At 44.2% G+C, this 60,948-nt stretch overlaps 1 protein-coding gene across 1 annotated transcript; it reads left to right on the top strand.

Moving 5' to 3' along the window:
• The first annotated feature begins 697 nt into the window (after positions 1-697).
• Positions 698-36,898, top strand: ADH5 (alcohol dehydrogenase 5 (class III), chi polypeptide). The gene is made up of 9 exons (XM_040418186.1): positions 698-802; positions 2,227-2,328; positions 3,771-3,912; positions 5,246-5,333; positions 14,212-14,431; positions 18,426-18,686; positions 20,775-20,910; positions 33,571-33,709; positions 36,711-36,898. The coding sequence occupies exons 1-9, from the start codon at positions 785-787 to the stop codon at positions 36,733-36,735; spliced, it is 1,131 nt and encodes a 376-aa protein (XP_040274120.1). The 5' UTR covers positions 698-784; the 3' UTR covers positions 36,736-36,898.
• The last annotated feature ends 24,050 nt before the right edge of the window (positions 36,899-60,948 follow it).

The following is a 60,948-nucleotide window of genomic DNA, read 5'->3' as shown; positions in this document are numbered from 1 at the left end:
TCCGGATCCGTCTCTCCGGTGTCATCCGGAAAAACGGATCCAGCATTTATTTTTTTCACATTTTTTGCGGTCTGAGCATGCGCAGACCGCAATGCCGTATCCGTCTTGCAGGAACACTCTGGGCCGGATCCGGCATTAATGCATGTCAATGTAAAAAAAGGCCGGATCCGACATTCCGGACGGAGATAAAACCGCAGCATGCTGCGGTATTATCTCCGTCCAGAAAAGTAAAAAAGACTGAACTGAAGACATCCTGAACGGATCGCTCCTTTCTATTCAGAATGCATAGGGGTAAAGATGATCAGTTCTTTTCCGGTATTGAGCCCCTAGGACGGAACGCAGTTCCGGAAAAGAATAACGCCAGTGTGAAGGTACCCTAACAAATGACAAACCTACTCCAGACAGGGACTGTCAGAGGATAGTCTAATTTATGACAGGCCCTGCATCACAAATCAGCCACATCCTACTGCAGCGGAGGGACTATCAAATGACCCCCATTATATGACCAAAAAAAAGTTTTAAAAACACCACAAATCGGCTGATCAAGTTTTTTTCTTAGGCTTTATTTGGTCCGCAAAACTCTAGGAACAAAACTGTGTGAAGGAGCCCAGAGGTGCGGTTATGTGTTCCACATTCTCCCGGCCTCCGCCTGCATCGCCTCAGCAGCCGCACGGCGTGCTCGGGTCCTTCCGTGCAGCAGGGGGCGCTCTCATGACTTCCTCTTGTAAGTGGCTGAAGTGCAGGGCGCCTACATCCAGCGAGTAGAGCTGGTGACGGGTGGACCATGGACACTGTGGGGAAGGTGAGCGGGAGATAATGGCTGCACATAGCCCTGTCAGGGACCTATGCAGCTTTATCATCTACAATATGTTTGGGTTTCTGTAGCAGTATCTGCCCCCTCTGTAATAACGCAGCGGTTTTCTCCAGTACTCCCAGTGTGAAAAGGGCAGTGAATCCCTGAGAGTGGCCATAGCCCATGGGATTACATGTCAGACGCACCTGGAAATAATCCGCAAGGTGTGAATTTATCATCATGGTGTTTCAAGTTTGGCGTGCAAGGGTCGGGTTATCGAGCACAAGTCCGCACGTCCCTATCCACAGCAGCAGCAAAGCGGGGAATGTGTCAGCAGTTTGGCCCATTACCTGCAGTAAGGCATTGATCGTGCAGGTAAAGAGTCTGCAGAATCTGCCCTGCTGTGAACTAGTGCACCTGCTGTGTGTTGCCATACCTGGAAGAGACCAGACTTACTTTGATGTAGAAAATCCATTGCAGATTTGTGGCAAACTCTACAGATTTAGATTTTGTGGTGGGTTTGCTGCAGATTTTATCGGTTGCGTTGCAAAGGGTGAGATCCTTAGCAGGAATCCACAGCTTAACCGTCACGACTTCAACGGGGCGGCAAAAGATGTGGACAGCGCTCCATGTGCCGTCCGCAAAATGATAACATGTCTGCATTACGGACTGTTCTATTAGGGGCCGGCTGTTCAGCAAAATACGGAATGCACACGGACGCCATCTGTATTTTTTTGCAGATCCGTGTTTTAAGGTTGTGTGCCTGAGCCCTAAAGGTCCGGCTACACGGTGACGTGTTATAATGTATTTCAATGGTGTTGCAGTGCGACATGTTGAGATTGCAGAGCGACCGTCGCAGAAAAATTTGACTTGGATGGATTTTCTTGCGACTGTGACGTCGCAGCATGTGGCATGTCCCATAGCAACACCATTAAAATGAGGACCCTAAGGGCTGTTTCAGATGAGCATGTCCAGTACAGAAATCACGCTTAGTGTGCGAGCGTTATTCTCCGTTATGAACGCTGCTATTTTTGCAGGAGCGCACGGCATTATACTGACTTATAATGCTGTGTGCCTCTGCATGACTTTACTGATACAGTAAAGACCTGGCCTGAGCCAGGCCTGGCCTGAGCAGGGAGAAGTTGCAGGTTGCAGCACAACTAACTGTTTGCGCCGCAATCTGCGCCTGAACTACGCCTAATTTAGGCATATTTAAGCATAATAAATGACCCCGTATATTTTTATCCTGTGCCACTTTCAGCACCGCTGCTCTAATTCTTCTTGCTGCAGTAGTGACGTGCCGTGTACACAAGCGCCAATGTAGCCAGTTGCTAGTCTCAACGATATATGGCTCGTGACCTCTGAGGCCAGTGGTTGGCTGCTGCAGTTATCATGGTCTTACCTGGAAGGGTGTACATTATTTCTCATTTTAGGTAATTACATGCAAAGCAGCAGTTGCCTGGGAGGCAGGGAAGCCTCTGAGTATTGAAGATGTAGAGGTGGCGCCACCCAAAGCTCATGAAGTGCGCATTAAGGTAACTTTTTGCATAGTGCCCTCTGCATTTATAGCAGTATGATTGCAGCAGGAACAGGTTCTTAGGGGCAGGAATAAGTAACCATAAATGTAGTCGTTTATTACCTTATTGTTTGCAGAAATTCAGTGAAACCATGGGTCACAATGAAATATTATACATCTCCATGTGGATATAGGCCGGGAAACCTGTATTACTATGCACTGTGAAGGGGTTGTGCAGGCAATATATATTGATCAGTATCTGATCAGCAGGGGTCCGGCACCCGGCACCCCCGCCAATCCGCTCCATGCAAGTGCTGCCTCCTCTTCATTACACTTGCGTAGTGTAATTACAAGTACTCGCTCCATTCAGCTGTATTCCCCTTGAGTGAGGTATGCATGCTCAGGAGAGAAGTAGGCTGGCAATGTCTTAATCCTGCCCAATCTGACTTGCTTGAGGTCCCTGAGGACTGAGAACCGTTTCCCTAGCTCATCTGAAATCCTATGCATGCGCCATTGTCTTCTAGTTCCGGCACAACGAAGCTGGGGTCTACTGACCTTGACTCCTTCCTCAGGGATATCAATCAAGCCACATTGGGTGGCGTTAGAGCTTGATTTCTTTCCTGAGCATCTCCACTTCCTTGACTCCACATAGATAATTAGCCTATGGCACAAGGATGGAATATTCAGTTTTTTTTAACTCCTGCATCTGCTTTGGCTGATATTGACACCTTTAGAAAGCCCAGAAGTGGGGCAGTCAGCTGGGAGTGGAGGTTTCGAGAGCTACAAGCTTCTCACAGGTTCCCTTTCGGGGCGTTTTTTTTTATTATTGCATTCTAACTCATTTTAGGCTACAAATACGTTTTTCAATTGCTCTTTATGTAAAAAAAAATAATTAATAATTCAGGCCTTTTCCCTGTACAGATGTCAGTCTCTGTGTACTTCCAGAGTAGCAGGCTTTCTGTTCACAGCGAGTCCTGTCAGATAGAAGCCCTGTCGGCTCATGTGTAGCCTTATCTCTGATCTCCTAACAGCTCATAAACACTCACTATAGCTCAGTTCTCATCAAACTGATCAATTCTTATCTTAAATAAGTGTTTATGAGCTGTTAGGAGATCAGAGATAAGGCTACACATGAGCCATCAGGGCTTCTATCTGACAGGACTCGCTGTGAACAGAAAGCCTGCTACTCTGGAAGTACACAGAAACTGACATCTGTACAGAGAAAAGGCCTGAATTTTTTTTTTTTTTTTTTTTTTTTTTTATAAAACCCAATTGAATAAACGATTTGTAGCCTAAAATAAGTAGAATGCAATAATAAAAAAAAAAAGACTCAAATGGTGTCCATAGCCTTTAATGCTATTGATTGATCTACATACTGAATCACATAAATGAAGTTTAGAGGTGTATTATCTGATGCTTCCTATATGAAATCACAAGTGACACCCCTTTGAATATTTGTAGATTGTGTCCACAGCTGTTTGCCACACTGATGCCTATACGCTAAGTGGTGCTGACCCTGAAGGATGTTTCCCAGTGATTCTTGGCCATGAAGGAGCTGGCATTGTAGAAAGTGTAGGAGAAGGTGTTACAAGAGTTAAAGCCGGTAAGTACAAATCTACAGGATGGTCCTGGAAAGCAGGAAAGTCTTGAGATAAGGAGTGGAGTGTGCCCGATGTATGAGGCTGTCACTCATGTACGGGCAGTGAATAGCTCTGTGTGTAGTGGGCGAAGCCAGTCACTCCAGTGCTGCAGCAGCCAGCTCCATCCTACATATATGGCCGATTTCAGGAACGGGTTTATTTATTTTAAAATTTTAGATGCATTAGAGCATACAAAAGATAATTGGAAAGGTGTACATACTGTAGCTTTTAAATGGTCACTAACTTTTCACCCAACTTTACATAAATCAGTAGTACAAGTGACCATAAGCAACGTTATAATATGTCTTAGAGAAAAATGTCTTGTTCCCCCTTTATCAGCTGCTCCCCACCTTGGTTCCTGAACTAAATTTTGAGATAGACCAGCTGACAGTATCGGATCACACATCAATAGATGTCTGGGGAGGGGGAGGAATGAGACAGAGCGAGAAATACAGCCAGAGGGTCTGCACCAGCTAAATAGTCAGTTTCTGTCTAAGGCCAAGTGCCTTAGGGGTCCTTCATATGAGCGTGTCCCTTGCGGGAATCGCGCTCCATGTGAGAGAGGGATCCTGCGTTCTGGACTTACAGAAATGTAGGGCATTATCATGTTTGATAATGCTGTGTGCCTCTGTCTAAACCTTCTACAAAATCATACTGACTGCTTTAAGTCAGTATAATTCTGTTACAGAAAGGTCACGCAGAGGCACACAGCATTATCAATCATGATAATGTTGTATGCTTTTGTAGTGAAGACTGCACAATCCCTGTCTCACATGGAGCGTGATTCCTGCAAGGGACACTGTCGTGTGAAAAAGCCCTTAATCATATCACACAGATCACGTCTCTAAATTGACCTCCATGATCCTGGGCCTTCTTCTTAGTGATAATGTGAAAAGTTAGGAAGCGGATTCTCCTCTACTTTCTGTGTGCAGTGATTGGCAGCTAGGTCTGGGAGAACTGCAAACTAAGGGTTTAGCATACAAGTTACAGGTCATATAATGGCTTGAAATTTTGCTGTTCCTCATGTATACACACTGTACTATTGATCAGTGCAAAGTTTGTTGAAAGGTTAGGTACGCTTTAACTCTTTTTACATTTGTGGAGCGGCCATTTTGCGATGTCTGAGAATCATATACTGTACCTAGACATTATTTTAATATTACAGAAATACATAGGTTTACTTGATGCATACACTGATGCTTGTGCAGATGAGTTACAGGCGGGCTTATAAATTGTTAGTTGTATGACATTGCTTGGTAAGATATAAAACATGGTCTGTGATTTTGTATTTTTCAGGAGACAGAGTTATTCCTCTTTATATTCCTCAATGTGGGGAATGTAAATTTTGTGTGAACCCTAAAACCAACTTGTGTCAAAAGATCAGGTAATTTTTGTGCCTGTTGAACACTCTGAATATCTCTTGCTATTCAGTAATACACTAAAATAAGAGAGGAAATCAAGCACACAGCAGTGTAATCGAACAGTAGTGTGTCTGAGCATTGATTAGAGAGGGTCCGTGTTTGGACACCCCCCTTCCCCAACTAGTAACACCCAGTTGTCAATTTATTCATACATTTTAGGAGAAAAAACAGAGCGATACCACAGTGTAAATTTGTAAGAAAAGCTCCAAAATTAATAAAGAATGCATTTATTTACTAAAATAGAAACGTCAGGAGAGCTGACTAGTCCTCTTTAAGGTCATCATGCACAATGCCATGCGTTGGCTGAAGTGGTGTAAAGCACAGAGCAGTGGAAATATGTTCTCTTGAATGATGAATCATGTTTCACTGTTTTGGTGGATGCCGAGAGAACACTACTACTAGAATGCATGGCACCTACTATAGAATTTGGTGGAGGAGGGGGGTAATGGTATGGGTCTGTGGCTCAGGGTTTGGGCTAGGTCCCTTATTTCCAGTGAAGTTTATTCTACAGTATATAAAGACCATCGTATGCTTCCAGCTTGGTAGCAGCAATTATGTGGAAGACTGTTGTTCCAGCATGACTGTGCACAAGGCGATTTCCATGCGCACTTGGCTTGAGAGGTTTGGTGTGGAGGACCTGGAGTGGCTTGCAAAGAACCACAATTTGAACCCTTCCAAACCCCTTTGGAAAAAATCGGTATGGAAATTGCAACCCAGACCTTATAATTCAGCATCAGCACAAGATGCTTTTTAGACCGAATGGGTACAAGCTCCTAAAGACATGCTCTAAAGTCTTTTAGAAATTCTTCCCAGAAGAGTGCAGACTGTATAGTATCAACAGGAGCCCATATTTATATTAGTTCAGTAAGCGTTGTACATGTGGTGGTCAAAGTTTTTGTACTTTTTGCCATATAGTGTACGTATTTTTTTGTTTTTCTCATTAATTTTTTTTAAATCTGAAGTGTCACTTTATGTGGTAATAACTTTGGAACACTTTTTTACTTATCCAAGCCATTCAGCTTTCTCGTGACACATTGTACTTTATGACAATCATAAATTTGAGTCAATATATTTCACCTTTATTTATGAAAAAATCCCAAATTTAACAAAAAATTAGAAAAATTCGCAACTTTCCAAATTTCAATTTCTGCTTTTAAAACAGAAATTGATCCCTATAAAATATTTATTACTTAACATTCCTCATATCAGGGCTCCAGACTAAAAATAAATATCAAGGAGCCATTGGATCCTAACCTGAAAAATTTAGGAGCCAAACTAAAATTTTTAGTCACCAAACTTAGAATACATATAATTACGGTATAATAAAAAAAAAAAAAACACGTCTTAGGCTACTTTCACACTAGCGTCGGGGCTCCGCTTGTGAGCTCCGTTTGAAGTAGGGATCGACCGATTATCGGTTTGGCCGATATTATCGGCCGATATTGAGGATTTTGAACGTTATCGGCATCTATTTTGCCGATATACCGATAACGTATTGGGAACACAGAACGCGCTGCTCTCAGCGCGTTCTGTGTTCCCTCCGCAGCACAGGGGAGAAGGAAGCAGTGTCTCCTCCCCCTGTGCTGCTGCTGCCGCCAATGACAGGACGGAAGACAAGAGGAGGGGAGGGGCTGTGGCCGCTGCGCCACCAATGAAGATGAGTCTTTCATTAATTCAAATACAGGAGGCGGGAGCTGGCTGCAGAATCACATAGCCGGCTCCCGACCTCTATGAACGGCAGCTGCGGTCCGCGGTAGTTAACCTCTTAGGTGCCGCGGATCGCAGCTACCGCTCATAGAGGTCGGGAGCCGGCTATGTGATTCTGCAGCCAGCTCCCGCCTCCTGTATATGAAAGAGAGGTATCTTCATTGGTGGCGCAGTGCGCCCCCCCCCCCCCCAAGCCCCCTAGTATTAGTCATTGGTGGCGCAGTGCGCCCCCCACCCCCATCCCAATAGTAAAAACATTGGTGGCGCAGTGCGCCCCCCCCCCCCCAGTTCTAATCATTGGTGGCAGTGGCCACAGGATCCCCTCCCCCCTGCTCCTCCGATCGGAGCCCAAGCAGTGTAAGCCTGGGGCTCCGATCGGTTACTATGGCAGCCAGGACGCTATTGAAGCCCTGGCTGCCATAGTCAGCTCCATGCTGCTGTGTGGAGGGTGAGTGCGAGATCCTATTCACGCTGATAGAGATCTATCAGGGTGAATGGGACAAGGGTTCTAGTCCCTAAGGGGGCTAAAAGTTAGTTTAAAAAAAAAAAAAAAAAATATTAAGTATAAATGAAAAAGATTTACAAAAAAATAAAATAATAATACACGTTAACAATAAACATTAATTTTCAGCAGATTTGTGTAGGAAATTTATTTTTTTCCTCAAAAATAAAAATACCCAGAATATCGGTATAAATTATCGGCTATCGGCCTGAAAGTTGACAAATTATCGGTATCGGCCCTAAAAAATCAATATCGGTCGATCCCTAGTTTGAAGGGTCTCACAAGCGGCCCCGAACGCATCCGTCCAGCTACCAATGCATTCTAAATGGACGCGGATCCGCTCAGAATGCATCAGTCTGGCAGCGTTCAGCCTCCGCTCCGCTCAGCAGGCGGACATCCAAACGCTGCTTGCAGCGTTCAGGTGTCCGCCTGGCCGTGCGGAGGCAAACGGATCCGTCCAGACTTACAATGTAAGTCAATGGGGACGCATCCGTTTGAAGTTGACACCATATGGCTCAATTTTCAAACGGATCCGTCCCCCATTGAATTTCAATGTAAAGTCTGGACGGATCCGTTCTGAACGGATCCAAACGTCTGCATTATAGGAGAGGATCCGTCTGTGCAGACACCAGACGGATCCTCTCTGAACGTTGGTGTGAAAGTAGCCTTACCTAGGGTTGTCACAATACCAAAATTTTGACTCTATTTCGATACCACAAAAAAGTATTGCGATACTCGATACCACGTGAAAAAAATAAAACGCCAAAAAAGCCGCGTGCATTCTAGATTTTATGGAACGTCTGGACCATAATAGAACAGTCCTAACCTAATTTTTGTCGGGACAAGGTGACCAAAAAATGGCAAATTGCACGATTGTTTTTTTTTTTTTTCTGTTACGGCGTTCACCGCATAGGAGATATTTTTAAATATTTTAATAGTTCACACTTTTTTTCGGGCGTGGCGATATGTAATTTTTAAAAAATTATTATTTTTTTTTTACTTTTTATTTAATACCGATTTACCCCCTTAGGGGCTAGAACCTAGGATCTTTCATCCCTTGTCCTATTCACCCTGATAAAGATCAGGGTGAATAGGACTTTACACTCTCCCTGCTGCTCTGTGCCCTGTGCACACAGCAGCAGGGAGCTGACTATGGCAGCCAGGACTTCAATAGCGTCCTGGATGCCATGGTAACCGATCAGAGACCCAGGCTTACACTGCTGGGGCTCCGATTGGAAGCTGCCACTGCCACCAATGATAATACTTGGGGGATGGGGGTGTTGGGGGCGCACTGCACCACCAATGATTTTACTTTATAATACTGGGGTTGGGGGTGTTCGGTGCACTGAGGGGTTAATAGCGGCGGATCGCAGCGCGCAGTCATAGAGGCTGGGTACCGGGTATGGGATATGTCCGGCACCCGCATGGCAGCCTGCATTTGTATTAAGCATAAATGATATTCATTGGTGCCGCAGTGGCCATAGCCCCTCCCCTCCTCCTCCCTGCTATCAGCCCATTGGTGGCAGCAGCAGTACAGGGAGGAGGGACTGCCTCCTTCTTCCCTGTGCTGTTGAGAAGAACATGGCACGCGCTGAGAGCAGCCATGTCAGTAATGTGAAAGCGGCAGAGGTCTTGTCGCCATTTGGCAATTCTAGGTCGCATTTGCGACCATTTTGGTCGCCATCTGGAGCCCTGCATATGTCTACTTTATGTTGGCATCATTTGTAAATGTCATTTTATTTTTTCCCTTCATCCATGACAGCACCATAGAGAGATGGATCCGCCCTCACAATTGGACAGGAAGCCTCAGAGCAATCAAAAAGGGAACACCCACTTCCTATCTCAGTGTGATTTTATGTCTTCTGGACAGAGGAGCCTGGAGCATGCAGCCTCCAGGGCTGTGAAACAAGGAACACCTTATGATGGATTGAACTTGGCTGCCTTGTGGCTTCGGGGTGAGCTAGTTCTGTGGCTATGTCTGGTTGTCAATTTGTAGTTTAATGGTCTACAATAAGCATAGCACTCCATCAAAGCGCTATAATGCTCTTGGTGGGGAGTGAGAAGATGGGCTGGACCATATTGCTTGGATGGCCTACAGGAAGTATGGCGTACCAGCAAAGCCCTATAAGCCTCCTGGTTGGGAATGAGGCTATGGGCAGGACCATATTGTTTGGATGGCCTACAGGACATATGGCGTACCAACAAAGCCCTATATGGCTCCTGGTGGGAGTAAGAAGATAGGCTGGAACATTTAGTCTGGATGGCGCACCAGCAAAACCGTATAAATACTTGCCACTGATCTAGAACTTCCAAGGGAGCCCCTGGAGGATCGGCGGTTATCTACTGGTGTCCTTCATGCGGTAGTTCCCAGCAGTGGGTACCCTAGGAGGTCAGAAGGGTCCAAGGGGCTCTTTGGGCAGATCCGTGAGCTCCTCCAGGGGATGGATGCCACGGTAGGGTTCCATCATGGATGCCAGATTTGCGAGGATATTTGGAGATTTTGACGTCTGAAGTTCTTCTGGCAAATGTAGCAAAGGACCTACAGTGGATCTTGGATTACAGCATCTGTCTTGCAATATATTCTGCACCAAAGGAATCAGTGTTAAGCAATCATCTTCAGTTTTGACCATTCCGTGTCAAGATAAGTACTTCTCTAAGATGTTTTGTCAAATCTGTTATGATTATTTTGATAAACACTTGATGAGAAACCCATATGAGATATCTTTTATAAGATTATGCTGGGTTTTAAGTATAATGTCTAGTATTGAAATTTCCTAGGTATTGGGATGTTATTGATCCAGCTTTTTTAGTTCGGACCTCTTGTTAACCTTTGAGTTCCCTATGCTTCCATCTGGGTATTCTTAGCTTAGATTACTTTTCAAGCACAGTCCCTCCCGAGGGGTGTTTTTATATCTCTGCTATTTGGTCTCTCTATGGTGCAGTCATGGGTTAAGGGAAAAATGATAATTACACTTACCGGTAATTGGATTTTCCAGAACCCATGACCGCACCCCTCTAATTCCCTCCCTGGTGCTTATGGTTGATGAGAATTGTTTCTGTCAAGTAAAAAAAAAAGGAAGTAATAGGAATTCTATTTGTACGGCTCCTACTGATCTCCGCTGGAATCAACACTGAGGGAGGAAGTGGGTGTTCCCTTTTTGATTGCTCTGAGGCTTCCTGTCCAATTGTGGGGGCGGATCCATCTCTCTATGGTGCTGTCATGGGCTCTGGGAAATCCATTTACTGGTAAGTGTAATTATCATTTTTAGGACGTTAGAAGGCTTAGAATTTTAGAAGCAATTCTTAAAATTTCCAAAACCCACTTTTTAAGGACCAGTTTAGTCCCTTTTGTGAGGTTTACATAGTAGAAACCACCCATAAATGACCCCATTTTAGTTCTATCTTTTTAGTTCTATCTACATGTTCTATCTTTTTGCGGAACGGAAGTACGGGACGTAACCCCCCGGAAGCACTCCGTAGGGCTTCCGCGGGGTCCCGTCCCGTGCGGCCGTTCCGCGATTCCGGATTGAATGTGAATGGGTCCGCATCCGTGATGCGGAATGCACACGGAACTGTGGCCGTGTATTGCGGGCCGCAATACGGCCACGGATCACACGCGTTCGTGTGAACTTAGCCTTATACTGACAGGCAGCCTATTATACCCTGCCTCTGGCTGTGTCTAATAAGCCTCTGTAGATCGGCCTCCAGTTGCCCTGACAACCATTTGGCAACCTGTGATCATGTTGTGGGGGAGCAAGAGGGACAAACAGAGGAAATTGCTTCTCTCTGTATAACAGTTTAGATCCTGTGGTCACTATTGGCCTTGGCATCTGAGAAATTGAACTGCAAGGATTAGAGTATTCTCCAGTCTTGGGAGCAGGGCTGTGTAATACAGTCCTGCCACTGATCTCGCTGGTGCGCCTGCAACATTAGCATGACAGAAATGTACCTTGCACAGCAGGAACTAGCACCTGACTAATGTATATTCTGGTTGTTGGTCGGGACCTAGTTAAAAAAATAAATAAATAAATGACTAAATAAAATGCTGACTGACCAGCATGGGACCCCCGGAGCATTGGTGCTGGATGAAAGACCGCTTTCATAAGCAGATTTATATTGCTGGTTGCTCCAGCGTCATTTATTGTACTAGAAATACTGTATCTGTTTTGTATTAAAAAAAAATTAGCTGACTCACTCTAAGGGTCCATTCACACGTCCGCAATTTCGTTCCGCATTTTGCGGAACGGAATTGCGGACTTATTCATTTCTATGGGGTCTGCAATTCCGTTCCCGAAAAAAATAGAACATGTCCTATTTTTGTCCACAATTGCAGACAAGAACAGGCATATTCTATTAGTGCCGGCAAAATGCGGAACGTACATTGCCGCTGTCCGTGTTTTGTGGATCCGCAAAACACGTTGCGGACGTGTGAATGGAGCCTAATACTGTAGTATGTACAACAAAAACGACCACATCAGATAACAATAAATCTAAAACAAATACATGGTATAAAGTGCAGGAAATAAAATCTGTTGTTGTGGTGCAGTTCAGTTAAGGGGTTAAAATATGCTGCGGGCCCTAGCTGCAATCTGTATACTGCACTAACGTGAACAGAGCTTGTAATATGTTATCAATAATCCATATCAGACGTAATAGTGCACAATGTAACACAGATGTTTTTTGATATGTGCGCCATTTTACACCATGAACTACTATATTACAGACACCTAGGCAGCCAGCTAATCACACGTAGTATTTCTCCTGTGGGCACCAGCTTTTACCAGTGCACTCAGTGTTTTAGGCTACTTTCACACTAGCGTTCGGGGCTCCGCTTGTGAGCTCCGTTTGAAGAGGCTCACAAGCGGCCCCGAACGCATCCGTCGAGCCCTAATGCATTCTGAGTGGACGCGGATCCGCTCAGAATGCATCAGTCTGGCAGCGTTCAGCCTCCGCTCCGCTCGGCAAGTGGACACCTGAACGCTGCTTGCAGCGTTCGGGTGTCCGCCTGGCCGTGCGGAGGCAAGCGGATCCGTCCAGACTTACAATGTAAGTCAATGGGGACGGATCCGTTTGAAGATGACACAATATGGCTCAATCTTCAAACGGATCCGTCCCCCATTGACTTTCAATCTAAAGTCTGGATGGATCCGTTCAGGCTACTTTCACACTTAGAAATTTTTTTAAACTATAATGCAGACGGATCCGTTCTGAACGGATCCAAACGTCTGCATTATAGGAGCGGATCAGTCTGAGCAGACACCAGACGGACCCGCTCTGAACGGTAGTGTGAAAGTAGCCTTAGACATACAGTGCTGCCCATAATTATTCATACCCCTGGCAAATTTTGACTTAAAGTTACTTTTATTCAACCAGCAAGTAATTTTTTGACGGGAAATTGCATAGGTGTCTCCCGAAAGATAATAAGACTATGTACAAGAGGCATTATTGTGGAAAAAAAACATTTCTCAGCTTTTATTTACATTTGAGAAAAAAATACAAGATGTTCCGCACTGTGGAAAATCTCAGAGGACCTGGTCGGAAGCCAAAAGTGACACCTGTGCTGGCCAGGAGGATAGACAGGTGAAAAAGAATCCAAGGATCACCACCAAGGCCATCCTGGGGAATCTGGGCTCAGACCAAGGAGGACGCCACTTCTCCAGATAAGGCACACAAAAGCTCGTTTGGCCTTTGCAAAAGCTCATCTGGACAAAGAAGAAGACTTCTGGTCTTCTGTGTTATGGTCAGATGAAACAAAAATTGAATTGTTTGGTCACAATGATGTTTCCTTCATTTGGCGTAAAAAAGGAGAAGCCTTCAACCCAAAGAACACCATCCCCACTGTCGAACATGGTGGTGGGAACCTAATGCTTTGGGGGTGTTTTTCAGCCAATAGACCAGGGAACCTAATCACAGTAAACGGCACCATGAAAAAAGAGCAATACATGAGGATTCTCAACGACAACATTAGGCAGTCTGCAGAGAAACTTGGCCTTGGGCACCAGTGGACATTTCAGCATGACAATGACCCAAAAAACACAGCAAAAGTGGTGAAGAAATGGTTAGCAGACAACAACATTAACGTTTTGGAGTGGCCCAGCCAGAGTCCAGACTTGAATCCAATTGAGAATCTGTGGAGGGAGCTAAAGATCAGGGTGACGGCAAGAAGACCCTCCAACCTGAAAGATGTGGAGCTCATTGCTAAAGATGAATGGGCAAAAATACCTGTGGAGACATGCAAAAAGCTGCTCTGCAATTATAGGAAGCGTTTGATTGCTGTAATAGCCAATAAAGGCTTTTCTATTGATTATTGAGAAGGGTATGAATAATTTTGGACTGGACACTTTTTGCTCAAATGTAAATAAAAGCTGAGAAATGTTTTTTTCCTACAATAATGCCTCTTGTGCATCGTCTTATTATCTTTTGGGAGACACCTATGTCATTTCCTGTCAAAAAATTACTTGCTGGTTGAATAAAAGTAACTTTAAGTCAAAATTTGCCAGGAGTATGAATAATTATGGGCAGCACTGTATGTTCTGGTGGTCACCGAGTGAGACTCTTATTCCTTTATACATCATTGTATCTGTTTTTCGTGGTCTGACGCTGGAATTGTGTGTTTGCTGCTTGTGTCACAGGATTACTCAAGGTCGTGGTTTTATGCCTGACGGTACCAGCAGGTTTACTTGCAAAGGGCAGCAGATTTTTCACTTTATGGGCACCAGCACCTTCTCTGAATACACAGTTGTTGCTGACATCTCTGTTGCTAAAATAGAGGACTCTGCTCCTCTGGACAAAGTCTGTCTGCTGGGCTGTGGTGTTTCCACTGGATATGGAGCAGCCCTGAACACTGCCAAGGTAATCAGATTTCTGTTACTGACGCTCCTTTTTTGGGATCCAGTTTTAATAGTTTTATTAAATTGATATGGCTTCATTCACGTCTCCTTTGTGTACTCTGGTATTCTGTTCCAGCAGAGAACACCATTTCCGGCATAGCCAGGAACCACAGGATCCCATTTCACTATGATGGGATCCAGTGGGTTTCTGGTCTAAATGCCAGTTTTTAGCTGGACAGATACCGCTCACACAGGCTGCGGGCTCTTCCACCCGGGTCCCGACCGAATGTGTGCCCTTCTTTTCTTGTTACTTGCGTCTAGAACTGCACACATCTGATCAGGACCCGGGCAGAAGAGCCCGCAGCCTGTATGAGCACATCGGTGACCTCAGCGGAGTGAGGGATCGGTAAGTATTAACCTAACCACCATCTTTCCACAGGACATTTGAAAAAAATAGCCCGAGGAACCCATTTAAATGGGATTTCCCCCAAATCACATTTAAAGCAGCCCTGGTTCAAGAAATAAAAATTCACTAACTTGGGAGTGAACAGAACACTTACAGATGTAACCACTGTTATTTTGACATGATTTAGGCCTCTTTCACACTTGCGTTGTTGGGATCCGGCGTGCACTTCCGTTGCCGGAGGTGCCCGCCGGATCCGGAAAAACGCAAGTGTACTGAAAGCATTTGAAGACGGAACCGTCTTCCAAATGCTTTCAGTGTTACTATGGCACCCAGCACGCTATTAAAGTCCTGGTTGCCATAGTAGGAGCGGGGGAGCGGTATACTTACAGTCCGTGCGGCTCCCGGGGCGCTCCAGAATGACGTCAGGGCGCCCCATGCGCATGGATGACGTGTCCAATGCGATCACATGATCCATGCGCGTGGGGCGCTCTGACGTCACTCTGGAGCGCCCCGGGAGCCGCATGGACGGTAAGTATGCTGCTCCCCCGCTCCCCACTACACTTTACCATGGCTGCCAGGACTTTAGCGTCCCGGCAGCCATGGTAACCACTCTGAAAAAGCTAAATGTCGGCTCCGGCAATGCGCCGAAACGACGTTTAGCTTAAGGACGGATCCGGATCAATGCCTTCCAATGGGCATTAATTCCGGATCCGGCCTTGCGGCAAGTGTTCCGGATTTTTGGCCGGAGCAAAAAGCGCAGCATGCTGCGGTATTTTCTCCGGCCAAAAAACGTTCCGTTCCGGAACTGAAGACATCCTGATGCATCCTGAACGGATTTCACTCCATTCAGAATGCATTAGGATAATCCTGATCAGGATTCTTCCGGCATATAGCCCCGACGACGGAACTCTATGCCGGAAGACAAGAACGCAGGTGTGAAAGAGCCCTAACACGTTGGAGCAACAGAAACGCATTCCAGTAATGCAACACATGGCATTAAAGTGACCATCCTAGCAAAGCTGGTGTCAAAATAACACTAGCTACATCTGTATCTTCTGCCCTCCTTTTCAGCTACAGATCTGCCAGTTGCTGGCATAGCTTCTCAGACTATCTGGTGCATTTGGTAGCCCAGGACATTCTGTGAACAGTTCTGACCAGTCCAAGCAGTGTGCATTGGGTAATCTGAGAAGCAGTGGCCATCTTGGATGACAGAAGAGGAGCCCAAGAATCAACAGATTTGCAGATGAAAAGGATAGCACCATGTAAGTGTTATGTTTGTTTCCCAACTAATGTAAAAAAAAAAAATGTAAGCGGAGAGGCGCATAAATGTCTCCACAGGGTAAGGTAATTAAATGGGTTGGCTTGTTTCCTATATTGATGACCTATCCTTAGATGGGCAGTTTGCCGACCAGCTTTTGGAAGAGAACACAGCGCTTGTGTCATGTCTGCATTCTCTTTACCTTGTTTACCTGCTGATCGATGACATCGCAGTGGCGGGCAGGTGTAAATGCAGCTCATCTATTCCATTAACTTCAGTAGGAAGGAACAATTACACTCCAGCTCCTCCCCATTGATGTGAATGAAACGGAGGAGCTGCAATTACACCTATTTACTGCTGATGTCGAAGGTAAGCAGGTACAGAGTGAAGAGAATACGGTGCTGCGTTCTCTTCAAACAGCTGATTGGTGTGGGTGCCTGAAGTTGGACCCCTCTTCATCTGATATAGGTCATCAATTTAGGAAACTGGCCAGCCAGTTTAATATATCGCTAGGGCCTCATGCATATTGATTTTGCTGTCTGTAACTCATGGATCTGCAAAACACGGACCCCGGCCATGTGCATGCCACCATTTTTTTCAAACTTCTGTAGAAATGTCATATCCTTGTCTGCAAGAGTGGTCATGTTCTATCATTTTTGCGGAATGGACCTACAGATGCGGACAGCACATGGTGTGCTGTACACATCTTTTGCGGCCCCATTGAAATGAATGGGTCTGCATCCAATCCGCAGAAAATGGGGACCAAAAAAAAAAAACTGTTGTGTGCATGAGGTAAAAAAGGGAGTCCTTAGGCCCCTTTCACACGGGCGAGTATTTCGCGCGGATGCAATGCGTGAGTTGAACGCATTGCACCCGCACTGAATACCGACCCATTCATTTCTATGGGGCTGTTCACATGAGTGGTGATTTTCACGCATCACTTGTGCGTTGCGTGAAAATCGCAGCATGCTCTATATTCTGCGTTTTTCACGCAACGCAGGCCCCATAGAAGTGAATGGGGTTGCGTGAAAATCGCAAGCATCTGCAAGCAAGTGTGAATGCGGTGCGATTTTCACGCATGGTTGCTAGGTGACAGTCTATTCACTGTATTATTTTCCCTTATAACATGGTTATAAGGGAAAATAATAGCATTCTAAATACAGAATGCTTAGTAGGTGATCAATTGAGGGTTAAAAAAAAAAGAAAAATTAACTCACCTTCTCCTCTTGTTCGCGTAGTTCCCGGTCTCTTTACTTCTTTAATGATGAACTATCTGCTAGGACCTGTGGTGACGTCAGATCACATGCTCCAATCACATGGTCCATCACCACATTAGCCCACAGCTCATCATTAAAGAAGTAAAGAAGAGACCGGGAACTACGCGAACAAGAGGAGAAGGTGAGTTAATTTTTGTAATTTTTTTTTAACCCTCAATTGATCACCTACTAAGCATTCTGTATTCAGAATGCTATTATTTTCCCTTATAACCATGTTATAAGGGAAAATAATAACATCTACACAACACCTAACCCAAACATGCGTGATTTTTCTTATTACAATGTTTTGCACTCGCGCGGAAAAATCGCGGGTGTTCCCGCAACGCCCGTGTGAAAGAGGTCTTAGTCTTTCTGACCGCCTCACCACATGACCATGATAAGGTGGAGTTTGCCTGCTGTATTCACACTGCCACTGTATTCAAAGTCTGTGCATCGGGAACACCCAAAACTGCTCATCTGTGCCCACCAGTCCCATAGACTTTGAGTGCATGCTCATCAGGCACTGTATTCAGACTTGGGACCCCAGTTCAGATTGTATCCCAGTGTTTATACATCTTGTACACATTGGCATTGGGTAGTTGATAAATGTCCTTTGTGGGGAAAACCTATTTTTAAAGTGTATCTCACCGATCTGTTGGGTGTAATCTTTATTCGTTTGATATACCGTATTCCCTTTTGGACATTCAGGTCAACTTTTCACCTTTTTAAGGAACCCATACATATTGGCCTAAAGTTGATCAAAACAGACTACTTCAACCAAAAGGATAATTTGTCAGTGAAATGTAGCAACAAATGATCATTTTAGCCAGCTGATGATAGACATCATTGTCTATAAACGGTTTGAGGGTGAAGGAGCTTTCCTGCAAAGAACATTCCCAGAAGCTCCTTCGCCCGCTTCATTGAACATGCATGCAGAGTCTGACTATAATGGCTGATGTGGACTAAAATGTGTACTGTGTCTGCGAAACAATCACTAGAAGACCCATCATTCAGAAGTTCAGCCATCTTCTAATGTTTATGGCCACCTTTAGTGTCTCTCTTACTATTTTTCAATAATTTTCACTTTGCTTGTCAGGTGGAGCCAGGTTCTACCTGTGCAGTATTTGGCCTTGGAGGTGTTGGCCTTGCTGTTATCATGGGATGTAAAGTAGCTGGTGCCAAGCGAATTATTGGAGTTGACCTGAACAAGGAAAAGTTTGAAAAGTCCAAGGAGTTTGGGGCCACTGAGTGTATCAGTCCCTCAGACTATCAAAAGCCAATCCAGGAAGTGCTGGTCGACATGACTGATGGAGGCGTGGATTATTCCTTTGAGTGCATAGGAAATGTTGGCGTCATGGTAAATATACAGTAATGAAAAAGTGTCTGTTTTGCATTCCATCCAAGTACGTTTGAGTTTTTGTTAAATGCCTACTCAAGCTTTAGCAGACCCACCAATAGTCCATCTATTGTCTAAGTATTGTGAAGACATCTAATCCAGTGCTTAGGCAAAACCTGTCCATATGATACTGACCGGCAGCACCACTAGCATATTAGAAGGCTCAGCTCCTGCTTTCCTTTCCGCTGTACGGTTGACCCGGGCATCGCTTAGGCTAGGCTGCTGTAAAAAGGCGGCAGCCTAGCCTAAGGTCCCATAGAAACTGCCATATAAAGGTATAAGGCCGCATAGAGACCACCATTTTCAGAGTTGCATTTCTGGTCCTCACCCTCAGTTTCTGTTTACAGACAGCAGCAGTGACGTAGCAGTATATGGCACATGACTTCTGCAGCTAATCGGTCTGGACCATGTGCCACTCTGAGCGATTGCCGGCAGAAGTGCAGCCGAGGTGAGGACCAGAAATGCAACTCTGGAAACAGTGGGGATTAAGTGGTAACTGTTCTTTTCACACATTTGAGGGTACATTTCCAGAAGAGTAAAAATACTCTTACCATTTTTGAGGAGTATTTTTAGCCGAAGAGGAGTATGAAAGTTGCAGCAATTCAGATACATAATACGTAGGCTTAAATAATTGTTCACATCTGCGTTGGAGCCTCTGTTGCAGATTTTATAAACGGACTGGACAAAAAAAGCCCTGCATGCAGGACTTCATTGTCTGGTAAAAAGACAGGATCCTGAATGGATGCCATCACAGATAGGGCTCATGCACACGACCGTGCTGTTTTTTGCGGTCCGCAAAAAACAGATGACGCTTGTGTGCCTTCCGCAATTTGCGGAACGGAACAGGAGGCCCATTATAGAAATGCCTATTCTTGTCCGCAAAACGGACAAGAATAGGACATGCCTCATAATTTTTGCGGGGTCACGGAACGGAGCAACGGATGCGGACGGCACAGTGTTGTCTGCATCTTTTGAGGACCCATTGAAATTTATGGTTCCGTATACGGAATCAAAATACGGCCTGTATACGGAACGCAAAGAACGTTCGTGTGCATGATCCCTTAATGGTGTCTGTTCAGCTCCGTTCCTGTCAGTTATGTGCCCTATCTGGCACTTCTGTTGTTTTCATTTTCTGCTCATCTAACGGAGCACAACTATAGAACTAAATAACTGTGGTGTGTCAACATGCCCTGAGAGGTTGGTATTTATGCAGAGGAACCATTACAAGTCTAAATGATGTCTCTCCCCTCCGTAGAGTCCCATGTAAATAATCTCTCCCCTTCCGTCAACTTCTCTAACATGCAGTCCAATGTAAATAACATTGCCTTTCCTCCAGCCCCTCCAACTTACAGTCCCATGTAAATAACATCACTCCCCACCGCATTGGGTCTGGAGTGAATGCACAGCAGGCTATTATAGCCAAGTGATAAAGTCCAGTATAGTGTATCTTCCTTGTACTTGATCCCATGGCTATAATATCCTGCTGTGCATTGACTACACACTGCCCAGCATACATCACACACATGACTACATACATCACACACCCTGCACCATCACCTCGTACTACACATCAACCTGTATGTCCGGGCTGTAGTTATCCACCACTCTGGAATCCACTTCAGCTCCACTGCTGCCATGTTCGCTGGTGTCCACGGGCAGAGGGCACCGCTCCCCTTACCCTCTGGTTACAGCAATGGCCCGAAAGATAGCCCCCTCCTTCTTTGTCAATTACAACTATTACTCCCGCCAGCTGCCCCATGCTGCAGGACACCCAAACCGACCAGTAACAAAGCTCCTCGCTGTAAGGAGCTTCGTTATTGATTATTTCTGGGCCTGGCACCGGCAGCATCGCTGCGCTGCCTGCCCCATTAACAGCGTGCCCTGCGCTGATGAATGGCAGAGAAGTTTATTGGTACACAGACTTTTTTTTTTTTTTTTTAGGGAGTAAAATGGCCTGAACAGGCGTGTATGAAGCTTGTGCAGGCGTTACTGCGACCGCTGCTTGTCAGTGTATAATAGGTAGATCTAGCCTTGTCTTTTGTGTTTTAGAGAGCTGCATTAGAAGCTTGTCACAAAGGCTGGGGGGTAAGTGTCATTGTGGGAGTAGCAGCATCTGGACAAGAAATTGCAACTCGACCATTTCAGCTGGTCACTGGGCGCACATGGAAAGGAACGGCTTTTGGAGGTAAGAAAAAAGGTTTTGGCACCTTGAAGAACACGGGGAAAGCTGCCTGAGTGTCTCCTGATTATTATGCATTGTGTATTACATGTAATATACAGTGGCGATCAAAATTAGAGAACAATTTATGAACACTTGATTTTTTTCAGAAATTATGTAATCTGCATTGATCATCATTTGAAGGATTTTTTGTAAGGGGTACACCATGCCATTAGAACAGTGTTTTCCAAAATAACCAAAGTATATCAACATAAAACCTTTATTATTCAAAAAACCTGAGGATCATAATTGGAGAACAGCAATGACTGTAGCACAGAGAAAGATTCAAACTACATTTTCTGAAGGTTACACCAGTCCCCAATCAGTAGAAGTGTACAGGCCCTTGCTTTGAATGACTTCTGCACATCTGCGGCAACAGGACATCACTAGTCTCTCACACTGCTCTGGTGGGATTTTGGTCCACTCTTCTTCCAGTCTCCAACAGTTCTGTGACTGTTGTGGGTTTCTTGACCATAACTTTGTCACCAAGGATCTTCCAGAGGTTTTCTATTGGGTTTAGATCAGGACTCTGGGCTGGCCATTTCATTGTTTCAATGTTCTCAGTTTCAAGGAACTACTTTACCCGTTTTGCTGTGTGACAGGGGGCATTGTCCTGCATGAAAATTGCTGGCTGATTGAGTGATGAACGCAAGGAAGGAACCATGTGTTGAAGAAGGTTCTGATCCACACTTGCATTCACTCTGCCATGTAACTGTATGAGAGGTCCAACTCCTGCTGCAGAAAACATTCCCCAAACCATGACACTTCCTCCTTCACCTTTCACTGACTTCTTTACACACTTTGGGTTCAGTCTTTCCCCAGTTTATCGATGTTTCCCATCAGACCCAAATAAATTAAACTTGCTTTCATCACCAAAATGAACTCTGGACCACTTCTCCTCTGTCCACACAACATGCTGCTCAGCAAAGGTGAGTCTAGGCTTTAGATTCTTTCTGCTAATGAGCGGTTTGGTCACTGCAGAATGGACATTCAGTCCAAATGGTTATAAACGTCGAGACAGATCCTTACCCTGTTCAGTGCTGAACTTGAATGAGTTTGTGATGTTGTAAAGATGCAATATTCTAGAAATCAGAGACTTGGAATGACCAACTTCTCTTGCTATGGCTGATAGGGTCACCCCTTTGACCTTCATCTGGACAACCTGCTGCCGAAGGTTTGTCACTTTGGAATGGCACACCATTTTGGCAAAGCCAGTGAAAACTGGAAAGTTAGGCCAAATGCACAAGGCCGTGGAACACAGACGTGAGCGATCTGTGGTATCCCGGCCTGGCAGCCGGAGCGCACGACATCATTGGTTGCTATGACGCCGTGCACTTCATGCCGCTGCTGCACTACAGTAATACACTCGTATGATCTATACGAGTGTATTACTGTAGTGCAGCGGCGGCATGAAGTGCACGGCGTCATATAAAACAATGACACCTGATAGGAATCTCTTAATTCCACTTGGTACCTGGCACCAAGACTTCTAGTATCGGCTTGGTTTGAGTCCTTCTGACGTCAGGAGAGCGCTTCACTCAGTATGTAATAAAAGACACAACAGTGATGTACTGAATGAACACTCTAAGGTTTATTTTTAACGCACACAGGTTATATAGAGGGGGCTTTACCCTCTTAATTGGCATCATCGTATGTTATGTATTTAACCTATCATATTAACACGTTTCATTCTACGCTCAGAGAAATAGAAACAAAAACGGAACTTCCATATTAGGAATATTGTCCGGGAGTAGTGCCAAAGAGATAAGATTCAGGGTTACAGAGAATAGAAACCTTACAGTATATTAGTTTCACAGCAATCAGAGTTAGTACCTAACATAGAAATGAAACTTCAGTAAAAGCAGAATTGATTTTGACATAATAAAGAACATGGATTCCTTTCAAATCCCCTCTTAAGAACCTTTAGTGGATCACACTACATGGTTCTTTCCTTTCTTGTCCTTTTTCTCTCTATATGATATTAGGTAATTCTTATACCCATCTGGGCTTCGATCCTCCTGGGGTACAGTAGTCTGATATAATGACATATTAGAGAGCCCTTTTTCTAGCATTCGTCTCACACAGGGAATAACACATAATGCTACTACACCTATTACTACAATTACTATTAGTATGACAATCCCTAGTTGCATGAGACCTTGTTTCCAATTTGTGAACCACCCAAAGTATTGATCCCATGGATCATTTATACCTGAGTTCTTTTTCAGTTCTACTGACAGATCTTCAAGCTTTTTTATAGCTATTGTGACCTTACCAGTGGGGCCAGTATTATTTGGTATGTATGTGCAGCAGGAGGTTGGATCAATCAATACTCGGCACACTCCGCCCTTCTCTGCGAGAATCATATCCAACACCATTCTATTCTGGAATGTCATGATTGAGTCCGCTTGTAGTTCTTCTGCTACCCCTAGAAATGCATCTCTGGTATAGTTTACAAACCTTTGCTGATTGTAGTATATGTAATTTATCCAATCCACATTTTTATTCACAGTAATGATGGGAAATATTGATTCAAATCCGGCGGCTACTTGATCTCTAGCTTTGAACTCATCTGGGACCCCTCTTGGAACACCTATTGCATCTATATACACATGGGGATCAAAACTTGAAAGGGGGGCGCTTCTTTTGTTTCTCTTTAGCACCCCTTTGTCTATAATATCCGATTCAGTAAAAATGTGCATGTTCATTATAGCTTTGGCAAGCGCACATTCACCTTTCCAGGCACCTTCCAATCTGGATCTTATCTTTCCATCTCCACAGATCCAGTACACATCTCCTATGGAGTACACTTGGTTCTGAGTGAGGGATATGTTCAGATTGCTGTATTTGTGACAATAACCTTTGGTGAAATTCTGTACATTCCTCCCATGTGTGCTCCCTTTGTAACATGTGTAGTTACCTGGATATACCTGGATACCTGCCCCTGGGCGAGGATTTTTTAACAAAAGAGGGTATTTTGATTTCCATTCTGTACATGCACTGTGGTTATAAGACATATTAACAAAAAGAGTCAAAAAACATTCTTCAACACTTTCTGGTAACACTAGAGGTACGGTACCTAGGTGTAACAGTTACTTTTATTCACAGAGGCTGCACTATACTTCATCCACTCCAGCCACAGATTAACATCAGAAAAGCCCGTCCCCATGGCTAAAGTATCCTCATATGTGGGATTAGATATGGCCCTTAGGTTTTTTAGAGAAACTATATGTGGAGCTAGTGGGTTTTTGGGGACACCTGTGATGGGCTGGTATTCCTTAGACTTATACATATCTCTAAGTTTGAACATTTGTGTTACCTGAGAAGTCTCAGCTCCCCACATGTTATGATAGTACCATCCTAATACATAATCTCCTTCATCATATTTACCAGGGTTGTCTATTGTCAATACAATTTTCATTTCCGCTGACCTTTTTTTGCAATGATACACTGAAGAGGTGTCCACATAACACGTCCCTCTCTCAAGGAGTGTCATTCTAGTCAAAAGGGACTTAGAATTTTTATCCCTCCTTTTGAGGGCGCTTTCTGGTTTATATCCCCATTTTGTCCCTGTATTCCATCCCACTGATCCCCAGTATCCACAACCTTTTCCCCAGTATGAGTCTGTTACACATATATAGGCCTGTCCTTCTACATAGTCGTTGGAACAATAGCTATAATATGAACATTTTTTCAAGATATCACAAAGGCAAAAGGTGTAGGTGGCTACGTGAGTGTTAGATGAATTATACCAAAAAGTGATGACGCCGCCCTTGCTAGTTGCGGCTACTTCCCCCTTACTACTAATTGGTATAATCAACAAGATTATTGAAGCAATCTTAGTCAGTACATTCAACCATTTCCCAGAAAGGAGTGAGGAGCTCATCATGTTGGAGGTCAGGACTGTCTGCCCCCGTTAGTACCTCTGGGCCTTGTTGGAGGTCAGGGCTGTCTGCCCTCGTTAGTACCTCTTGTCCTTCTTCAAGGCCAAGGCTGTCTGCCTCCGTTCCTGCCTCCTCTCTTTTTCTCACAAGCTTCACTCGGGTGGCGTGGATCCAAGTTGGAGATTGTTCAGTCAGCACAGCTGTTCTGGTCACTGCAACCACGGTAGTGGGTGGGCCATATGCGAAGTCACCTTGGGATTTTCCTTTCTTCAGTGTTTTGATCACTACCTCATCCCCCACCCTGTATGGGTGGGTGGGTTCCTGTGGAAGAGAGGGAGACTTACAAGCAACTTTTTCCTCAGTTTTATTAAGAACCTGTATCAATTTGGTGACATATTCTTCCCTTATTAAATCAAGATCACCTTCCTGCACTATCATTGGGCGTCTTGCCCAGGGGGTGGGGAAAGGCCTTCCCATGAGTATCTCGAATGGTGATAACCCTAACCTCTTATTAGGTGTCATCCTTATTTCTGCAAGTATTATGGGTAGGATCTCTTTCCATTTTTCAAAAGTACCTGCAGTGGCCTTCCTCAATTTATCTTTGATAGTCCTGTTCATGCGTTCCACAATGCCAGAACTTTGCGGGTGATATGGAATGTGAAATTTCCATTCTATATGTAGTAATTTAGCAATTTCCTTGTTGAGTTTGGAGGTGAATGCTGGCCCTTGGTCAGATTCAATCATCAGAGGGCATCCCCACCTAGGAATGATTTGTTGAGTAAGTATCCTTGCTGTTGTTTTAGCATCCTCTGATTTGGTGGGGAATACTTCAGGCCATCTGGAGAACATGTCAACAATCACCAAAGCATATTCCTGTCTACCCTGAGTTTTGGGAATATGTGTGAAGTCTACCTGTAAATGGGTGAATGGAGTAGTGGGATAGTCAAGGTGTTGATGGACTACCTTCAAGGGGTTGTTGGGGTTGTTCCTCAAACATGTAATGCACCTGTGTACATATTCTGTTACTAACTTTTTGATGTCAGTAATGTAAAAATTTTGACTCAACAATGACTGAGTTGTCTGTATGCTGTTATGTCCTGCTCCATGGAAATGTGCTATGAAGATGGAAGCACTGTGTTGGGGAATGCATGGTCTCCCCTCTTTGCAGAGTAATTCTGTCTTAGAATTTTTCTGCAATACTGGATAACACCAGTCTTGCCGTTCCTGTTCAGTGGCGTATCTTTGAAGATCGGTAAGCATTTGTGACATCTCAAGGGTTGGGGGTGCCAAACATGGCATCTCCCAACGTTTACATGGACCTGAGGGGCTGTAGTCGGCCGCTCGTTTCGCCTCCCTATCTGCCAGCGCATTGCCCTGTGAGACATGATCCTTACCATTGGTGTGTGCCTTGCAGTGGATAATTGCCAATTGTGAAGGCAATCTGATGGCTTCAAGTAGATCTGCGACCAACTGTGAGTGTGAGATGCGTTTACCATCTGCTGCAGTGAAACCTCTTCTGTGCCAAATCATTCCATGATCCCACACTACCCCATGTGCGTACCTACTGTCAGTATAAATGGTGACTGGTTTTTCAGCATGTAGAATGCATGCCCTGGTAAGGGCAATGAGTTCAGCTGCCTGTGCAGACTGAAACTTTATGGGCTTTGCCTCTAGTACAACATCTGGGAGCATGACAATGGCGTAGCCTGTACAGTAACTGGTGTCATCTGGTCTGGTGCATGAACCGTCTACAAAAACCTCTGGAGCACCTATAATGGGTGTGGATGACAAATCATGTCTTGGAGAAGTTTCGTGTTCCAGGACCTGTAAGCAATCATGTGTATCTGTGAGGCAATCTTCCTGTCCTTTAAGGCCTAAGAGAGCATTCAGTATTGGTGCTGGTCCTGAGGTGTGGGAAGCATACTTGATTTCGAGTGAAGGGTCACTGAGCAGTAGTACCTCATATCCTGAAAGCCTTTGTGCAGACATGTGTTGTGTGTGGATGCCCTTGAGTAGGCCTACAACATCATGTGTGGTGTGCAAAATGGTGTAATGTCCCATTGTAAAAGGAGTTGCCAACTCTACCATCATAGCACAGGCTGCAAGAGAACGCAGACATGCCGGCATCCCTTGGACAGAGGTGGGCATTACCTTCGAGAAAAATGCACATGGGCGCAACTTGCCTCCATGTTCTTGTGTCAGCACGCCCGCCATGGTTTTACAGTTTTGTCGTGCAAACATGTGGAAGGGCAGTTTGTAGTCAGGGAGGCCCAATCCTGGACTTGACATTAATGAACATTTCAGATAATCAAATGCATTGTACATTTCTGAAGACCATCTTATTAAATCAGGTTTGTCCTGCAGTGTTGCCTGTCTCCATTGTCTGCAGTAGTTTATCATTCCAAGGAAGGATAGCATTTCCTTCTTGGAGTGCGGGGTGACCAATCCCGCTACAGACTGAACTCTCCCTGGACTGATCCTCCTTTCCCCCTTTGTCAGGACAAACCCCAAGTATTCGACTTGCTGTTTACACCATTGCATTTTCCCTAATGACACTTTGTGTCCACATTCAAACAACCATTGTAACAGTGATATACCATCCTCAATGTTGGCCTCCACTGACATACTGCACAACAGTAAATCATCCACGTATTGCAACAACACGGAACCTTGGGGGGGGTGCCATGGTTTTAAAGTCATTTGGAGGACAATGCTGAACACTACAGGTGAATCAGCATATCCCTGCGGCATTCTTGCCCAGGTTAGTTGTCGCCCCTCGAAGGAAAAAGCAAAAAGTAGTCTGGTCTTCTTGTCAACTGGGATAGAAAAGAATGCATTTTTCAGATCTATCACACTGAACCAAACAGCGTCCGCTGGAATGGCAGATAGCAACTGAGTAATGTCAGGTACAATGGGGGCTATAGGCACAATGATGTTGTTGATTCCCCTTAAATCCTGCACAAAGCGAATTGAACCATCTGCTTTTGCCACAGGATTTATGGGAGTGCTGAAGGGTGAAATCACCTCTTCCAGGATGCCTTCTTTTAAAAACTCTTCGATCATTGGCCTCAAGCCCTCAATTTTTTCTGTGGACAACGGGTACTGTTTCTGGAACACTGAGAGGACACCTGATATCACAGTAGCCTTGTAAGGTGTGCAATCTATGAACCCCGTGTCATATTCATTTGAAGACCATAATGCAGGGTTGATGTTGTTGAGTTCTGGGTGGTCCTGTATGTTTGCAAGAATCAGTGGCACTGGTGTAGAGATTGGAATGAGATCTGAATGTACTCTTATGCCCTGATTTTTGGCTGACACTTGTAAATCAAGCTTAATGAACAAATCTCTCCCTAACAGGCTGACAGGGCAATCTGGTATAATGCTGAAGGCATGGTCTGTGATGTACTCCTTGTCCATGGTCTCAAGTGGTAGTGAGTCAGTTTTGAAAGTTTTTGTTAAAACCCCATTAATTCCCATAGAGGGCTCAGATTTTCTCAATGGTCCCTTGTATAAATCTTTACTTAACACACTTGAAGTTGCACCGCTATCTACCATGAATCCTACTCTTCTTCCTCCCACTCTCAGTAGAATAACAGGTGTGTCTTTCCAGTGTGTGGTGACCTGTGTGAAAATCGGGGTACCTCCCTCCGGGCAGCATCAGTATGATTGTTGTTGCTGATTCCAATCAATGGGGAATCTTGGTTGTTGGCCTGTTTGTTGGGGTCTTTGTTGAGGAAGGTTAAAAGACTGTGTATTTGTGTCTGGTACCTGACTTTGGCCCTGTCTACCCCGGTGCCTCCTGGGCTGTGTACACTGTCTTGCCCAATGTCCTTCTTTCCCACAGTTATAACAACAGTTATTTTGTATCTGATCTTGTGGGTGTCCTTGCTGCCACTGTGTGTTCTGGTTGTAACTAGTATGTCCTCCTCTCCTCCTTCCTCTGCCCCCTCCCCTGTTGTTGGCATAGGCATGTGTGGGTGTGATTTTTCTGATTTCGAAACATCCTGCTGATTCCTTTTCATAAAGGTGTTTTTCAAAAGTGACAGTATCATCTGAGGTCCATGAGGATACACCTTGTTTCACTGGAAGGGTTAATTTGTCTGACAGATTGTTAATGAATGTGGAGATGATCAGGCTGTCGTTCTGGAGGGTAGGGAGTCCCGCCTCCAGTCTCCAACAGTCCATGAATCTCTTCCAAAACTCAGTAACAGACTCTGTGGGCTTTTGTTTACAAGCTACAGCAATAGGCAGAGATGATTTTTGTTTGAATACCTTATTCATATGATCCTCAACTTGGGTCCAAATCTTCTTCATTCCTTCTTCTGTATTGCATATGTACCGGCTGGCATCAACAGTTCCATCTACTAGTGTAGAAATGTATGGGACTTCATCCCAATCCCAAGCAGTATGTGTTCCTATGATGCCATCTATTATGAGCCTTAAATCTTCTTGTGTACAATTTCTGCCTTTACAAGCCTTTTTAAGATAGGTGATGGTTCCCAAAGGAGCCACTGTGGGTTTGGGGCAGTGTTTGATAATTTTATTAAGGTCCTCGATGTCCATGGGTTTCTTCATTAAGTGTTCTCCTATTGTTATGAAGGGTGCACTGAGTTCTACCTGTTCTTCTTTAGCTTCTATTCCCTTGCTGCGTGTGTGGTACTTATATTGTTCTGCAGCTTTCTGTTGTTTTTGACTGTATTTTGTTTTCTCTAGGTCGTCATGGACCTGCATAAATGTAGCACCTATATCTTCGTCCTGTATCTCCTGCATGCTTGGACATATGTGTACAGGGTTTAGTGTGAGATGGGGTGCAGGGGCGGACGGGACAGTGTAAGGTGGTGGGTTTGGCTTTTCAGACACGTCTTTTAATTCTGTTCTTTTCTCCATTTTATGTAACTGACTGTCATCTTTTGGAATCTTATTAGTTTTCCCTTTCTTCTTATTTGATGGTACATTGTACCAATGTGGGGCTATCTCCAACCATTGTTCACCCCCTTGTATCATGTAATCCATATTCCAGGACGGATCATGGTCAAAATGTGGCCATGCTTCTTTGTCTTCCAGACAAAGACCCTTTATCATGTCCATGTGGTACGGGCTATTATCGCCGTCCCTGGGAAAGGGGCTAGCAGCTTGCATGAACTCAGTCCATCCAGCTAAATTATCCACCCATGGGTTAACTAGGAAGTAATTTGTGGGACTACACCGTGCAACATAAACTTTGCATGTTTCTCCCGTCTCAGGTTTGGGATAATTGGTTTTAGACTCTTGTGATCCCATTCCGTCTGATATTTTAATGATGCTACTTTCCTAGGACTGGCTGCACTGAACCTTTAAGGCTCAGAGAAATTAATCCTGTCAACTAGGCAAAGGACTCAGGTCTGATCACAATATATCAGAGAGTTTCATCAAACATATAATTTGTTGCTTTGGTCTGCTGCTTGTGTTCACCTATCTGTGGGTTAACGGATTGCTCCCAGCCGGGGGTGGGGCGTATTGCAGACCTCCGCAACACAGTAAAACAACAATGCAATGTCCTTAAAACTCTATGCAAATAGTGAACTTCAGTCCGTACACTTACCACCCGGACATCAGTATCCTTATATCAACTCTAATAATCTTATACTTTAAAACAGCTTTTAAAAAGTAAAGAGTCAAACCAAGCTCCGTCTTTGTCTCCCTGAGACAGTATCTCTAGTGCGCACTATATTTTCTCTGAGTGATCCTCACGGCGAACTCCCGGAGTCCCCGGGTCACTCCCCCAGACTCCCGGAGTCTGTACCCTGTATCCCTGATACAGTAATTATACTAGAAGTTGTAGGTTCTACTTACTAGATCGGGACGTGGTCCTCGGATCGGCCAGAGGACAATAACAGATGCCTTCCTTACCGAACACGAGGAAAACCTTCCCGATCCCGGAAACGAGCCCCCAACTGATAGGAATCTCTTAATTCCACTTGGTACCTGGCACCAAGACTTCTAGTATCGGCTTGGTTTGAGTCCTTCTGACGTCAGGAGAGCGCTTCACTCAGTATGTAATAAAAGACACAACAGTGATGTACTGAATGAACACTCTAAGGTTTATTTTTAACGCACACAGGTTATATAGAGGGGGCTTTACCCTCTTAATTGGCATCATCGTATGTTATGTATTTAACCTATCATATTAACACGTTTCATTCTACGCTCAGAGAAATAGAAACAAAAACGGAACTTCCATATTAGGAATATTGTCCGGGAGTAGTGCCAAAGAGATAAGATTCAGGGTTACAGAGAATAGAAACCTTACAGTATATTAGTTTCACAGCAATCAGAGTTAGTACCTAACATAGAAATGAAACTTCAGTAAAAGCAGAATTGATTTTGACATAATAAAGAACATGGATTCCTTTCAACACCGTGCGCTCCTGCTGTCAGCAGGGTGCCAGGCCGGGATACCACGGACCGCTCACGGCCGTGTGCATGAGGCCTTAGGCTTCCAGTTAAATGGGGGTTGTCAGATCATTAAGGAAATTAGCGCCAGTTGCCAGATTAACACCAATAACTTGCAGGTTTCTGAAAGTGTTCTCTAATTTTGATCAGTGTTCTTTTTCAATTATCTCATTTACATTTTTATTCTGTGCTTTAGAATAAATACAATTTATGAAATAATCTTAAAATACTGCTATTTTACTCATGTTAGGATATATTCACATAGGACTACACTATGATCTTGACATTTCGGAAATGGTGTGTTCTCTAATTTTAATCGCCACTGTATATGTGTAGCTTGTGTTGTTTACAGCGAAGTAGTTTTGTGGCTCCCCTGAGATAATGCTCTCACTGACGTCCCTTGGGCGGCTTGTCTGTAAATAAACTGATGGTGTTACTATTTAAGTATGGGAAACGCTCCAATCTACTTTATTTTTACAAATGGGTTTGTTTTTTGCAAGGTATTTTTGTGCATCTAATATATAAAGCTGAGTGTATGTATGTATGTATGTTTGTATGTCTGCTAAAGGAATCCACACTGTCGTACTTACAATCACAAAATTTGGCACACAGGTACATCAGGTGCCCGGGAAGGTTTTACACCAGGTCTCAGCTCTCTAGCACATATCGTTCCTGAGATATTCCCAAAATATGCACTAGCCAATAGAAGCCTGGTCACATGACCGTTATCAGCCAATAGAAGCATGCAGGCCCTTAGTCTCCACATACACACAGTTTTACACCAGGTTTCCATAACAACCCAGCCATTTTTCTTCACTGCTGTAGGTCAGCTTTAAAGGGGCAGGACGCTGTGGATTTTATTGTTAAGGGACCGGAGTGCTGTGGAGGTCGCAGTTCAGGGGGCAGGTAGGGTGGCCATTCAGGCCACCCTCAAAAGACAGACTTAAAAACCCCGCACCAAGGTCCCACTAAGCCACGCCCTGGTTCAGTTAGGACACGCTAACTCCGCGGCCAACGGGAATTGAAAAAATTAAAGGGATTCTGTCACCTCTTTTTACCCTATAGAGATGTGGACATGCACGGCTAGATCGCCGCTAGCATGTCTGCAATATACCTGTCCCATATCTGAGTGGTTTTATTATTGAGTGTAAAAAATGATTTTATATGTAAATCAGCCTGGTAAGGAGCCCAAGGGGCTGCGCTAACCATTCTGGAGCCTAGCCACGCCCCCCTGTGAAGGAGCCCAGCACCGCCTGTAACCAGGAATGTACTCCTTGCTCACAAAGTCAGATCGCCGTAATCTCGCGATGTGCAGTGCTGGCATAGTGTTCCTTCCCTGTGCTGGCCTCAGGGAAGGAACTGCGCATGCGCGAGCTCGCGGCGATCTGACTTTGTGAACAAGGAGGAGATTCCTGGTTACAGGCGGTGCTGGGCTCCTTCACAGGGGGCGTGGCTAGGCTCCAGAACGGTTAGCGCAGCCCCTTACATATATATAAAATCATTTTTTACACTCAATAAAACCACTCCGATATGGGACAGGTATATTGCAGACATGCTAGTGGCGATCTAGCCCTGCATGTCCACATCTCTATAGGGTAAAAAGAGGTGACCAAATCCCTTTAAGGTAAAAAAATCTACTTCTGTCAGCTGCAGGGGTGGGAGGGAGGGTGACTTTTCTCCCTGCAGCTCACGCTCAGACAGCACAGTGTCCAGGCCTTGCGCCGGACGGAGGACAGGGAGTCTGAAAGCTGGACTGTCCGGCCTAAAACTAGACCTCTGGGCCCCCCCCTAGGGGCAGGCTGCTGTGGAGGTCACAGTTAAGGAGACGGTCTGCTATGGAGGTCAGTGTTAAGGGGCAGATTGCTGTAGAGGCCACTGTTAAGGGGGCGGGCTGCTGTGGAGGTCTCTGTTAAGGGGCAGGGAACGGAGCTCTGTGGAGGTCACTGTTAAGGGGGCGGGTTATTGTGGAAATCACTGTCAACGAGCCAGGGTACTATGGAGGTCACTAATAAAGGGGAGGGCGCTGTGGAGGTCACTGTTATAGTGGATACTATCTATTAACAACACACACAAACATTAAATATACCCGTGCGAAGCCGGGTCCTTCTGCTAGTTCATAATAAAAACTTAAGGGTGTATTCACATGTGCAGAAATTTCTGTGACTATCCATCGGAAAATGGCAGAAATATTTGCACATAGTATAGAAACATCTCCATTCAGTCATAGTGAACAATCCCTAAGAGGGGACTTGGGTACCAGCAATGTCTCTATTTGTTTCCATTTATTTCAGTGCTTTCCCTTTTCTTCTAGGTTGGAAGAGTGTAGACAGTGTTCCCAAGTTGGTTTCTGAATACATGGCTAAAAAAATAAAAGTTGACGAGTTTGTGACTCACACTCTGCCCTTCAGCTCAATAAATGAAGCTTTTGAACTGATGCATGATGGCAAGAGGTAGGTTAAAAACATGAATTTTAGAACGCTGTGGTTTTTCTGCTAATTGGAATTCACTAAACGTTGATGTGAAATATACACAGTGCAGTGGTATTAGTAACCACACTAATAAGGCCTCATGCACACGACTTTTGAGGTCCGCAAACTGCAAGACTGCAAAACACGGATACCGGCCTTGTGCGTTCCTCATCTTACTGAACAGCTTTTCCAGCCCTCAATAGAGCAGTCCTATTCTTGTCTGTAATACGGACAAGAATAGGACATGTTCTATCCTTTTTTTTTCTGGGCCGTGGAACATTTTGGCGGATGAAGACAGCACACTTAGTGTTGTCCGCATCTTTTGAGGCCCCATTGAAGGGAGTTAGTCCGCATCAGACTCCCAAAAAATTTGGCTCTAATGCAGACCCAAACCTAAGTCTTGTGCATAAGGCCTTATTCACACATCAGTGATTTGATCAGTGATTTCCATCAGTGATTGTGAGCCAAAACCAGGAGTGGGTCAAAATAGAGAAGAGGTGCAAATCTTTCCATTATATATTAAGGGCTCATGCACACGACCGTATGCCCTCCGAGACATGCGGTCCGTGAGCGGGCCATATGTCCCGGAGCGGCATACATCGTGCGAACGGGAGCACACAGCATTATAGGTTACTATGATACTGTGCTCATCGGGCCGCCCGCGGGACTATTTTCCTGCACTCATAATATCATAATAGTCCCGCGAGCGGCCCAATGCGCACAGCATCATAGTAACCTATGATGCTGTGCGCTCCCGTGCGCACGGTGTATGCCGTTCCGGGACTTATGGCCCGCTCACGGACCGTATGTCTCGGAGGGCATACGGTCGTGTGCATGAGCACGAACTCTGTGGAGGCTTCACTTCTGGTTTTGGCTGATAATCATTGATGGAAATCACTGATGAAACACAGACCGTGTGAATAAGGCTTATATGTACAGCGCTATGGAATGAATGGCGCTTTAACAATAAATAATAATCATAAGGCCTTCTAGTGAGTTTTAGGTCATCTTCTTTAACCCCTTAAAGGAACTTTGTTTAGAAAATGACCTATTGTTCAAGCTCTAGAGTCCTCATGTATTTCTGCATTCTATATATACCTGTATGTCATGTAGCATTAAAGAGGATTAGGCTCCATCCATATCTGCGTTCGGTAAATCCAGTAGTCTATTCTGGCAGAGGAGCAGACTACCAGAATTACTGTATCCATTGTAGCCGGGACCTGCTGAATCCCCATTCATTATAATAGGATCTGCTGGGTTTCCGCCATGAATGCCAGCTTTTTGCCTTAAAAATACCACTGCACGCAGCATCTTTTTTTTGGGCAGAAAGTCAGCATTGTTCTCGGAAACCAAACAGATCCCATATTGGGGAATGGGGATCCGCCTATGCCTGTTATGGTAATTCTGGTAGTCTGCTCCACTGCTGGAACAGACTACTGGATTTACCAAACGCAAATTTATTTTATTATTTATTTTATGCACTTATATAGCGCTACTATATTCTGCAGCGCTTTACAGACATTAGCAACCAACTGTCCTAAATGGGGCTCACAATCTAAGGTCCCTATCAGTCTGTCTTTGGAGTTTGGGAGGAAACCGGAGTACCCGGAGGAAACCTACACAAACACAGGGAGAACCTACAAACTCCATGCAGATGTTGTCCTTGGTTGGATTCGAACCTAGGACCCCAGCGCTAACCACTGAGCCACCGTGCTGCCCCTACTTAGCATTAGGGTGCCTCCGCAGAGTGCAGATTATGTATGCTTTTTTCTCTATGATTTTCTTGCAGAAAAACCACAACATAGTTTGTGAAATTAGACAAATCTCATGCACACTTCGCTTTTTTCTTAGGTGTGGAAATTGACCTGATGTGCGAATTTTGAAATCTGCAGCATGTCAATTGTTGCGTTTTTCTTCTGCAGCTTTGGGGCTGTTCACATATTGTTTTTGCTGTACATCAAGCAGATACATTTGTAAGGCTAGTTTTACACTAGTGGCAGGGCAGTCCGGCAGGCTGTTCCGGCAGGTGAACAGCCTGTTGGATCCGTCCTGCCGCTAGTTCACGTGTGCCCCCAGACTGCCGCTCCGTCCCCATTGACTATAATGGGGGCGGAGCTGAGAAGCGGCTAGACTAAAAGTACTGCATGCAATACTTTTAGTCCGGCTGCCTCTCGCCGTGCTGCTGCCGGGGCACCACCTCCGCCCCCATTATAGTCAATGGGGACGGAGCGGCAGTCCGGGGGCACACGTGAACTAGCGGCAGGACGGATCCAACAGGCTGTTCACCCGCCGGAACAGCCTGCTGGACTCCCTCTGTCGCTACTGTGAAAGTACCCTACCCACAAAAAACACGCATAGAAACGTATTACATGACATGGCCACAGACTATAATTGGGCAAATGTTGTTCAAAAGTGCATACTTTTGTCTGTTTGTCATTATTTTACGTTTCTGTATGGGGTGTTTTTTTTTTTTTTGGCAGGACAGAATAGCATACTACGCTTTTCTGCCTGAAAAAAAAAGCTGATAAAAAGGTATACTTTATTTTTTTTTTTTTTACATTGCAATAAATGAGACGTATGGAAACTTAAAACAATACGTTTTCATCTGTTAAACGTATCGGTTTTGTTTTTTTCAGATGATGCTTCAAACTTCACATCTTTATTTAATAAAAAAAAATTGTTAAAAAAAATGACAAATGTATCGCATAAATCGCATACGTTTGTATATGTTATTTTACTGTATTTTAACGTATCCACTTGACAAAAGATGTGAACATCCCCTTTCACCCTTTTTAATGGAAGGGGGAAGAACTGTGGAAAATCCACATCAAATCTGCTCAAAAAACCCATAAAAAAATGTGATATAATGCCGATTTCATGCCGATTTTCTGCACATAAATCTGCAGCGTCTGCAGGCACCCTTAAAGTGTCTGTCTTAAGCTATACAAATTCATAACTTTGCACCGTTTTGCTTTCTTTACAGCATTCGTAGTGTTTTGAACTATTAATGGATCCTGGAATACAAGACTACGACCACACTAGAATCAAGGCGGTAGTTGGAGCACAAGATTTTAGATACAGCAAAGTAATCTAGTTTCATTGTCTAATTCTCACCATTGCCTTCCTGTCTATCAGCAGCTGAAATTTCTAATAAATATATTTTGTTCTGTTGTTTTGGACTTTTTATTCTGTGGTATTGGAAATGTAACTTCATAGTAGGAGATCCAGTCTGTAGGAAGCTATACATGCAGCTTTTGTCTAAGCATTCCTATGAGGAATACAATCAGAGCAATGTCATTCAGGTTACAATAGGATGTGAGATCACAGGTTATCACATCTCATGTGACATCTAGCTTTTAGCTTTGCATGAAGCTCACTGGTGCCTTGCAGCGCTGGGGTCCTGGGTTCGAATCTGACCAAGGACAACATCTGCATGGAGTTTCTGTCCTCTCAGTGTTTGCGTAGGTTACTTCTGGGTACTCTGGTTTCCTCCCATACTCCAAAGACATACTGATAGGGAAGTTAGATTGTGAGCCCCATTGGGGACAGGTTGATGCTAATGTCTGTAAAGCTCTGCAGATATAGTATCACTATATACACAAGCATAATAATTATAAAGCTCCAAAGTGTTATGAAAAACTGATCTTACTCATTGCAATTGGGGGCGGGGGGGACACAGGCATGACCATGGGTATAGCCCTCCTCTCCTTCAGTGCTGCTTGTTCTTAGGCACGCTCTCCCCTTCCTGGAGGCAGCCGATGCTAGTAATCGAGACCCCCTGTTTGTGGCCTAATTGTGCTGGCACCCTAACAGTCTGCAACCAACACTGCAAATCGAAGCCTAGGATTTTTTTTGCGACCTCACACAGGCACCATTCCCGCTGGCGGCCCCGGCTTCAAATTGCTGCCTACACTTCCGGCCCCTTGTTCACTCGTGGCAGGATGTAACAGGACTATGGATCTCCCAGATTCCTCCTTCTGACATGAATATCTTCTGCCCTTTTCTGCCTTCCCCCACTTTCTTCGGGGATCTTGCAGCAGCCCTGTACTAGTTGGGGGACACAGACACGGCTGACTGCGGTAAGCTTATCTCTATCTGTTCTTTCAGGGCCTAGCTTCCCTCTCCATTTTCCTGGGGGCACAGTAGTGGGACACTGTCTGAACGGGTGACTACTTCTGTGTGTCACTGAGGGTGCCAGATTTCTTAACGTTGGTGCCCCCTGCACAGTAGAATGTAACCTTTAAAGAGGACCTTTCACGGCTCCTGACATGTCTTTATTAATAGCTTCATGCATTCCCTGTGTAATAACAATTCTGGAGCATCTATTCTTATAGCTCCATGTTGTGCCATTCCTTTATTATTCCTTCTAGAAGTTATGAATGAATTGCTATTAGCCATTTAGTAAGGGTACAAAGGGGTGGTAACAAGTTTGGCGTGTGTACCTGCAGAGTCTGAAAATGGCAGCACTGATTGGATAGAGTGAGACTGGGCAGGTACACCCCCCAAATGGTTACCTCCCCTCTGTACCCTTACTGAAGGCAAATAGCAAATCATTCATAACTTCTAGTAGAAATAATAAAAGAATGGCACAACATATAGCCATAAAAATAGATCCTCCAGAATTATTACATGGGGAACGCATGAAGCTAATAAAACAGGCATCTCAGGAGTGGTGAAAGGTCCTCTTTTATGCCCCTCCTCAAATTAGTTATGGCCCCTTACTGCCCAGTGGCAGAAGGCACATGATGATGGAGAGGTGTGATATGAGACTGGTGGCGGCGGTCCCACTTCTTGCATCTTCAGGGCTTCTGGACAACCAACTGGGCCTTTGTGTGTTACAGCAATGAGTGTGGAACCACTGTGTCAACCAACAGAGTTGATTTTTAGGCTACTCCTAAGGGTGTTATACTGGCATTTTCCTGGTATTCACCCTTTAACCCCTATACAGGAATCTGGAATTCACTGCAGGAAAGTCACCAGGCCGCCACCTCTTGTAGTAGTCTGTGTGTGGTTGACAGGTGGGGGGCAGACACACCTGTGCAGATCACCAAGCGATCAAGCAAAATCATAGGGACAGACCAAGGTTCAGGGAAGACAACAAAGGGTCAATGCAGAGGGTCAGAATTAGGGACGAGCGAATCAACTTCGGATGAAACATCCGAAGTCGATTCGCATAATACTTTGTTCCAATACTGTACAGAGCAGGAGCTCCATACAGTATTAGAATGTATTGGCTCCGATGAGCCAAAGTCTCGCAAGACTTCGGGTAATAACTTCATAAATTTGTACTGTAAAAAAAAAAATCCTAAACTCAGGTTCGGTACCAAAGTCGATTCGCTCACCCCTAGTCAGAATCGGGAAGAAGTCTGTACATGGGCAGACAAAAAGATGCAGCACATATTTGCATGAACTAGAAAGCTAGTTAACCTATTGCTCAGTGATGCTCCCATAACAGAAGGTGCCTTAAAAGGGGTTGTCTGGGTTCAGAGCCCATATTTTCACCCAGGCAGCCCGCCGATGTTAGGATCACGCAGGGCAAGGGCTTTTTATTTTATTTACAATAACACATGGCCGGGCCGACGCTTACACCCAGCATTGTGTTCGGTGCCGTTTTACATGCTAGGGCAGTACTAAAGCCTGCCCATCAGTACCGATTACATCATCGGGCTCACTGCTGGGCGGAAGCCTCCGCCTAGCAGCCCTAAGGGGAGCCCAGTACGTCATTTGATCTCCTTAAAATGGCTTTGCCCTGCACGATTCAGCGCAGGGCACAGGAGAGAAGCGGAGCATGAAATGCTCCGATGCTCTTGTCAGGGGGGGATGCCTGGGTGAAAATATGGGTATGAACCGAGACAACCCCTTTAAAGAGTCATTGTACTTCATTTAATTTAGTAGAGAATGGTATAAATAGCAGATTTCTAACTCTCTTCATAAAAAATAAAAAAATGCCTGCATCCACCTGAGAAAAGCTGTAACGTCATGGCCATTAGGGGTCTCACTCTCGCCCAATTTGCAGTCCACAGCCTGTTGTCCGGAAAAATCCATCCCTAGTGACACAGACACAGAAGACGGCAGTGGGAGCGTATCAGGGCTAGCCGACATCCTGAACTGCATCTGAATTCACAAAATCCTCCCGCCTTTCTGTAGGTGTGCGCTTCAGAGCTGAAAACAAACATAGTGGGAAGTAAGGGAAAGGACATCACAACAGTACAGTGCTGGCAGATTCCACAGAAGGGAGACACCTCCTGCTTCTGAGTGAAATGCATCTACCTGTAGCTGTGCAGCTGAAGAGGGGAATAATTAGGTTTAGAAAGATATTAGGGAAGCCCAAAAAAGACCTTTACAGTTATTCAAAGAAACAAAGCCATTATGCAAACTTTTTTTGTATAATGTACCCAGAGGTAGCTAGGTATAGGCTCGGGTGAATTAGGGTCTGAGGCAGTGTGCACAGGCTGTATGAGAAGAAGGTAATGGCCTATTCTGGCAAGAAGCAGGCCACGGCCTGCAATGGACAGGCACAGGGTACTCCGGTGCAAAGTGGGAAAAAAAAAAAAATAAAAAAAAAAATATATATATATATATATATATATACACTGCTCAAAAAAATAAAGGGAACACTTAAACAACACAATGTAACTCCAAGTCAATCACACTTCTGTGAAATCAAACTGTCCACTTAGGAAGCAACACTGAGTGGCAATCAATTTCACATGCTGTTGTGCAAATGGGATAGACCACAGGTGGAAATTATAGGCAATTAGCAAGACACCCCCAATAAAGAAGTGGTTCTGCAGGTGGTGATCACAGACCACTTCTCAGTTCTTTTGCTTCCTGGCTGATGTTTTGGTCCCTTTTGAATGCTGGCGGTGCTTTCACTCTAGTGGTAGCAAGAGACGGAGTCTACAACCCACACAAGTGGCTCAGGTAGTGCAGCTTATCCAGGATGGCACATCAATGCGAGCTGTGGCAAGAAGGTTTGCTGTGTCTGTCAGCGTAGTGTCCAGAGCATGGAGGCGCTACCAGGAGACAGGCCAGTACATCAGGAGACGTGGAGGAGGCCATAGGAGGGCAACAACCCAGCAGCAGGACCGCTACCTCCGCCTTTGTGCAAGGAGGAACAGGAGGAGCACTGCCAGAGCCCTGCAAAATGACCTCCAGCAGGCCACAAATGTGCATGTGTCTGCTCAAACGGTCAGAAACAGACTCCATGAGGGCCCGACGTCCACAGGTGGGGGTTGTGCTTACAGCCCAACACCGTGCAGGACGTTTGGCATTTGCCAAAGAACACCAAGATTGGCAAATTCGCCACTGGCGCCCTGTGCTCTTCACAGATGAAAGCAGGTTCACACTGAGCACATGTGACAGACGTGACAGAGTCTTGAGACGCCGTGGAGAACGTTCTGCTGCCTGCAACATCCTCCAGCATGACCGGTTTGGCATTGGGTCAGTAATGGTGTGGGGTGGCATTTCTTTGGAGGGCCTCACAGCCCTCCATGTGCTCGCCAGAGGTAGCCTGACTGCCATTAGGTACCGAGATGAGATCCTCAGACCCCTTGTGAGACCATATGCTGGTGCGGTTGGCCCTGGGTTCCTCCTAATGCAAGACAAAGCTAGACCTCATGTGGCTGGAGTGTGTCAGCAGTTCCTGCAAGACGAAGGCATTGATGCTATGGACTGGCCCGCCCATTCCCCAGACCTGAATCCAATTGAGCACATCTGGGACATCATGTCTCGATCTATCCACCAACGTCACGTTGCACCACAGACTGTCCAGGAGTTGGCAGATGCTTTAGTCCAGGTCTGGGAGGAGATCCCTCAGGAGACCGTCTGCCACCTCATCAGGAGCATGCACAGGCGTTGTAGGGAGGTCATACAGGCACGTGGAGGCCACACACACTACTGAGCCTCATTTTGACTTGTTTTAAGGACATTACATCAAAGTTGGATCAGCCTGCAGTGTGTTTTTCCACTTTAATTTTGAGTGTGACTCGAAATCCAGACCTCCATGGGTTGAAAAATTTAATTTCCATTTTTAATTTTTGTGTGATTTTGTTGTCAGCACATTCAACTATGTAAAGAACAAAGTATTTCAGAAGAATATTTAATTAATTCAGATCTAGGATGTGTTATTTTTGTGTTCCCTTTATTTTTTTGAGCAGTGTATATATATATATACAGTACAGACCAAAAGTTTGGACACACCTTCTCATTCAAAGAGTTTTCTTTATTTTCATGACTATGAAGGCATCAAAACTATGAATTAACACATGTGGAATTATATACATAACAAACAAGTGTGAAACAACTGAAAATATGTCATATTCTAGGGCAGGGGTAGGCAACCTCCGGCTCCCAGCTGTTGTGAAACTACAACTCCCAGTATGCATACTTGCTCTGCTCTTCTAAGAACGCTCATAGAAATGAATGGAGCATGCTGGGAATTGTAGTTTCACAACAGCTGGGAGCCGGAGGTTGCCTACCCCTGTTCTAGGGTCTTCAAAGTAGCCACCTTTTGCTTTGATTACTGCTTTGCACACTCTTGGCATTCTCTTGATGAGCTTCAAGAGGTAGTCCCCTTAAATGGTCTTCCAACAGTCTTGAAGGAGTTCCCAGAGATGCTTAGCACTTGTTGGCCCTTTTGCCTTCACTCTGCGGTCCAGCTCACCCCAAACCATCTCGATTGGGTTCAGGTCTGGTGACTGTGGAGGCCAGGTCATCTGGCGCAGCACCCCATCACTCTCCTTCATGGTCAAATAGCCCTTACTTTCAAAGTTTTCCCAATTTTTCGGCTGACTGACCTTCATTACTTAAAGTAATGATGGCCACTCATTTTTCTTTACTTAGCTGCTTTTTTCTTGCCATAATACAAATTCTAACAGTCTATTCAGTAGGACTATTAGCTGTGTATCCACCTGACTTCTCCTCAACGCAACTGATGGTCCCAACCCCATTTATAAGGCAAGAAATCCCACTTATTAAACCTGACAGGGCACACCTGTGAAGTGAAAACCATTTCAGGGGACTACCTCTTGAAGCTCATCAAGAGAATGCCAAGAGTGTGCAAAGCAGTAATCAAAGCAAAAGGTGGCTACTTTGAAGAACCTAGAATATGACATATTTTCAGTTGTTTCACACTTGTTTGTTATGTACACTGCTCAAAAAAATAAAGGGAACACAAAAATAACACATCCTAGATCTGAATTAATTAAATATTCTTCTGAAATACTTTATTCTTTACATAGTTGAATGTGCTGACAACAAATTCACACAAAAAAAAAAATATGGAAATCAAATGTTTTAACCCATGGAGGTCTGGATTTGGAGTCACCCTCAAAATTAAAGTGGAAAAACACACTACAGGCTGATCCAACTTTGATGTAATGTCCTTAAAACAAGTCAAAATGAGGCTCAGTAGTGTGTGTGGCCTCCACGTGCCTGTATGACCTCCCTACAACGACTGTGCATGCTCCTGATGAGGTGGCAGATGGTCTCCTGAGGGATCTCCTCCCAGACCTGGACTAAAGCATCTGCCAACTCCTGGACAGTCTGTGGTGCAACGTGATGTTGGTGGATAGAGCGAGACATGATGTCCCAGATGTGCTCAATTGGATTCAGGTCTGGGGAACGGGCGGGCCAGTCCATAGCATCAATGCCTTCGTCTTGCAGGAACTGCTGACACACTCCAGCCACATGAGCTCTAGCATTGTGTTGCATTAGGAGGAACCCAGGGCCAACCACACCAGCATCTCGGTACCTAATGGCAGTCAGGCTACCTCTGGCGAGCACATGGAGGGCTGTGCGGCCCTCCAAAGAAATGCCACCCCACACCATTACTGACCCAATGCCAAACCGGTCATGCTGGAGGATGTTGCAGGCAGCAGAACGTTCTCCACGGCGTCTCCAGACTCTGTCACGTCTGTCACATGTGCTCAGTGTGAACCTGCTTTCATCTGTGAAGAGCACAGGGCGCCAGTAGCGAATTTCCCAATCTTGGTGTTTTCTGGCAAATGCCAAACGTCCTGCACGGTGTTGGGCTGTAAGCACAACCCCCACCTGTGGATGTCGGGCCCTCATATCACCCTCATGGAGTCTGTTTCTGACCGTTTGAGCAGACACATGCACATTTGTGGCCTGCTGGAGGTCATTTTGCAGGGCTCTGGCAGTGCTCCTCCTGTTCCTCCTTGCACAAAGGCGGAGGTAGCGGTCCTGCTGCTGGGTTGTTGCCCTCCTACGGCCTCCTCCACGTCTCCTGATGTACTGGCCTGTCTCCTGGTAGCGCCTCCATGCTCTGGACACTACGCTGACAGACACAGCAAACCTTCTTGCCACAGCTCGCATTGATGTGCCACCCTGGATAAGCTGCACTACCTGAGCCACTTGTGTGGGTTGTAGACTCCGTCTCATGCTACCACTAGAGTGAAAGCACCGCTAGCATTCAAAAGTGACCAAAACATCAGCCAGGAAGCATAGGAACTGAGAAGTGGTCAGGTCACCACCTGCAGAACCACTCCTTTATTGGCGGTGTCTTGCTAATTGCCTATAATTTCCACCTGTTGTTTATCCCATTTGCACAACAGCATGTGAAATTGATTGTCACTCAGTGTTGCTTCCTAAGTGGACAGTTTGATTTCACAGAAGTGTGATTGACTTGGAGTTACATTGTGTTGTTTAAGTGTTCCCTTTATTTTTTTGAGCAGTGTATATAATTCCACATGTGTTAATTCATAGTTTGGATGCCTTCAGTGTGAATCTACAATTTTTATAGTCATGAAAATAAAGAAAACTCTTTGAATGAGAAGGTGTGTCCAAACTTTTGGTTTGTACTGTATATTTCCTGGTGCAAAGGAACATTTGGAGTGGTCAGTTGTATCAACACTTTCCATGTGCAATCGTTCATTACAGACTTGTTCTAGAAAGTAACATATATTACTAGAAAGGTGCACTCACACACTGCTGATTTTGTTGCAGAAATTTCCACTACTGAAAATCAGCTCCATGCAACTGAATAGAGCTTTCAGACACCATGTGTGCTTGCCACACCATTCAAATAAATGGCACTTTTTTCAGACACGGAAATTTCTGCAACAAAATCCTCTGCAGTGCACTTTACAAAAGTGCAAAGATTCCCTTATTGGCAGTTTAGTATTTTTGACTACATAAAAAAAGGAAAGAAATGCTTGCTGTATGTACTCAATATTGTGGTGGTTTTGTTGGGGTAAAAACCCCTACCTCTGTGATTGTCGGGGTCCCAATTGATGTGGATGTACGAGCGCTCGGAGAGCTGACACAGACAAGCTGAATCAGGTTCTCTCTCTCCTTTATTACACACAAGCATACATCTTTATAACACTACAGATAAACATAGACAAGGGGGTGGAAATCGAAACTAGGCAATGCTTCCGCACCATACTCACATAATTTTTAATGGTTAAAAACTTCTTCGGCATCTTATCTCAAGGTTAGAATCCCAAAACACCAAGAGAACATAACTCTCTTGCACGTCAAACTCTGATAAGGGAGCGGCTACCTTGGCCTTGTAGATAGAACTCCCCACATCCTTCCAGCTGGCTCAGTAATTTTCCACATATGCACAAGATGGAGGAAATACAAAATGGATTCTCATCCCTCACACTTTCAAGCAATGAAAGTGCACATTGGAAGAAGGTTTTGTGTGGCAAAGCTTCATCCACAATTTTCTTTCAATTGTTTGAAATATGTTGTGGCCTTTTTTGAAAAACATATGTTTGCACTGTAATACACTGCTCAGAGGTACGTCTCCCACTCACTGGGTAGCAGTTCTGATTTCCCATAAATCACGTTAGAGTTGTGGTAAGCCATGATTGGGGACGCTCCTGAACAAGAGCAATGAGACGCTCAGCATTTATGTGTTTCCATCTTGCCCGCTTGAAAACTACAAACTGAGCAGAACTTTCCAATTTGCCAGTGCTAGGCTGACAAGGAGATTGACTTGAATTGGTGTGATGGGTTTGCAACACGGACCAAAGTAGTGCATGCTTCCCTGTGGTCTTTGAAACACCAGATTTGATTTTAATCTGATTATTCACACAAGGATCTGTGTGCTGTTCTTGTAGAACACAGCACTCACCCGTGATTTAATGAGGTGTGAATAATCCCCAACTCATTAGACGCAGATTTTTTTTTTATTCAGTCTACACTGTTAATGACTGTGGATTTGCAGTGTGGCCTTAAGGGTCCCTATACACATTAATTTGTGTGGCCTTTTTCACTGCTAAAAAAAACACTGTAGCAGGCAGTGGGTACCAACTTACCAGTTTGACTGTGGGCCTTAAGGGCATTATCCTGGTGATCCCCTGGTTTTCACTCTTTAACCACTATACAAGGATCTGGTCTTTGCTGCAGGGGAGCAACCAGGCTGCTGGTGTAGTTGGAAACTGACCTATGGGGGTCAAAGACACTGATGCAAAGCACCAAGGGGCCAGGCAATACTCAGTCAGTAAACTGGCAGAGATCAGGGCAGGCAGAGGTTGTGCAATTCTTGAAAAAAAAGTCTGAGGTCAGGGCAGGCAGCAAAAGGTCAGTACGGTAGACAGGCTAAGGTCAGGGCAGGCAGCGGAGTAGCAGGGTCGGTAAACAGGCAGATGTTCGGTACACGGGCAATCATAACACAACTTCCCTAGATAACAAGTAAACTAGGTACCTAAAGCTCGAGTACCTTCCTCCAGGGCAAGGTGCCTTAAATACCCACAGGTTTCCAGATATTTGAAAGTTGGACACTGGCCCTTTAAGAGCTGGGAGATGCACACCCCCCTAAGGCAGTGAGGAAGAGGCCTAGCAGCCTGCAACGTGGGACACAGGAATACAGTGGTCATCCCTGCTACAAGAAGGCAGAGAAGAGCTAGCAGGGACCAGCGCACAGAGCTAGGCTAGTGATGCAGCGCTTGTGCCAACCCCCAATAGCAGATCTGCCACGGGCACAGTGTTATTGTGACAAGCACCAGATAAAGCTCATGCATTTTTTTTTTTTTGTCACCTTCATTTTTGGTGTAATCTTTTATGTATTTTTTGCAAGCTGTGTGTTTGATCATGTTACGGCAGCGGTCCGTGCCCACTGCTGCTTGTCGGCATGGCCATTATCTTGCTCACTCTCTCCACAGCTTTAAGCCTCCAGCAGTTTGGTCCCGTTGGTGTCCCTCTCTTCTTGCATGGTGATCCCTTTTACTGGAGCAACGATGCTACTTCCATTCAGGCCGAGGCCAGCGTCCTGCCAGCAATTCCTCTGTCTGGCATTAGGATGTGCGCATGTCCTTTCTCCGACTCTTGAATGGCCAGCACACAAACACTGTAACCTTTCCCCGCCAATGACTGGTTACCCAGGGGTACTTTAGGCACCTACCCCTGTGGGAAGGTACCTGAGCAACAGGTTCTGGAACTGATCCTTCGTTGGCTGAACTCCATTCTGACCCTGCGCTGCCAACCCTGACCTTGGACTGTTTTATCGGATTGCACATACTCTTCCTGTTTTAACCTTGGCCATCCCTGCCTACAGTTTTGCCTGTTCCCTTGGTGTTAAGCACCAGTATCTCTTGACGCCCCCCATGGGTCAGCCATCATTTGTACAGAGGCTACTCTAAGAGGTAGTGGTCTGGTGGGTCCCCTGCAGCGGAGTCCAGATCCTTGTACAAAGCCTTAGAAAAAAAAAACCATTTTTGTTAATTTGGTAAATTTTTTTAGGGAGGTGTGCAACATGACAAACATCAGAAAAATTGCTTTTTTCTGTAAGGTTGTTCACCTCATTTGATAATTTTTATATTAGTTTGGACATGGCAATACTAGGGATTTTTTTATGATGTATTTTTATGAATAAAATTAGGAACTGTTTAATATTTTTTACTGCACTTTTTTTAGTTCCCTTAGGGAAGTTGTACAGATAATCATCTTATTGCTTGTGCCACAGATTGCAATAGAAAACTACTGCAGTCAGAGATTTTTACATGCTTGCAGTAACCGGCCTGGGAGCCTTCACAAGGCTCCCAGGCTGCCATAGCAACTGATCAGAGCCCTGCAATATTTGCTGTGGGGTTCCGATTGGAGGGCAGAGGAAGCCTACAGATGGGTTGCTATTGACAAAGGGATCTGAGGGGTTAAATGACTATGAATGGAGTCATCTCTGATCCTGGTCACTGCTAGTTGGTGTCTGCTGTATTAAACAGCTGTCCCCAGCTGGGTATTGAGCGAGCTCAGTGCATGAGCACTGCTTAATGCATATAACATACAAGTACATCATATAGTGTTAACACGTTAAAACAGAAGCACCAATATTTCTATTTTTCTCTGTAGGTTCCACTAGTGTTTGGCTTACAAAACCAGAGACAAGATACTAACTGTGAACTTCAAAGTATTTTAATAATATAATAGAATATCGATTATTTCCCAAAATGTTGGTTGTATTAAGTGTGTAACTTTTATACTTTTATCAGTTGTTAAATTTGCATACTCATTCCCCTCCCCCCCCCCCCTTTTTTTTAATTTTTTTTTAAGCTGTCTTTAAATAACTCATCCTCTTCTCTCAGATCTTAGCAAAAGGAATAGTTTAAATCTTACTTATGTTTCCAGGACCCCTCTCCAACTGCACCATTTCTCTCGCTCCACCTCAAATTCTCATGGGAAGCAAAAGAGAAGGTGATAGACTTCTCTAACTCCTCAATTTCTTTTTTGCCTCCCCAACTTCTCCCTCAATTTTTCAGATTCTCCAAATTGACAAAAAAAAGTAGTTTTTATGATATTCCGGGCCTGAGCACGTACAGTGCTCTGCCCACAGAGGGCAGAGGCACAGAGATATGCAGTACACATGCGCCGGTTACTGCTGTGTGCTCGTGCTGCACCACTTCTGTCACTCCGATTTAACAGCAAAAAACCAGCACATGTGCAGTGCATAACTCTGTGCCCACAGTGGGCAGAACACTGTGCATACTCAGGCCCGGCATATCATAAAACTACTTTTTTGCCGATTTGGAGGATCTGAAAAATTAAACGTAACATCTGTGTCATGTCTGTGCCCCAATGAACTATGCGATCACTTTAAAACCGGTCAGGTTGGTGACGCACTCCCTTTAAGGCAGTGGTTCTCAACCTTTCTAAAGCCGTGACCCCTTAATACAGTTCCTCATGTTGTGGTGACCCCCAACCATTACATTTTCCCATATGAGCCGCTGACGCGGCTGGGTATGACATAGTTATGGGGGATCTGTGGAGGGCGCTGTGTTGTGGGGGATCTGTGAAGGGCGCTGTGTTGTGGGGGATCTGTGGAGGGCGCTGTGTTGTGGGGGATCTGTGGAGGGCGCTGTGTTGTGGGGGATTTGTGGAGGGCGCTGTGTTGTGGGGGATCTGTGGAGGGCGCTGTGTTGTGGGGGATCTGTAGAGGGCGCTGTGTTGTGGGGGATCTGTGGAGGGCGCTGTGTTGTGGGGGATCTGCGGAGGTTGAGAACCGCTGGTCTAGACTGAATACATTGTAACGAGCTCCCAGCATTGAGAAGTAGGAAAAGTTTACACGTGTAATGGGTCAATCCTAAAAGCCAAGCATTTCAACCAGCTGCCTCCTATTTAGCAGGACCCTTCCCCTCACCTTGTGCTGCCCGGCAAGGCATGGACTCTGCAAAACCTGTGAGGAGTCCTGCGTTATCTGGTAGCGGATCCGGTAAGCTGCTCAGTGCGGCCTCCATGTATCGGACTTGTATTCCAGCACATGGTGATCTGGGAATCGGGAGAGGCCATCACTTGGGTCTGTCATGGAAAATCTCAGCAGAGTTCAGCTTTACACCGGGACACTGCGCATGCGCAGGAGAGCCTTAGTAGGGAAATATTACGGCCCAGTGTGCAAGCGCGGCTAACTCCGGCCGGCGCATGCGCAGTGTCCCGGTGTGACGCTGAACTCCGCTGAGATTTTCCATAAACTGTCGCTTTGCGCAGATCGTCAAAACTCAGGAACGCCTCCTCACGTCATTAGCAGTGCGATGGGAAGTCAGGAGGTAGGGAAATCTCACGAAGTAGGGTAATGTAACGCTACAATCGTGCAGCCCTAATAGGAAGCCTCAGGCAACCCCCCGGAAAGGGCCAATCGACCCCCAAAGGGGTCGCAACCCCTAGGTTGAGAACCGCTGCTTTAAGGCAATGGGGGATCATGGCCCATCTAACCACTAGGATCTCGGAGGTAAAAATGTTTCATAAACGCAATCCCAGGCGACTAATAGTCTCAAGATGAACTAACATTAGAATTAATAATGTAGATAAAGATGGAGGCATACTAACATCAAGATGCACTAAGGATATTGTCAGCTTTGGAATATTATGCTAAGGCTACTTTCACACTCCCGTTTTGGCTTTGCGTCTGGGGCTCTTCACAAGCGGTCCAAAACGGATCAGTTTTGCCCTTATGCATTCTGAATGGAAAAGGATCGGCTCAGAATGCATCAGTTTGCCTCCGATCAGTCTCCATTCTGCTCTGGAGGCGGACACCAAAATGCTGCCTGCAGACTTTTGCTGTCCGCTTGAAGAAACCGAGCCAAACGGATCCATCCTGGCGCACAATGTAAGTCAATGGGGACAGATCAGTTTTCTCTTACAATAGAAAACGGATCCGTCTCCCATTGACTTTAAATGGAGTTCATGACGGATCCGTCTTGGCTACGTTACAGATAATACAAATGGATCCGTTCATGACGGATGCATGCGGTTGTATTATTGTAACTGATCCGTTTTTTTAAGATCCATGACGGATCCGCCCATAACGAGAGTGTGAAAGTAGCCTAAATTAGAAGAGATCCCACAGAAGTTTTCACATATTGGTAGAAGGGAAGTTTTGGACAAAGACAAGAAGCACATTTTTCTCCCCTCCATACCATACTTTTACTTTCTACCGAAAATTCCTAAATCTCTTTTCAAGCCCCCAGGACATCCAATAATTTCAGGGGTAGGTTTACCTCACCTCCAACTTCTGTGAATACATAAAATTAGATGCTCCAAAGATTTGTTTCCAATTTACCATCTTAAGCAAGAGATTTCAGTCATCTCATCGCCTTGTTAAAATAATTCAATTGGAGGAGTGGGATGTACTGGGTTACTCTTGATGTAACTACACTTTACAGTGACATTATGTACAGGTTAAGTGCTGTATGGGAGTGCCTTTCCTCTAACCCACGAATGCCCCACCCTCAAAGATAATTTTGATTAAATGCTATTGATTTTATTTTGCATCACAATCATTATATGTAAAATGATAACTTTCATATACAACTAAAAGGTACAGACATGGGGACAAAGTTTGCCCCATGCTATGCAAATTTAGTTACAGGTGCACTCAAGGGTATTAAAAAAAAAAAAGTCTATTAGGCCACAAAGATTTGGTATTTTATAAATGTTATACTGATGATATGATCTTCATTTGGCAAGGACAGAGAGATTTCCTTATGGCCTTTATTGAGGAATTGAACCATAACGACTGGCGAATTAATTTTACAAGTCATATAGTTCTGGTGCAAATTTTTTTTTGGATCTACATCTTTCCTTGCATGGCAACATCATGACTACAAGGACCCATTTCAAAGAAGTACATTCTAACAGATTTGCTTTGATAAGAGAGATGACCAAGAACCCAGTGGCCACTGCCTGAAGTTCCAAAGAGCCTGTGTGCAGATGGGATACATTTCCACAAAGTCCACCATCACTGCAACAATCTGGGCTTTATTCCGGAGTGGCCAGAAAGAAGCCTCTCCTCAGCTAAAGACAAAAGGTGAATCCTGCCTACAGTTTACATAAAAAAAAAAAAAAAGATTCTCTAGTCTGATGAAACCAAGATTGAACTTTTTGGTCTCAATTCTAAGTGTCATGTCTGAAGGAAACCAAGCACTGCTCATCAACTGACCAATACCATCTCTACAGTGAAGCATGGTGGTAGCAGCATCTCGATGTGGTGGTGGTGGTAGGGGTGTCTTTTTGGCAGCTGGGACAGGGAGACTGGTCAGAGTTGAGGGAAAGCTGCATGGAGCAAAGTGCACAGATCTTGTATGCTCTGGACCTCATACTGGCAGAACATCCACAGATCCAGCTATGCAAATCTTGTGGGATCATACCCAAGACTGGAGGTTGTAATCACTGGCAGAGGTGCTGCTTTTCAGAACCCCAGAAACCAGGGTAACATAGCAAGTGCAGTTGTAATACGGACTGCTGAATACTAAATGTACAGATACAACATCGCTAGCGCTCCCACTGGAATCGCGTGAGCGCATAGCGATATCGAATCTAAATCGTAAACCCAAAGCGTCTAAATAGACCATTGAGAAAATTCAGGGTGCAATGTTGGTTTGTGAATACCAGATGGCGCATGGAACTGCAGTCAGCATTAGTATACAGCCCTTATGAGACACAATTCACGCGCATATGTAATTGCCTATTTGTCGCATAACATAAACTGTCCAACATAAAGAGGAAATTATAAATCAGTAATGAGAATCGTTACTGATTTATAATTTTACTCTTTATGTAAAATTATAACACCATCTGGTGTTCACAAACTAACATTGCACCCTGAATTTTCTCAATGGTCAATTTAGACGCTTGGGGTTTACGATTTAAATTCGATATCACTATGCGCTCACGCGATTCCAGTGGGAGCACTAGCGATGTTAAGCGTTTTTTTACACTATTCATGAATATTCTAAGTTAGAACGAATTTATAGTACTATAGCGAATATATTCGTATTGTATAATATTCGTCTTTTTAGCACCATCGGATCCGAGTAAAATACTGAAAACTCATATCCGATGGTATATTCTAACCACCCAGCATTCCCATGGTGACGGCCAGGACGCTTGTCGGGGTGTAGTGTGTCAATGGCAAATAACTAAGACGAATATTCTAAAATACGGATATATTCGATATCGTACTATGTATTCGTTTTTTAGAATATTCATCATCGTCTTTCTTAGTCCAAATCCAATGTTAAGATTGAATTCGCGCTTTTCATTAGAAAATCAGGAGGCATATGATTGCGTTCAGTACCCGATCACATGATTGTGTATGTAAGTACGCGAGAGTACAGTCGTGGCCAAAAGTTTTGAGAATGACACAAATATTAGTTTTCACAAAGTTTGCTGCTAAACTGCTTTTAGCTCTTTGTTTCAGTTGTTTCTGTGATGTATTGAAATATAATTACACGCACTTCATACGTTTCAAAGGCTTTTATCGACAATTACATGACATTTATGCAAAGAGTCAGTATTTGAAGTGTTGGCCCTTCTTTTTCAGGACCTCTGCAATTCGACTGGGCATGCTCTCAATCAACTTCTGGGCCAATTCCTGACTGATAGCAACCCATTCTTTCATAATCACTTCTTCTTGGAGTTTGTCAGAATTAGTGGGTTTTTGTTTGTCCACCCGCCTCTTGAGGATTGACCACAAGTTCTCAATGGGATTAAGATCTGGGGAGTTTCCAGGCCATGGACCCAAAATGTCAACGTTTTGGTCCCCGAGCCACTTAGTTATCACTTTTGCCTTATGACACGGTGCTCCATCGTGCTGGAAAATGCATTGTTCTTCACCAAACTGTTGTTGGATTGTTGTAAGAAGTTGCTGTTGGAGGGTGTTTTGGTACTATTCTTTATTCATGGCTGTGTTTTTGGGCAAAATTGTGAGTGAGCCCACTCCCTTGGATGAGAAGCAACCTCACACATGAATGGTCTCAGGATGCTTTACTGTTGGCATGACACAGGACTGATGGTAGCGCTCACCTTTTCTTCTCCGGACAAGCCTTTTTCCAGATGCCCCAAACAATCGGAAAGAGGCTTCATCGGAGAATATGACTTTGCCCCCAATCCTCAGCAGTCCATTCACCATACTTTCTGCAGAAGATCAATCTGTCCATGATGTTTTTTTTGGAGAGAAGTGGCTTCTTTGCTGCCCTTCTTGACACCAGGCCATCTTCCAAAAGTCTTCGCCTCACTGTGCGTGCAGATGCGCTCACACCTGCCTGCTGCCATTCCTGAGCAAGCTCTGCACTGGTGGCACTCCGATCCCACAGCTGAATCCTCTTTAGGAGACGATCCTGGCGCTTGCTGGACTTTCTTGGACACCCTGAAGCCTTCTTAACAAGAATTTAACCTCTTTCCTTGAAGTTCTTGATGATCTTATAAATTGTTGATTGAGGTGCAATCTTAGTAGCCACAATATTCTTGCCTGTGAAGCCATTTTTATGCAACGCAATGATGGCTGCACGCGTTTCTTTGCAGGTCACCATGGTAAAAGGAGGGTGATGCTTGAAATCATTGTTCTTCCATTGTTAAACATGTCAAGTCTGCCATTTTAACCCAATCAGCCTGATATAATGATCTCCAGCCTTGTGCTCGTCAACATTCTCACCTGAGTTAACAAGACGATTACTGAAAGGATCTCAGCAGGTCCTTTAATGACAGCAATGAAATGCAGTGGAAAGTTTTTTTTTGGGATTAAGTTAATTTTCATGGCAAAGAAGGACTATGCAATTCATCTGATCACTCTTCATAACATTCAGGAGTATATGCAAATTACTATTATAAAAACTTAAGCAGCAACTTTTCCAATATTTATGTAATTCTCAAAACTTTTGGCCACGACTGTATAAGGGTTTTCGTTTGAAGTTGGCCATTGAAGAATCTCATCAGGGATACGAAAAAATGGTGCAGAATTCCTTCAAACCCGATAAAGAAGAAATCCTGATAACAGTAAGTAACATTGCCTTTAACCCCTATATTTTTTTTTTTAACATATTGCATGCTTGAAAGAACAATTTTGTACTTTTTGTAGTGTTTAAAAAAGTTTGTGTGCGATTATTAGCTATATCTATACGAATTTTTATTTTTTCCCAATATGAACAGCACTGTTTGTGTGACAGTTAAAAGTAGATATACTATTTGAATATTTGCACTCAACAATACATTACATTATCCCTTATATCATCTACCGGCACAGGGTGTACTGATCCTGCGTAGGTCACACTACAATAAGGGCTCGTTCACATGACCGTATGTCTTTTTCAGTGTTTCGCAGGCCGTTTTTTGCGGATCCGTTTTTTTTGTTTCAGTAGTGTTTCCGTTTTTCCGTATGGCATATACAGTATACAGTAATTACATAGAAAAAATTGGTTCTGCAAATAGATGGTTCTGCAAAAACAGAACAGATACGGAAGACATACAGATGCGTTTCCGTATGTGTTCCGTTTTTTTCTCCGTTTTCAATGGTGACAGCAAGCAGAGTTTGAACAATACAGAAACTGACTCTTTGGCATATATGTAAAATGGCAATAGTTAAATCCATGAAGATGGATATTTTGGCTGTTTAGTTGAGGACCATGTTGTAACAATTGATTAGTCAATCATTGTGATTATATGCTTATATCTTTATTCTACGGTGCATGTTGGTTCGTGGATATGACCACATCAGGAAGAGGTTGGAGGAAAAAAAAAATAAAAAATGAGGTGAGGGCACTCCGTTATGAGCTGTGGCAAACATTTCAACTGGGTCACAGCAAGAGGTCACTTCAAAAGAAGTGGTGCGACCTTAAGGCTGGGTTCAGACCTGAGAGTTTTACAGCGCGTTCCTACGCGCTGTAAAACGCTCAACAGGAAAAAAACAATGTTTCCCTATGGCCATGGTTCTCACCTGAGTGTTTTACAGCGCGTACGAACGCGCTGTAAAACGCCCTACGCCTCAAGAAGTACAGGAGCTTCTTTGGGGCATATTGTCGCGCGTTCCTGCCCATAAACTTCAGCGGGAACGCACCTAAATGGGCGTTTGCTTGTTTCCGCCCATTAAAAACGCCCGATAAAAACGCCTGAAAAAAAGCGCATATCGAATATGCTCAGGTCTGAACCCAGCCTAAAAGACACCATCCCACAAGAATCGCAAATATGAGCAACACATTATGCCCAGGTACAATGATTGCATTGTATGCTTACATGACTTTTGAATCGCTCTCTATAACACTCTAATGTATATATTCAGTTCTGCTGCTAAGGTAATCAGTACAGATGTAGCAGAGTTAACACAACCTCTTAACTGAAATGTCTTAACTCATTGCGCTATCTTGCAAAAAAAAAAAGTCAAATAGCTTTACGCATTTTTTTTGAATTTATTTTACATAACACGTCTCATAAAGCATGTGTGTAAACTCTACTACATCCTTATTTAAGGCCTTTCAAAATGATTACTTAATACCTGGAGTGACATGTACAAATCCGGTTACGGTAACATCATAAATCTCTACTTCATCCTACCTTGTAACGTAGTCGTGTTTTACCCATCTGTAACACTGGTTTTGGCATGTTATTTCAACACTAAATGAGGCAGATCCACCGTTGGGATATTCATAATCCCATGCAGATCCCTCCATATAGCAATTTCTGGATTGTCGGAGTCTAGTGTGTCAACGGCAAATAACTAAGACGAATATTCTAAAATACGGATATATTCGATATCGTACTATGTATTTGTTTTTTAGAATATTCATCATAGTCTTTCTTAGTCCAAATCCAATGTTAAAGATTGAATTCGCGTTTTTCATTTGAAAATCGGGAGGCATATGATTGCGTTCAGTACCCGATCACATGATTGTGTATGTAAGTACGCGAGAGTATAAGGGTTTTCGTTCCAAAAGTTAAAATTCGCAAACTTAAACAGGTGGTTGAGGAGGAGCCAGATGATTCCATGAAGGAAGAGGAGGAGGTGGTGGAGGAGCCAGAGGACTCCATGGAGGAAGAGGTGGTGGTGGAGGAGCCAGAGGACTCCATGGAGGAAGAGGAGGAGTTAGTGGAGGAGCAGGCGGATCCAGAGCGGCCTGGACCTTCACGTGATGTTGCTGTAACAGTGGCGGTTGAGGCGGAGGAAGCCGGACCCTCCCAAACCCAGGATTTAGACCCCCCAGCTGCAGAAGAGAAGCATCCCACGATCCCCCCACCACCCTGCTTCTACAGCGCTGCAATGCACATGTGTACGTAATCCGACAAATTAGCAGCCCTTAGTTAACATGGCTGCCTGTTTAGCTGAACAGTATTTGCACCCCAGATCACAAGTTTATGCCTGGGGACAGGGTATCTGTTGGTCCGTAATACACTGTCCCTCTGCGTGAAGTCACGTCCTGCTGAGGCCTACTCTTAATAGCCGGCCGTGAAATGGTTAAAAGAGGCAATGCGTGGACAACAAAAACTAGTGAAATAGAAAAATTAAAACTAGGGAAAACCTAGTCTGCAAAATAGCGAAAAACTATTAACTAAGCAAATAAATAACACACTCTATCCAAACTATCACTAAGCAAACCAATTTTTAATTAACGTAAAGATCTAGAGAGTTACTGAATTTAGATGTTAATCTGTAGTGTTTAAACACATAATGCGATAATTGTCTTGGAATTAACCTGAACTGCATTTTTTTTTTTTCAGTATTAAAAAAGTGCATCAAACATTTCGAAGAAATGAAGGCCAAACACAGACTTGATATGATTGATTTAAAAAAGCTGCAGTATCAAGTTAATTAGAAAATCCGTGAAATGGACAAAAAAACAAAGATATCCGTGAGAAAATAAATGGAAGAACTATTTTCTCAACTAAGAAAGTTGCCCTAGAGGCCATTTTTAAGTTTTTGTAGGGCATACGATCGTGTGCAAGGGGCCTTAGGCCTAGTTCACACGACCGTATGGCTTTTATTGTTTTTTGCGGTCCATTTTATACGGATCCGTTGTTCCGTTTGAGTTCCGTTGTGTTTCCGTTTCCTTTCCGTTTTTCCGTTCCGTTTTTCTGTATGCCATGTACAGTATACAGTAATTACATAGAAAAAATTGGGCTGGCAATAACATTTTCAATAGATGGTTCAGAAAAAACGGAACGGAAACGGAAGACATACGGATGCATTTCCGGTTTTTTTGCGGACCCATTGACTTGAATGGAGCCACGACCCGTGATTTACGGCCAAATATAGGACAAGCTCTATCTTTCCACGGAACGGAAAAACGGAAATGGAATGCATACGGAACACATTCCGTTTTTTTTGCGGAACCATTGAAATGAATGGATCCGTTTACGGACCGTATACGGAACACAAAAAAACGGCCCGTACACTCGCAAAAAAAAAAACGTTCGTGTGAACTAGGCCTTAGGCTACATGCACACGACCGTTGTGCGTTTTACATGGCGCGTTAATGGTGTATCTGAAAAACACGTAAGGCTTCCCTGTGCGTTATACAATTAGCGTAACTGCCCAGACAGCCATTTCAATAACTGCATATTCTTGTCTGCAAAACAGACAACAATAGGACAGGTAATATTTTTTTCTATTTTTGGCATCAGTGGTATTATGCCAAAAATAAATTGACCTGTGTTACCGGCTTTAGTGCAAAATGTTACTTATACATTTGTCTGGATATGGTTATCAGGGTAATATTTAATAAACACTAAAAATAAACAGCAACATGTTGCAGTACTTGCAGTTTATTTACATCTCTGCTTGCTGTCAGTAAATTGGACACTGCTTGTTCACAACCCACTAAAACTGGTGCAGGGCTCGTTGCAGTGGGTAAGAGCTCTCTTGTAATGAGGTTGATTTCAGTCCTGGGCTGTAAAGTAGATTGTGCTCATTCACTGACAGCAAGCATCTTTCTTTTCCCTATAAAAACATATGCAGGGTGGCTGAAGGGGCAATAATTGACAGTACAGTAGCTGACAACTGACTTGTGGAACCAATGAAAATTTCCATTCTCCTTAGATTCGAAGATGACTCATACATGCAAAGTTACATCAGTACAATTGGTGTGGATTTTACAATCAGGACTTTGTAATTATAGTTGAAAATATTTTTTTATATATATTTTATTGGGTAAATACATTTTAGACTCCTCTGTGTCAACCTAAAATGTCTCTCTCTCTATAGCAGTAGACAGAATAGACTGTAGACTGACGGGACAGAATTCAAAGACTATAGCATTTAATTTCGATTAACCCAGGTTCTGTACAATGAGCGCACCCATCGCCCACATTCTCCATTCATTGTTCTCCAAGGAAACCACTGTACAAAGGGCATACTGCATATATAGTAGTTGTACTTTCTTTTGGTACAGTACATGTAAAGATAAATCACCAAATTACACACATTTGAATTCAAATCAATCAAATTATATTTTATTAATAATACACATCATAATATTATTTTAATTTTTTTTAGATCGCCAGACCTAAACCTCATAGAATTAGTCTGGGTACTAATGAAAAAATTTATCAGAAAGGTGGAAAACCTAGCCATTAAAACACCAAGATAAAAAATATATTATAGAGGCCAGACCGAATGTTAATCAGTCTTTGTTCTTCCGGTTTCCTATTACACACTAGGTTTGATGCCCCACCCCAGGTTAAGAAAGTTTGCAGTACGCCCTTTGTTATATTTTTTACACTTATTTCTAGGCCGTGTGTGAGGCTTATATTTACGGTAATCCAAATAGCAGTCGGTTTCTGTATTGTTCAAACTCTGCTTGCTGTGACCAGTGAGAAGCAAATCTACACTTATTTCTAGACAGAGTGTGAGGCCCATATTTAATCCAAATAGCAGTTACGTCAGTTTCTGTATTGACTGCTGCTCAGTCCTCATTGACTATAATGGGGGCGGGGGCCGGAGCTACGGCGCAGCACGGGGAGAGATCGCCGGACTAAAAAGTCAGACATGCAGTACTTTTAGTCCGGTGATCTCTCGCCGTGCACTGCCATGCTGCGCTGTAGCTCCGGCCCCCATTATAGTCATTGGGGATGGAGTGGCAGTCCGGCGGCACGGTGACATAGCGGAAGGACGGATCTGACCGGGTGAACAGCCTGTCGGATCAGTCATGCCGCAAGTGTAAAAGTACAACACAACACAGACAGCAGCTTTTATAGCGTTTAGGGCTCGTTCACACGAACTTTTTTGTGTTCCGTATACGGGCCGGTTTTTGTGTTACGTATACGGTCCGTATACGGAACCATTCATTTCAATGTTTCCGCAAAAAAACGGAATGTGTTCCGTATGCATTCCGTTTCCGTATTTCCGTTCCGTTAAAAGATAGAACATGTTTTATTATTGCCCGCAAATCACGTTCCGTGGCTCCATTCAAGTCAAACAGATACAGAAGACATACGGAAACGCATCCGTATGTCTTCTGTATCTGTTCTGTTTTTGCAGAACCATCTATTGAAAATCTTATGCCCAGCCCAATTTTTTCTATGTAATTACTGTATACTGTATATGCCATATGGAAAAACGGCCCAAAAAAACGGAAACGAAACACTACTGAAACAAAAAAACGGATCCGCGAAAAACGGCCCGCAAAACACTGAAAAAGACATACGGTCGTAGTGTGACCTACGCAGGATCAGTACACCCTGTGCCGGTAGAGGATATAAGGGATAATTGAATGTATTGTTGAGTGCAAATATTCAAATAGTATATCTACTTTTAACTGTCACACAAACTGCTGTTCATATTGGGGAAAAAATAAAAATTCGTATAGATATAGCTAATAATCGCACACACGACTTCAAACAAAAAACGTTGTACTCTCGCAAACTTACATAATCATGTGATCGGGTACTCCCGAATTTTCAAATGAAAAAACGCGAATTCAATCTTAACATTGGATTTGGACTAGTATGAAAGACGATGACGAATATTCTAAAAAAACGAATACATAGTACGATATCAAATATATTCGTATTTTAGAATATTCGTCTTAGTTATTTGCCGTCGACACACTACGCCTCGACAAGCGTCCTGGCCGTCACCATGGGAATGCCGGGTGGTTAGAATATACCATCTGATATGAGTTTTCAGTATTTTACTCAGATCCGATGGTGCGAAAAAGACGAATATTATACAATACGAATATATTCGCTATAGTACTATAAATTAATTTTTTCGAATATTCGTGAATATTCTAACTTCGAACACTAATATTCTAACTCAACACTACTGCAGATCCGCCCCACTTAGATTTACACTGGTGCTCTCTTTGGATTCGAGATTCAAATACTAGATTCATTTCGTATTTTAGCTCAACACTGCCATCTACTGGCCTTGTTGAGTATTTCTATAGTGAAGGACTAGAAATCGCGTTTCGTTAGTAACGATATGCGATTTTTGGGAGCACAAGCGATGTTACATCTGTACCTAAATAAATCCTCCTTGTAGCTGCCAACCTGTG

This window comes from Bufo bufo, chromosome 2 (assembly GCF_905171765.1).
Source record: "Bufo bufo chromosome 2, aBufBuf1.1, whole genome shotgun sequence".
Lineage (NCBI taxonomy): Eukaryota > Metazoa > Chordata > Amphibia > Anura > Bufonidae > Bufo > Bufo bufo.
The sequence above is the reverse complement of the archived record's forward strand: the minus strand, read 5'-3'. Positions and strand labels throughout refer to the sequence as shown.

Bases quoted from the DNA above. Each gene is read 5' to 3' on its own strand.
- ADH5 (XM_040418186.1), top strand. The intron at 3,913-5,245 runs GTAAGTACAAAT...TGTATTTTTCAG, and splicing joins TGTTACAAGAGTTAAAGCCG to GAGACAGAGTTATTCCTCTT. The intron at 33,710-36,710 runs GTAGGTTAAAAA...CTTTCTTTACAG, and splicing joins CTGATGCATGATGGCAAGAG to CATTCGTAGTGTTTTGAACT.